Genomic DNA, 63,328 nt, shown 5'->3' on the forward strand with positions numbered 1-63,328 from the left:
TACCATGGAAATGAGTCATCTGACTCTGATATAGACGGGAGACAAAGGAGGAGAATGTTGTTGCTCTTGATGAAGCTTGTGTAAATCTTGATTTTGAAAAGGATTGATGTTGATTGTATAGTTGAACTTGAAATCAAATGTACAATAAGTGTAGTTGTCATGCTTGGGTACAATTACATTCATTGACAATAAAAAAATGTTAAATTAAATAATTTGATTGCAATTAAAGCAATCATAATCAATCACAATGTAAACTTACTAAGCAAGAAATTTGTAAAACGTCACTAAAAGGGGTTTGTGGTATGACCCACCAGACCAGTGACTCCGATTTTTTTCAGGGCCATTATTTTCTTAAACTTACCGGCCCGCTTGTGCAGTACACGAATTTCGGAAACTGTAAACAAGAAGGAATGTATATTTGAAATACTTTGCTTACACCCATAATTAGGTAACAGAAGCGTTTTGTCGCTAGATCGCGCAACGTAAATGTAAATCTTTTACCAAACTTGGAATTTTCACGAATTATTGAATTGGACGAAGGTTTTAATGGTCATCTATCCGTTTACAAAATACTTTCAAGAAATTGAAATGAAATACTTGAATTTTTTGACGAACAACGTTCTTGTACTAGTTGAAAGTGTCATATAAATGGATATTTCTGTGGATATTGCTCCCTTGACCAGAATGTCAAGGACGCCCTCAAAAGTCAACACTAGATTTCGCTTGTTTAATGTGTGTAGAGTGATGGCGCTCATTAACCTCGTGGCTCGAGAAATAAAGTAGCATGCTGCATGAAACAGGGGAGCATAGAGCTTTTTGTGGATACAATGATCAAATTTGTTATCAAATAATAACGCTTTACACTTGGACTTGAACTAAATGCAGATATAGTATGTGGTCAAACACATTACAAGAATTCTGAGAGCAGCAAATATTAGACATCTTGAACCCTGAACCTACAAGAAAACAGTAATTTGAAAACTGTTAAGATAAACATGAAAATAACACAACCTTATTAAGATCTGATGTAGGTACAGCTCAAGGTCGTCGGTAACTACATCTGGCCATAGACTGTAATAAAAACCAGTTTCACTTTTTGATATGCTGATCTTTTTATTCGGAAATGCGGAAACAATATTTGTCGACTTTCTTTTCCATATACCAAGATCGTATCGACTTTGTTCGTCTAATGACAACAGTCATCAAGCCGTTACATAAAAGACCACGGTACATGTATAAGCCTGCGTCGTTGTGTGTGTGTGTGTTTTTTCAGAAACGTGAAAGTGCTTACAATACGGTAAATACGACAATGTTTGTATTTTTATCTTACCTACTACGTCAGTTGCTGTGTACATATTCAATTATTTCTACATAAGTCCAGAGCCCAAGATACTGAATAAAGTCTTATCTAGACCATAGATAGGTCTTCTGAACAGCATAAATATTCCGACCAACGACCTATTACTACACATCTTTTGGGATCATCAGCCAGTCATAGCTCGTTTTACAGACTACTTTCTAGTAAGACGCGCTCTAAGTGGTCAGTTGGAAAGTCATTTGCCTTAGAACGTATTTGTTTTATAAAACAATTTGTATTTTGAAAACTGAAAATGTCAGCCTGTTCTTAAGGTAGCGAGAAGGTTTTGTGACGTTTTTAAATAAAACATTCTCTGTCTGTTGTCTCGTTCAGAACAGTAATTTAGGTTATATATATCAAAAGACTAAATATAGAGGTGCAAGTTCGCACAAACTGGACAGACATTGTTTACATAATTATCACGTGACATCAAAAATGGCGAACCTTGTAAAAATGACTAAGTACGCGATTGCGAGAGCACACTGCGGAATTTCCTGGTGAAATTTAAGTTATGCATTGTCCGTAATCAAGTCCATTGAAATGCGTCTCCGATAATCAAAAGACCTATTATTCCGATTTCTATGCAGGTTTGTTTTTTTGTCCCCAAATTATTTCATACTTGGCACCTTTAACAGACTATTATTCTGTGACAAAGCATTTTCTTTAAAAACCCAGACATATTTCGCACCATCATTATCTTTTGAACGATAACTGCGAGATTGAATGTCCTAGTCCGAACGCACTTCATTTGGCGGCGGTCCCAATGAGTCGTTCTCGATCAAAACTTCAACTCGAGAATTAGAAAGCAGTAGATGGTAAATTTGAGAATAACATATAGAATATAGTGTTTGTAAAAAAAAAATACAATGGCAGGCAAATTATGTGAAGGCAACATTGATAATTGAATGTCTTAGCGATTTCAAAATATCAGGGAATACAATATAGGTATTCAAATCAGTTACTTCGCCACAGTCAGGAATAGGTATGAAAATGAGTCATTTTGAGTCAATTCTTGGTTTATTTGTTTTTTTACAACGTTTTGTGACGCGACCAGGAACGTTTTTTTCTGTTGAACGATGCAAGCACACAGACCATATGGCTAATCTAAATATTAGTGCATTGTGGGATAGTTTTGACCGAATAGCGCCCGCTCATGCAACCTGAACAAACTATCCCACAATGCATTGAAATTTGAAATTGCGATATGGTAATATTAGGCGAATGTGAAGTCAGTGACTTTATGCATGTCCTATTCATAACGTGACATCCGGTTACAACCAGAGATGCACAGGAAATTAGTACTTCTTTGCGGTTTGCAATGTAAAGCATATATTAGGAGAAAAATAATTACGAAATGCGACAATAATATAATAAAACATATATGAAAAATTAGATAACTAATGGAAAATAATTTAGCTGAGGTGGGGCCGAACTAGTCGTGTGCATTATAATATAAAAAATATGGACAAACAGGAATTATATATATAGGTGCAAAGATTTGCTATTTTGGTAGAGAGACTGTTTTCTTTAGAGTCAATCACGGTTACCAGAAAAGATTACCGTGGGGAGAGTATAAATATTGTTAACCGCGTTTCGCAGTATAGCGGGTAACTATTGTCTGTGCGAGATGGCAAACAGACGGGTATGGTATGTGGGGGTCATGTGACAAGGGGTATTTAAGTGGAGGACAGAGGTTGAATGTATTAGGCCAGTCTCGCTACAGTGCAGTTTTCAACTTGTTGTTTTGTAAGTTTGTGAGGTATGTAATGGCAATCTTGAGCTTCAACCTGAGCTTGCTCAGAGTCAACCTGAGCTCCACCCAACTTGAGCTTGGGAAATTATTTAGTATACTGATTAGTTTGTCATGCAAATTTATCTTAATTTATCATTTGAATAAAATATCTTTTTTGTCCAATACGTTTAGGATAGTATATCTAGTTTGGGTGAAAATCTGTACAAATTAATACTGCATAATAATTTGGTAGATTTAATTTGGTTTAAATCACATGTGGATATTGCACAATTCTAAAGAACTTTTGGAAAAACTCTGATCTAGATCTTTATCTGAAATAAAGTCTATTAAAACATTCAATTTTAGATATTGTTCATCAATCATTTTTTCATAAGAATGGTTCTCGGCGATATAAATATATTGTTCTAAACTACAATTCCACTTATTTCGTCAAGAATGAAACTAATGCCACCACTTTTTACAGTGAAGAAGACATTGTCCTCATGCTTGAATTTTTGATAAATAATATATTTGTTAAGTTTGGAGGACATATATTTAACTGTGCTCCCTTGCTGACCGACTTGGTTTTATTCTTGTATGAGACCGAGTTTCTTCAGAAACAAACAATTAAAAGAAGCTAAATCTTTTAATTTTACATTTAGATATATTGATGATGTCCTTTCCATCAACAATCCTAACTTTTGTGATTCGCTCCCATTGATATATCCCACAGAACTAGACATTAAAGAAACTACAGAATCAGCTTCCTCGGCCTCATACCTTGACATTTACCTTGAATTTGACAACAATGGTCATCTTTCTACCAGACTTTATGACAAAAGAGATGATTTGTAAATATTGATTTTTGTCATTGATTGTTTGGATTATAGTTGGGTATTGTTGCTTGGATTTACAGCAGAAACTCAAAACGAATTTGGCGCACCGACACTGTGCTCCAACTTGAGCATCTGAGATCGAATCAGCTCGGTTTAAGTCACCCGTTAAAGCAAGCGAAAGAAACGCACTCACTAGCGAAAACGCACATATCTCTAAATATAGTTTAAACTTGTCATCGAAAATGATTGCACGGTTTGTAAAATGAAGTCTCCCATTGATGGTAGTTTTTTTTTATTGAAATCAGCAAATATGGCAACAAAACTGAGCGTTATACGACCTGGGCGTAGAAGCCAAAACGGGAAATAATTTTACCCCAGTATTAATAGTGGAAGATCATTACAATAACCATAGAAGAACCCCTTACTACCTTCCATGAAACCTGAGCGCTGCGCCACGCTGAGTTTTAACTTGAGCTTGGCATATTGTTTACAACGGAAGCTCAAACAAAGTTTGGGGCGCCTACACAGAGCTCCAACCTGAGAGTCCAAGGTCACATCAGCTGTGTTGAAGCATGGAGGTAGAAAAGAGAAGTTAAATATCATGTTTCCAATTCTGTCATCGCCCAAGACTTTCTGATGGCACAATAAGAGCGAAATAAATTCTTGAAACATTATGTTGAAAATAAATCTCACCTTTCTGTCAAAATATTACTATGATACAGTGTATTTGTAGTTTTGTTGTGCTTTTAAGATGTTTTGTCTCTAATATATTTTATCTTTTGTCTATTCATGGAGCTTTTTTTTAGCTCCATGGTCTTTTCGACCAGGGTTGTTTATGTTTGAACAATCTAAGGTAACAAATCACTAATAATCGGCTTTATCTGTCATTTACTCATCGAATCTTAGGGTACCAGTATAACAAATTAAAGTGCAACAACACAGAATAATTAGCAGCTTGTGTCTATTCACAGTATTGAGCTCCATCCTATATAGAAAGGCTGTGGTATATAGAATAAAACAAATAATAATAATAACTTTGTTGTTATCAAATCTCTGTTGAAATATAGATAAAATTACAATAAAGAAAAAAATCATAATAATAAAAAAGTAAAAACAGAAAATTCCGTTGAGACAAGCGTAAAATAAGTACACGTCAAAAGTACATGTCAAATACAATACATTTATAAAGAACACATCAAAAGTCTGTTTTGGGGTGGAGAGGTGTTAGACCTAGCTTTGTTTATAATAATAATAATAATAAATATAGCTGCAGAGCAGCTATTAACGGCTTTCAAGAAAGAAGGGCCATAACACCACTAATTTTTGGGAAGAAAAAGTTTGAAGATTTGATTTGTGTAATGTATATACATGTAGGTTACACGACGTTCTGGCCCAATGCCTTCATTATAGCGCTATTTCCATGTCTCTAACTTCAATAGTGCTCGAGATATTATATATATGCATATCTAATGAGTTCTATGACCATATATGGTCAACGGATATGTTGGCCAATTTTCTTTTCTATTGCCTTCAATATAGTGTTTGTTCCATGTTTGTACATGGAATAGCGCTTGGGATATTAGAGACATGCATATTAAATGAGTTCTCTGACCATATATGGTCAACGGATGTGTTGGCCAATTTTCTTGTCCATTGCCTTCAATATATCATTAGTACCATGTTTATACTTGCAATGGTGCTTGAGATATCGGAGACATGCATATTTAACGAGTTCTATGACCATATATGGTCAACGAATATGTTGGTCAATTTTCTTGTCCATTGCCTTCGGTATACCGTTAGTTCCATGTTTGTACATGTAATAGTTCTTGAGATATTGGAGACATGCATATTTAATGAGTTATATGACCATATATGGTCATTGAAGATGTTGGCAATTTCTCTTGTCCAAAGCCTTCAATATAGCAATGGTTCCATGTCTGTATGTGCAATAGTGCCTGAGATATTATAGGTATGCATATTTAATGAGGTATATGACCTTATATGGTCAACGAATATGTTGGCTCATTCTCTAGACCATTTCCTTCAATATAGCATCAGTTTCACGTTTGTACATGCAATAGTGCTTGAGATATAAGAGACATGCATATTTAATGAGTTCTATGACCATATATGGTCAACGAATATTTTGGCCAATTCTCTTGTCCGTTGCCTTCAACATACCGTTAGTTCCATGTTTGTACATGCAATAGTTTTTGAGATACAAGAGACATGCATATTTAATGAGTTCCAAGATGGCGGCCGAACCACGTGACTAATCGAAAATCTGTTTCAGTCACTTTTAATGGCATGACATGTAGAAGGTATATACAAATTTTCAGGCAAAACGGTCCAGCCGTTTCAGAGAAGAAGTCGTTTGAAGTTGGCGGAAGAATAATAATAATAATAAATATAGCTGCAGAGCAGCTATTAACGGCTTTCAAGAAAAAAGGATTCATAACACCATTAAATTTGGAAAAAAAGGTTTGAAGATTTGACTTGTGTAATGTATATACATGTAGGTTACACGAGGTTCTGGCCCAATGCCTGCATTATAGCGATATTTCCATGTCTCTAACTTCAATAGTGCTCGAGATATTATATATACGCATATCTAATGAGTTCTATGACCATATATGGTCAACGGATATGTTGGCCAATTCTCTTTTCCATTGCCTTCAATATAGCGTTGGTACCCTGTCTGTACATGCAATACTGCTAGAAATATTAGAGACATGTATATTTAATGAGATCTATGACCATATATGGTCAACGGATATGTTGGCCAATTCTCTTTTCTATTTCCTTCAATATAGTGTTTGTTCCATGTTTGTACATGGAATAGCGCTTGAGATATTAGAGACATGCATATTAAATGAGTTATATGACCATATATGGTCAACGGACATGTTGGCCAATTGTCTTTCCCAGTGCCTTCAATATAGCATTGGTACCATGTTTATACATGCAATAGTGCTTGAGATATTGGAGACATGCATATTTATTGAGTTATATGACCATAAATGGCCATTGAACATGTTGACAATTTCTCTTGTCCAAAGCCTTCAATATAGCAATGGTTCCATGTCTGTATGTGCAATAGTGTCTGATATATTATAGATATGCATATTTAATGAGGTATATGACCTTATATGGTCAACGAATATGTTGGGTCATTCTCTTGACCATTACCTTCAATATAGCGTTAGTTTCACGTTTGTACATGCAATAGCGCTTGAGATATAAGAGACGTGCATATTTAATGAGTTCTATGACCATATATGGTCAACGGATATGTTGGCCAATTTTCTTGTCCATTGCCTTCAATATATCATTGGTACCATGTTTATACTTGCAATGGTGCTTGAGATATTGGAAACATGCATATTTAATGAGTTATATGACCATATATGGTCAACGAATATGTTGGTCAATTTTCTTGTCCATTGCCTTCGGTATACCGTTAGTTCCATGTTTGTACATGCAATAGTGCTTGAGATATTGGAGACATGCATATTTAATGAGTTATATGACCTTGTATGGTCAACGAATATGTTGGCCAATTCCCTTGTCCATTGTCTTCAATATAGCATTAGTTCCATGTTTGTACGTGCAATAGCGCTTGAGATATTAGAGAAATGCATACTTAATGAGTTCTATGACCATATATGGTCAACGAATATGTTGGCCAATTCTCTTGTCCATTGCCTTCAGTATACCGTTTGTTGCATGTTTGTACATGTAATAGTGCTTGAGATATTGGAGACATGCATATTTAATGAGTTATATGACCATATATGGTAATTGAAGATGTTGACAATTTCTCTTGTCCAAAGCCTTCAATATAGCAATGGTTCCATGTCTGTATGTGCAATAGTGCCTGAGATATTATAGGTATGCATATTTAATGAGGTATATGACCTTATATGGTCAACGAATATGTTGGCTCATTCTCTTGACCATTTCCTTCAATATTGCGTCAGTTTCACGTTTGTACATGCAATAGTGCTTGAGATATAAGAGACATGCATATTTAATGAGTTCTATGACCATATATGGTCAACGAATATTTTGGCCAATTCTCTTGTCCGTTGCCTTCAATATACCGTTAGTTCCATGTTTGTACATGCAATAGTTTTTGAGATACAAGAGACATGCATATTTAATGAGTTCCAAGATGGCGGCCGAACCACGTGACTAATCGAAAATCTGTTTCAGTCACTTTTAATGGCATGACATGTAGAAGGTATATACAAATTTTCAGGCAAAACGGTCCAGCCGTTTCAGAGAAGAAGTCGTTTGAAGTTGGCGGAATAATAATAATAATAATAATAATAATAATAATAATAAACATAACAAAAACAATAGGCTTTCAAGCCTGAAGGGACTTGAAAGCCTAAATATAGCTGCAGAGCAGCTATTAACGGCTTTCAAGTAAAGAACCATACATAACACCATTGAATTTGAAAAAAAAACGTTTGAAGATTTTATTTGTGCAATGTATATACGTGTAGGTTACACAACGTTCTGGTCCAATGCCTTCATTATAGCACTTTTGAAGTTAGAGACATGGAAATAGTACTCGAGATATTATATATATATATGCATATTTAATGAGTTCCATGACCATATATGGTCAACCGATATGTTGGTCAATTCTCTCTTCTATTGCCTTCAATATACCGTTAGTTTTATGTTTATAGATGCTATAGTGCAAGAGATATTAGAGATATGCATATTTGATGAGTTATATGACCATATATGGTCAATGAGTATGTTGGCCAATTCTCTTGTCGATTGCCTTCAGCAAACCGTTAGTTTCATGTTTGCACATGCAATAGAGCTTGATATATTAGATACATGCATATTCAATGAGTTATACGACCATATATGGTCAACGAATATGTTGGCCAATTCTCTTGTCCAATGCCTTCAATATAGCATTGGTACCGTGTTTATACTTGCAATGGTGCTTGAGATATTGGAGACATGCATATTTAATGAGTTCTATGACCATATATGGTCATCAAACATGTTGGCCAATTCTCATGTCCATTGCCTTCAATATAGCGTTGGTACCCTGTCTGTACATGCAATACTGCTTGAAATATTAGAGACATGCATATATAATGAGTTCTATGACCTTATATGGTCAACGGATATGATGGTCAATTCACTTTGCTATTGTCTTCAATGTAGTGTTTGTTCCATGTTTGTACATGCAATAGTGCTAGAGATATTGGAGACATGCATATTTAATGAGTTATATGACCATATATGGCCATTGAACATGTTGACAATTTCTCTTGTCCAAAGCCTTCAATATAGCAATGGTTCCATGTCTGTATGTGCAATAGTGCCTGCGATATTATAGATATGCATATATAATGAGGTATATGACCTTATATGGTCAACGAATATGTTGGCTCATTCTCTGGTCCATTACCTTCATTATAGCGTTAGTTTCACGTTTGTACATGCAATAGTGCTTGAGATATAAGAGACATGCATATTAAATGAGTTCTATGACCATATATGGTCAACGAATATTTTGGCCAATTCTCTTGTCCGTTGCCTTCAATATACCGTTAGTTCCATGTTTGTACATGCAATAGTTTTTGAGTTACAAGAGACATGCATATTTAATGAGTTCCAACATGGCGGCCGAACCACGTGACTAATCGAAAATCTGCTTCAGTCACTTTTAATGGCATGACATTTAGAAGGTATATACAAATTTTCAGGCAAAATGGTGCAGCCGTTTCAGAGAAGAAGTCGTTTGAAGTTGGCGGAAGAATAATAATAATAATAATAATAATAATAATAATAATAATAATAATAATAATAATAATAAACATAACAAAAACAATAGGCTTTCAAGCCTGAAGGGACTTGAAAGCCTAATAATAATAAATATAGCTGCAGAGCAGCTATTAACGGCTTTCAAGAAAAGGGACCATAACACTATTAAATTTGGAAAAAAAAGTTTGAAGATTTGATTTGTGCAATGTATATACGTGTAGGTTACATGACGTTCTGGCCCAATGCCTTCATTGTAGCGCTATTTCCATGTCTCTAACTTCAATAGTGCTCGAGATATTATATGCATATTTAATGAGCTCTATGACCATATATAGTCAACGGATATGTTGGCCAATTCTCTTTTCCATTGCCTTCAATACAGCGTTGGTACCCTGTCTGTACATGCAATACTGCTTGAAATATTAGAGACATGCATATTTAATGAGTTCTATGACCATATATGGTCAACTGATATGTTGGCCAATTCTCTTTTCTATTGCCTTCAATATAGTGTTTGTTCCATGTTTGTACATGGAATAGCGCTTGAGATATTAGAGACATGCATATTAAATGAGTTCTATGACCATATATGGTCAACGGATATGTTGGTCAATTTTCTTTCCCAGTGCCTTCAATATAGCATTGGGACCATGTTTATACTTGCAATGGTGCTTGAAATATTGGAGACATGCATATTTAATGAGTTCTATAACCATATATGGTCAACGAATATGTTGACAATTTCTCTTGTCCAAAGCCTTCAGTATACCGTTAGTTCCATGTTTGTACATGCAATAGTACATGAGATATTGGAGACATGCATATTTAATGAGTTATATGACCATATATAGTCATTGAATATGTTGACAATTTCTCTTGTCCAAAGCCTTCAATATAGCAATGGTTCCATGCCTGTATGTGCAATAGAGCCTGAGATATTATAGATATGCATATTTAATGAGGTATATGACCTTATATGGTCAACGAATATGGTGCCTCATTCTCTTGACCATTACCTTCAATATAGCGTAAGTTTCACGTTTGTACATGCAATAGTGCTTGAGATATAAGAGACATGCATATTTAATGACTTCTATGACCATATATGGTCAACGAATATTTTGGCCAATTCTCTTGTCCGTTGCCTTTAATATACCGTTAGTTTCACGTTTGTACATGCAATAGTGCTTGAGATATAAGAGACATGCATATTTAATGAGTTCTATGACCATATATGGACAACGAATATTTTGACCAATTCTCTTGTCCGTTGCCTTTAATATACCGTTAGTTTCACGTTTGTACATGCAATAGTGCTTGAGATATAAGAGACATGCATATTTAATGAGTTCTATGACCATATATGGTCAACGAATATTTTGGCCAATTCTCTTGTCCGTTGCCTTCAATATACCGTTAGTTCCATGTTTGTACATGCAATAGTTTTTGAGTTACAAGAGACATGCATATTTAATGAGTTCCAACATGGCGGCCGAACCACGTGACTAATCAAAAATCTGCTTCAGTCACTTTTAATGGCATGACATGTAGAAGGTATATACAAATTTTCAGGCAAAATGGTGCAGCCGTTTCAGAGAAGAAGTCGTTTGAAGTTGGCGGAAGAATAATAATAATAATAATAATAATAATAATAATAATAAATATAGCTGCAGAGCAGCTATTAACGGCTTTCAAGAAAAAGGACCATAACACTATTAAATTTGGAAAAAAAAGTTTGAAGATTTGATTTGTGCAATGTATATACGTGTAGGTTACATGACGTTCTGGCCCAATGCCTTCATTATAGCGCTATTTCTATGTCTCTAACTTCAATAGTGCTCGAGATATTATATATATGCATATATAATGAGTTCTATGACCATATATGGTCAACGGATATGTTGGCCACTTCTCTTTCCATTGCCTTCAATATAGCGTTGGTACCCTGTCTGTACATGCAATACTGCTTGAAATATTAGAGACATGCATATTTAATGAGATCTATGACCATATATGGTCAACGGATATGTTTGCCAATTCTCTTTTCTATTTCCTTCAATATAGTGTTTGTTCCATGTTTGTACATGGAATAGTGCTTGAGATATTCGAGACATGCATATTTAATGAGTTCTATGACCATATATGGTCAACGGATATGTTGGCCAATTTTCTTGTCCATTGCCTTCAATATATCATTGGTACCATGTTTATACTTGCAATGGTGCTTGAGACACTGGAGACATGCATATTTAATGAGTTCTATGACCATATATGGTCAACGAATATGTCGGTCAATTTTCTTGTCCATTGTCTTCGTTATACTGTTAGTTCCATGTTTGTACATGCAATAGTGCTTGAGATATTGGAGACATGCATATTTAATTAGTTATATGACCATATATGGTCATGAAACACGTTGACAATTTCTCTAGTCCAAAGCCTTCAATATAGCAATGGTTCCATGTCTGTATGTGCAATAGTGCCTGAGATATTATAGGTATGCATATTTAATGAGGTATATGACCTTATATGGTCAACGAATATGTTGGCTCATTCTCTTGACCATTTCCTTCAATATAGCGTCAGTTTCACGTTTGTACATGCAATAGTGCTTGAGATATAAGAGACATGCATATTTAATGAGTTCTATGACCATATATGGTCAACGAATATTTTGGCCAATTCTCTTGCCCGTTGCCTTCAATATACCGTTAGTTCCATGTTTGTACATGCAATAGTTTTTGAGATACAAGAGACATGCATATTTAATGAGTTTCAAGATGGCGGCCGAACCACGTGACTAATCGAAAATCTGTTTCAGTCACTTTTAATGGCATGACATGTAGAAGGCATATACAAATTTTCAGGCAAAACGGTCCAGCCGTTTCAGAGAAGAAGTCGTTTGAAGTTGGCGGAAGAATAATAATAATAATAATAATAAATATAGCTGCAGAGCAGCTATTAACGGCTTTCAAGAAAAAGGAGCCATAACACCATTAAATTTGGGGAAAAAAAGATTGAAGATTTGATTTGTGCAATGTATATAGGTGTAGGTTACACGAAGTTCTGGCCCAATGCCTTCATTGTAGCGCTATTTCCATGTCTCTAACTTCAATAGTGCTCGAGATATTATATGCATATTTAATGAGCTCTATGACCATATATAGTCAACGGATATGTTGGCCAATTCTCTTTTCTATTGCCTTCAATATAGTGTTTGTTCCATGTTTGTACATGGAATAGCGCTTGAGATATTAGAGACATGCATATTAAATGAGTTCTATGACCATATATGGTCAACGGATATGTTGGCCAATTTTCTTTCCCAGTGCCTTCAATATAGCATTGGTACCATGTTTACACTTGCAATGGTGCTTGAAATATTGGAGACATGCATATTTAATGTGTTCTATAACCATATATGGTCAACGAATATGTTGACAATTTCTCTTGTCCAAAGCCTTCAGTATACCGTTAGTTCCATGTTTGTACATGCAATGGTACATGAGATATTGGAGACATGCATATTTAATGAGTTATATGACCATATATAGTCATTGAACATGTTGACAATTTCTCTTGTCCAAAGCCTTCAATATAGCAATGGTTCCATGCCTGTATGTGCAATAGAGCCTGAGATATTATAGATATGCATATTTAATGAGGTATATGACCTTATATGGTCAACGAATATGGTGCCTCATTCTCTTGACCATTACCTTCAATATAGCGTAAGTTTCACGTTTGTACATGCAATAGTGCTTGAGATATAAGAGACATGCACATTTAATGAGTTCTATGACCATATATGGTCAACGAATATTTTGGCCAATTCTCTTGTCCATTGCCTTTAATATACCGTTAGTTTCACGTTTGTACATGCAATAGTGCTTGAGATATAAGAGACATGCATATTTAATGAGTTCTATGACCATATATGGACAACGAATATTTTGGCCAATTCTCTTGTCCGTTGCCTTTAATATACCGTTAGTTTCACGTTTGTACATGCAATAGTGCTTGAGATATAAGAGACATGCATATTTAATGAGTTCTATGACCATATATGGACAACGAATATTTTGGCCAATTCTCTTGTCCGTTGCCTTTAATATACCGTTAGTTTCACGTTTGTACATGCAATAGTGCTTGAGATATAAGAGACATGCATATTTAATGAGTTCTATGACCATATATGGTCAATGAATATTTTGGCCAATTCTCTTGTCCGTTGCCTTTAATATACCGTTAGTTCCATGTTCGTACATGCAATAGTTTTTGAGTTACAAGAGACATGCATATTTAATGAGTTCCAACATGGCGGCCGAACCACGTGACTAATCGAAAATCTGCTTCAGTCACTTTTAATGGCATGACATGTAGAAGGTATATACAAATTTTCAGGCAAAATGGTGCAGCCGTTTCAGAGAAGAAGTCGTTTGAAGTTGGCGGAAGAATAATAATAATAATAATAATAAACATAACAAAAACAATAGGCTTTCAAGCCTGAAGGGACTTGAAAGCCTAATAATAATAATAATAATAATAATAATAATAATAAACATAACAAAAACAATAGGCTTTCAAGCCTGAAGGGACTTGAAAGCCTAATAATAAATATAGCTGCAGAGCAGCTATTAACGGCTTTCAAGAAAAAAGAGCCATAACACCATTAAATTTGGAGAAAAAAAAGTTTGAAGATTTGATTTGTGCTATGTATATACGTGTAATTTACACGACGTTCTGGCCCAATGCCTTCCTTATAGCACTATTTCCATGCTTCTAACTTCAATAGTGCTCGAGATGTTATATATATGCATATCTAATGAGTTCTATGACCATATATGGTCAACGGATATGTTGGCCAATTCTGTACATGCAATACTGCTTGAAATATTAGAGACATGCATATTTAATGAGTTCTATGACCATATATGGTCAACGGATATGTTGGCCAATTCTCTTTGCTATTGCCTTCAATATAGTGTTTGTTCAATGTTTGTACATGGAATAGCGCTTGAGATATTAGAGACATGCATATTGAATGAGTTCTATGACCATATATGGTCAACGGATATGTTGGCCAATTCTCTTTCCCAGTTTCCTCAATATAGCATTGGTACCATGTTTATACATGCAACAGTGCTTGAGATATTGGAGACATGCATATTTAATGAGTTCTATGACCATATATGGTCAGCGGATATGTTGGCCAATTCTCTTTGGTATTGCCTTCAATATAGCATTGGTCCCATGTTTATACATGCAATAGTGCTTGAGATATTGGAGACATGCATATTTAATGAGTTATATGACCATATATGGTCATTGAAGATGTTGACAATTTCTTTTGTCCAAAGCCTTCAATATAGCAATGGTTCCATGTCTGTATGTGCAATAGTGCCTGAGATATTATAGATATGCATATTTAATGAGGTATATGACCTTATATGGTCAACGAATATGTTGGCTCATTCTCTTGACCATTACCTTCAATATAGCGTTAGTTTCACGTTTGTACATGCAATAGTGCTTGAGATATAAGAGACATGCATATTTAATGAGTTCTATAACCATATATGGTCAACAAATATTTTGGCCAATTTTCTTTCCCAGTGCCTTCAATATAGCATTGGTAACATGTTTATACTTGCAATGATGCTTGAGATATTGGAGACATGCATATTTAATGAGTTCTATGACCATATATGGTCAACGAATATGTTGGTCAATTTTCTTGTCCATTGCCTTCGGTATACCGTTAGTTCCATGTTTGTACATGCAATAGTGCTTGAGATATTGGAGACATGCATATTTAATGAGTTATATGACCATATATGGTCATTGAAGATGTTGACAATTTCTCTTGTCCAAAGCCTTCAATATAGCATTGGTTCCATGTCTGTATGTGCAATAGTGCCTGAGATATTATAGATATGCAAATTTAATGAGTTCTATGACCATATATGGTCAACGAATATTTTAGCCAATTTATTCTCTTGTGCGTTGCCTTCAATATACCGTTAGTTCCATGTTTGTACATGCAATAGTTTTTGAGATACAAGAGACATGCATATTTAATGAGTTCCAAGATGGCGGCCGAACCACGTGACTAATCGAAAATCTGTTTCAGTCACTTTTAATGGCATGACATGTAGAATGTATATACAAATTTTCAGGCAAAATGGTCCAGCCGTTTCAGAGAAGAAGTCGTTTGAAGTTGGCGGAAGAATAATAATAATAATAATAAACATAACAAAAACAATAGGCTTTCAAGCCTGAAGGGACTTGAAAGCCTAATAATAATAATAAACATAACAAAAACAATAGGCTTTCAAGCCTGAAGGGACTTGAAAGCCTAATAATAATAATAATAATAATAATAATAATAAACATAACAAAAACAATAGGCTTTCAAGCCTGAAGGGACTTGAAAGCCTAATAATAACAATATTCATTAGACGCATAAAATCCTTAGGAAAGGATAAAAGGGTCTTACAGAAAGAAATTTAAAAACTATAATCTAAAAAGAAAAAGAAAAACCTATTCTAAAAATATAAAAAAAATCAAAAACAAATATGAATAAACAATAAAGACAATTTGCAACCAATGGTGAATACAGAATATAAAATGAACACAAAATGTAACCTAATACACTGATAGTTGTTGCTGTTTTGTTCCATAGCTGTTTTTTAGGAAGACAGCTAAGGCTGGTGCTAGAGTATGGTGGGCTGTACATTTCATTACAAAATGCTACTCATCCTCAATTATATTTTGGCTGCACAAATCACATGTTCTTTTATCCAGTACGTGGCACATTATTATGTCTGCCTTTCTCAATTTTAAGGTCATGGTTGCTTGTCCTGAATTTTGCAATTAACCTCCTAAGACCATGGTTCTGCATATTCATTAAGTAATTTTCAATTTTTAAATCTTGTTTAAAAAGTCTGTATGTTCTTAGTTTGTTTTAGCCAAGGTTTGTTTTCTATTATCATTATGCATGTAAAAAATCCAAATGATTTTTTGATTTTTTTATGAATAAAGTCTAAATTTTTCTTATTTATCTTGAGTTTACAATGGTAATAACATCAATATCTTGCATGAGGGTTTCTACACTTGTAAACCATTTACTTTTTACATTCTTATTTACTAAGTAGGCTTCTCTTAATAATATGTTATCAGAGTTTGTTACTCGGTTGAATATATATATACTTAAGTCGTTGTTTCTTGATAAAACAGTCAATTGGGTACCTTCCTAGCTCACCATAAACAGCCATTTTTGGTGTGAATTTGGAGAGACCAAGAATGAACCGACAAAATGAAAGATGGACATCCTTGGTTTGGTCTTAATGTAGCTTGTAATCAAACCATAGTACATCCATGATCAAACAAACCAGGGCATAGTCAAGCCTGGTTTTTACTCATCAAACTTTGCAAAATTTTGTTTTTTAATTCGGGTTAGATAATCAAATTTACTCAAATCCCCCTTCAAATATCAATATATGTACATATATCCCTGTGCTTATAAGTATGCTAATTTTTGTTACAAGGGTTAAAATGGCTGGACAACAGGAAGTGCTCTACCTGCTGCCAAGCTTCAAATTATGATATCACATATTTAAACAATGTTTTTATCGGTACTTTTAATTTGTTTCCAGTTGACGTTTTTGATGAGCAGAAAAAAAAAACAAGCGGGTGACGAAACAATCTTTTCTGTTCTGCAGTTTTACTCAAGGAATTGTACCTAGTGTTTATGTGTATTGTTTATGTGTTAACGATGAAAGTGTTTTGTTCTGCCTATGTTATACCTCAGACTACTATAGAACAGACTAGCAACACCTATTGTATGTGTGAATTGGGGGGCATGTAAGAGAGGAGGTGTGAGCCATGGCTAATATGCTGGTAGTTAATTGACACGTCTTTACCCGAAGATCGCATGTTTTGTAATGTCATTCTAGTGCATCGCACATATTTTCAGATCTAACTGAAATTCGAATCTGAGTTTTGAAATGAACAAATCTGAGAGAGGTCTACCCAATGTACATATACAATGTACACCAAGTATCAAAGCATTAATTGTAAAACATTGACACGGACGACGACAGACAATCACTCATAATATGATAAGCTCCGCTCGACAAAGTGGACAGCGGAGCTAATAAAACTGAAGATGAATTACATAATAAAACTGAAAATAAAAACAATTACTTTCAGGTACTTTTGTTTACTATTACCTTTATCTTATTATTAACCAACTCAACTTCCATTTATTACTTTATTGTTGTAGACTGATAGAAAAATAATATTAAATTAACATTATTATTATTTAAATAATTAGTCAATTTTTCCTTTTCAGAATAAAATAAAACTGTAACTGCAGAAATAAAGATTAGAATAAAAAAAGGAAAAATGTTTCATGTGTGTGAAACAACTGCTTTAATGTGTGACTCCAACACAACTGATTTGAATTTAGAGCTTCTGTTGTAAACAATTTCCAGGGTTCAAGTTGGGTGGAGCTCAGGTTGACTCTGAGGAAGCTCAGGTTGAAGCTCAGTGTGGAGCTCAGGTTGACTCTGAGCATTCTGAGCAAGCTCAGGTTGAAGCTCAGTGTGGAGCTCAGGTTGACTCTGAGCAAGCTCAGGTTGAAGCTCAAGATTGCCATTACATACCTGAGTTTGTTGTATAATACAGGGCGACACCCGCCACTTTCCCCTGGGCACGATCGACAGTACGATGGGTACAGGTTTCCAGGTATTTTTTCCTCAAAGGGTTTTTTATTCCTGGTTTTTCCTGGGCGGTCGGCGTGCCAGTAACGGGGGTTACTATTTTGTCGATGTTTTTTGTCAGTTATTTTAAATGTTTCTTTAACCGAGTATTAAATGTTGATTTCGAGCATCAATAGTCGATCTTTTTTGCAGTTCATGTAAGTTATTTTTTCTCTCATATAGTTTATTTCAATTTGAACACTACATGCAATGTAATGGCAGCCGTTTTTAGTCGGCTTTATTAGTATGTTTTGTTAAATAAATGGTTCGCCGGACCGACTGCACATACGTGGCCGAACCTGGCATGAACCTTATCTTATGTAAGTGTGTGTTGTACATTGTCGGATGTGACGAGTCTAGTAAAGACACAAAATATCCTTGTTTTGTAACGACGCCCTCTAGTGACTCAAATGTGAATCATTATGATCCCCTATCTCAGTCAAATGAATACTAGTTTTTATTAGTTAGGAGATTTATAAGTAAAATTTTCCTCGCATAAATATCCTAAGAAGGAATGTAGTATATGTACGAATCGTATCATTTGAAGGTGATATTTTTGCTGTACATGATATTAGATAATTTTAGCCATATTGTATATTACAGCTAACTTGTGGGGCTAACTTTAGCAGGTCAAAATATTCCAAAATGGATGCGTGCGTTAGTGTTGAACGCGAAGTGGATAAAGTATTTGCGAAATTTCACCAGATCGGTGCTCATAGTCAGCGAACCCTTGGTGACCTCATACACCATGTAGAGGAAATAAGGAATGAACTAAAAGAAGGTGAGTGTCGTTTTGTTGTACTGAGGGGTCGGTGGTTAACAACGACGGACAATCGGGTTGTTTAATGTTTTGGTCGCTTCTATTCTCAAAACAAAGCTGCTGCTGAGTGTGAAATGTGAAACAACAAACACATTTCTTTTCAAAATGGTGATTCTGGATAGTATAAATACATAGTAATTGAAATTTCATAGTGTATTTAATAGTTTTTATATAATGTATTAGCATTTTGCTCAAAGAAAATACAGGAAGATGAAACTAGTACAAGGTCATTTTGGGTTCATGGCTGATTACGTATACTATTTATATAAAATAGTGACGAAATAGGACCTACATGATATGAGTAATGACTGTAAATAAAATCTACCCCTGTTATATGTCTGCTGGTTTTAACATTCCTCGTATTAAATATCATGTCATCACACTTCTTAAAATATCAAGGCAATTGTGTTGTAAGTGCATTTGCCTTCTCAACTGAATTTCATAGTAAGTCACAGTCAACTGTATTTATGTTTATGTTATTGCAAAGTAGCTACTCTCAGTATTGTATTTGCTCTATTACAAGCGCCTATAAACCCAATTTCGCATTTGGTGTATTCTGAATCGTTAAAATCAATTATCTACGTAGAAACGCACCTTTAATTTACATATTCGTATAGAGCAAATTTGATATGTGTTTAATTTTCAGGCAATTTAGGTTTTTATTTGTATTAACCTATATATGTTGTTAAACTCAAAATATGCTGCTTGGTTCAAACAAGTTTATATATATATGTATGTATGTATAATTATTATGACTGTTTAACATTTTACATGGCCCATAAATGTCTGCTATTATTGCTTGTATGAAAAACTACTCAGAAAAGACAGAAATATATGGTCAATAGTGCTATTGCTGGCATTATCCAGTGGCCACCATATTTACGTCTCTTGTAAAAAAAAAAAATGCAAGATTACAAGATCCTTATCTTTTTAATTACCTAATGCAACTTACTCCAGTACATGTATAGTAAAATACATTTAAATCTTTATTTTTTGTAGACTGGTTTTTAGTTTATTTCCTTTCAAATCTTAAGGTAGCGAGACTATTATTTGTGTTGAAAATTACGATTTTCACATTTATTTATTAATTGATGAAATGCACCATAAACTTTCATATGATAAAGTCAATATAACATAGAATGTCATGTAAGTTGGTTAAAATATAGATTTTCTGAAGGGAAGCAAGGCAGCCTCAGTAGTGTTTTCCAAAATCAACAACACAGGTTTAATCTGTGTGCCTATAAGTTTCAAAGATAAACTCAAGACAAAGCAATGTTAGGATGTGTTATCAGTAGCTATCTGACACACAATGAGTGTTTCCAAACATTTGAGTGGTTTGTCTCCGCCCCTGTTTGTTTCACAGATTAGTCATTTGCATATGAATGTGTCAGACACAAGGTCACACAGCCACTGAAAAAAAATCATTGATTTTGGTGTTTTCATATGCCGAATTTATCTAATTATAGCGATCCCATTCCTTTATTTTTTGGTTTCCAATAGCCTTACACATTTGGATGTCCCTACACATGTTAAAGCAGACTTTGATGGGAAAACAAATTGATTGTGCCGATAAACAAGCTTGAAAATCTTTGCTGTTACTTTATGGACGTTTTCTAGGAGTTTATGTTTTTCAAAATACAAGGTCTTTAACAAAAAATAACGTATACTTATTGTCGTCGGATTAACACCAAATTTTCACAGCTTTAAGGTGACAATGAGAGGAACTTGAATGTGTCCAGACAAACTATTTCATCGATTATTTACCAACGAGTTGTGGTTTGAGTTGGGGGCAATGCGACTAAAACAGTAATTGAAATTCAGGACACTATTTTTTAAAACGCTTTGCTTGAATAAAACTAACCAGACACATTCAGTTTACCAGACTATTGAACAACTAGGAAAATTGAAAAAAATACTTCTTATCGCCAGCATAAATGCGTAATTATTTTTTTTACAGAAAAAGTAATTTTTCACCTTTGATTGAGTAACGCGTCGTAGATTGCAGATACGGGCAAGCAAAGTACACTTGTGAAAAGCTTGAAGTCTGGCGATTCTAAAAATATATACTTTCCCGGGTCTATTTGTAGTCATTTAGTCACAATTAGAAGATGAAAACAAGTATGCAAATAATAGTCCCGCTACCTTAAAAGAGTTTGATTTATACTAGTGATGTGTATTTTCTTGCTTGTCTGAAAATCGTGTTTCTACTGTATGATAAATATGGAAAAACAGTTACATCATTTTGAGGAAAGTGTTGTCTGGGCTTTCACTAACCCTTCACCAGTTGGTAGAAGTACATTGAGATTTGGCTTCAGTAATTGTGACTTTCATTGTCCGTGGCTAGGACTAGTTTTAAACTATTATTCTGAGGAAATAGTCATCATTTAAAAACATGTGATCACCCTTCAATATGAAGTGTATAGTTTTAATTTTCCACATGAATCTGAAAATTTTGTTACCTCCCTATTTATGAAATGGCTAAAACTCTTAGTACATGGCTAAAACAAACAATGTAGCATTAGCCTCTGCGAATAAAAATATTCTGTGCTTTTGTCATTGAAAGTCAAGGCCTACAAGTAAAATCTGTGTTTACAGTATTTATTAATTAAACTCAATGCCAAACAACATTAACATAGCAAGATATCGATACGTAAATTGTGAAAAATTTATCTCACAACCTCTGGATATTTTCTTGTAATCTTCCACCTATGACAAAACATAGCCCTTAAATTTTGTCACACACAAACAATAAACAGAATAAATTGTATAATGTGTAAAAGAGGTGTATCTTGTGTTAACAAAAAATACACAAAATAAATTAAGTGAAAGTTACACAAAGGCTAATGTCACATGAAATGTGAAAACCCTGCAGGCACAACCCGGTGCCCATCTTTATATACTTGTAAGTGATTCAATGTACAATCTTGGTATATAGCGTTTATGCTATGCTTTCAGTGCTCACATTATGATGATGGCCGTTATAAATTGACACTAATGACATAGAAAAATGTTTTATTAAATATAAAAATTGGATAAAATAGACTAATAGTTACAATCTGATTAAAATCTGATGTACTGTACAGTGTGAATTTAATTTAATTTTATATTAATTTTATTTTATTTTACTAAATCTTTGTATTATTTTAAAATTTTGTAATTGTTTATATTATTATTACGTGCATCTAATTTTTTATTTTTAACTATCGCCACATACATCTGAACCAACACATATATAACAAGATTTCAACAAAATCCCCTCTGACTTGTTTAGTCAACCAATCATAGATTCCCTTCTATAGCCCTCCTGGTGATGTCACCAGTCAGAAACAGATCGCAAACACACTCAAATAAAATGGCGAATTCTATCGATGTTCTAGTTAATAATGCCCAGTGTTGAAGAGATGATTGAATAAACAAACCTTGCCTGGCAAAGATACAGCAGAAAGTGTACACATTAGTTGGAAATAAAAAAAAAATATAAAATGTAATGAAAAAAATTGTAAAATGCTGTGAAATCTCTTTTGTAATTTATTTAGCAAATGTATTTATTTATTGGTGGGCAAAATATATTGTACAGAAAGATTGTCCATAGAGTATTGCTACTCTGAAATTATGAATTGCAAAAAATATGATACTAGAGCGTGAAACTGTCACTTTCTCGCAACTCATTTACACTTATTTCATCCTTGCCAATAAAATTGAACAACTGATATTTTTCGATGTTGTGGTATCGTGGAATTTTGAAATCAAACCAATAAACATCAACATTTTAATGACAAGAATTCAAATCCAAATTCTAATTATCAAATGTCAACACAGATTTGCGAAAAAATGTATTTGCATGGCAGGAACAAACATCCAGTCTTGCCAAATTTTGAAAAGTGCCTGCTTCTCACACTTTACCAATTTGAGATGCGAGTGAGTGTACCAGTACTAATACTGAAGTCAATCTAAATGTTACTGCAAATCAAGTATGCAATAATTACATTCATAATAATCAATAGCATATTGAGATCACTGGAGCAATAACGATCTAGATGGTACATGTCTGGTCGTGTTTTTGTACAACTTACAAGAAAATATGATCAAGAGCATGTCACAAAAATGTTATTGTCCGTCGCAGTAATTAATTATGGAACAGCAGCTGTAGCTCATATGGCTTTTCCTTGGCACAAACATGTGCGAATGAACAATAGAATATGAATTTTAGCCATACAACAGTATCTTATTTTAGAGTATCTAACCACCTTTTCCGGGCCTTCAAATTGAGAAGACTGTCTTCAAAATGAAACCCACGCCACGTAACACAATCTTTCTTGTACATTGTAATTGTTTATTAATTAGGGGCCCAAGCCTGTAGGGCGTGGCCCCTATTCTTATTGTTCGGTTTTTTAGGGGCCCAAGCCTGTAGGGCGTGGCCCCTATTCTTATTGTCCGGTTTTTAGGGGCCCAAGCCTGTAGGGCGTGGCCCCTATTCGTATTGTTCGTTTTTTAGGGGCCCAAGCCCGAAGGGCGAGGCCCCTATTCTTATTGTCCGGTTTTTTCTTCTTTCTTTCTTTCTTTCTTTCTTTCTTTCTTTCTTCCGTAACTTTTTTCGTCAAGCCGTTTGAGAAAACTGCTGAATGGAATGGTCTGATAATGGTCTATACTGATAGTCCCTAATGTGAACTGGTGCAACATGCTTTCAGAATTTCGATTGGTCAATTAGTTTGGCAGCCATATTGGATTGAAATAAAACCGGAAGTGGCTGTTTGACCACTTTCTGAGGGTCTAGGCGTCTAGATTTTTTTATGGTATATAGTACAACTCATGTGTAATTAATATCAGCAATAAAAACTTTAGCGGTCATGTGACTTTTCCCGCCATTTTGTTTTTCCTAAAAACGGCAAAAAACACTTAAAAATCTTCTTCTTCAGAACCACCAAGCAGAATGCTCTCATATGTAGTATTTAGCTTCTATATATGAATCCCATTTATGTTTGAAAAAAATGTTTACGATTGGTCACGTGGTTTGGCCACCATTTTGGATTTCTTCTAAACAGGAAGTAGTTTTTTACTCTGGCAACACTTGAGGGAATATTTTCAATTTTGCTTCATGGCATCTGTGTATCAAGCCCTTTCAGAAACCTAAAAAAAATTTCAGATCAGTCACATGGTTTGGCCGCCATTTTGGATTTTAAGCAAAATTGACCAAAAGTTTGGGTATTTGTTTCTCAGAGACGATTCAACCATTCTACTAAATGTTTTTATATTTACCATGCCTGGCCTTAGCTGCATACGAGAAAAATAATATTATTTTGATCAGTCAGGTGGTTTGGCCGCCATCTTGGATTTTGTGAAAATAGAAATTATGCAACTACATGTACATGTTTTGTATTAGTCTGATTTCTTTCAAATTTTGTATGTGCATTTGTGTCATCAGATGCATCATTTTGCCCCAATAGCACACTGTTAGGCCACGTGGCTGGGCACCCATGGGGTGGGGGGCTTCTAACCTCATTAATATGCATAACTGTTATAACTCAAGCACTGTTGTAGTTAGGATGATAAATCCTGTGTTATTATGACAACCTTGAACAAGAGATTCGATTAAAATAACAAATGACCATATATGGTCATGTGAGCTCATTAATATGCATAACTGTCATATCTCAAACACTGTTGCAGTTAGGAAGTGGAATCCTGTGTTATTATGACAACATTGAACAAAAGATTTGATTAAAATAACAGATGACCATATATAGTCACGTGAGCTCATTAATATGCGTAATCGTTATATCTCAAACACTGTTGCAGTTAGGAAGATGAAACCTGTGTTATTATGACAACATTTAACAATTGATTTCATTAAAATAACAGATTACCATATATGGTCATGTGAACTCATTAATATGCATAACCATTATATCTCAAACACTGTTGTAATTAGGAAGATGATTCATGTGTTATCATGACAGCAGTGAACCTGAGATTTGATTACAATAACAGATGACCATATATGGTCATGTGAACTCATTAATATGCATAACCATTATATCTTAAACACTGTTGCAGTTAGGAAGATGAATCCTGTGTTATTATGACAACAGTGAACAAGAGATTTGATTAAAAATAACAGATGACCATATATGGTCATGTGAACTCATTAATATGCAAAGCAGTCATATCTAAAACACTGTCGCAGAGCAGGATATGTAACAAGTGTCATTATGAAAACATTGAATGAAAGATGTAACTGACATTAGAAATGGCTATATATGATTATGTAATTTCATTATTGTGCATAAGAACATGGCTCATTATATATCCTGAAAACCATATTTCGATAACCAAACCAGGTTAATACATGGTACCAACTTCATTTTGACCTCATGTTACTGATAATTCAAGCTACCTGATTGTCTAACATGTGACCACATTAATTATGAAACAGAATCTTGTCAGCTTGGGCCCCGGTGACGCCGCTTGCGGCTTTAATTAGGGGCCCAAGCCCAAAGGGCGAGGCCCCTATTCTTATTGTTCGGTTTTTTCTTCTTTCTTCTTCTTTCTTCCACAACTTCTTTCGTCAAGCCGTTTGAGAAAACTGCTGAACTGAATAGTCTGAAAATGCTCTCTACTGATAGTCCCTAATGTGAACTGGTGCAACATGCTTTCAGAATTTCGATTGGTCAATTAGTTTGGCAGCCATGTTGAAATGAAATAAAACCGGAAGTGGCTGTTTGACCACTTTCTGAGGGTCTAGGCGTCTAGATTTTTTTATGGTATATAGTACAACTCATGTGTAATAGATATCAGCAATAAAAACTTTAGCGGTCATGTGACTTTTCCCGCCATTTTGTTTTTCCTAAAAACGGCAAAAAACACTAAAAAATCTTCTTCTTCAGAACCACCAAGCAGAATGCTATCATATGTAGTATTAAGCTTCTATATATGAATCCCATTTATGTTTGAAAAAATTATTACGATTGGTCAAGTGGTTTGGCCACCATTTTGGATTTCTTCTAAACAGGAAGTAGTATTTTACTCTGGCAACACTTGAGGGATTATTTTCAATTTTGCTTCATGGCATCTGTATATCAAACGCTTTCAGAAACCTAAGAAAGATTTCAGATCAGTCACATGGTTTGGCCGCCATCTTGGATTTTAAGCAAAATTGACCAAAAGTTTGGGCATTTGTTTCTCAGAGGTGATTCAACCAATCTACTAGATGTTTTTATATTTACCATGCCTGGCCTTAGCTCCATTTGAGAAAAATAATATTATTTTGATCAGTCACGTGGTTTGGCCACCATCTTGGATTTTGTGAAAATAGAAATTATGCAACTACATGTTTTGTATTAGTCTGATTTCTTTCAAATTTTGTATGTGCATTTGTGTCATCAGATGCATCATTTTGCCCCAATAGCACACTGCTAGGCCACGTGGCTGGGCACCCATGGGGTGGGGGCTTCTAACCTCATTAATATGCATAACTGTTATAACTCAAGCACTGTTATAGTTAGGATGATGAATCCTGTGTTATTATGACAACGTTGAACAAGAGATTCGATTAAAATAACAAATGACCATATATGGTCATGTGAGCTCATTAATATGCATAACTGTCATATCTCAAACACTGTTGCAGTTAGGAAGTGGAATCCTGTGTTATTATGACAACATTGAACAAAAGATTTGATTAAAATAACAGATGACCATACATGGTCATGTGAGCTCCTTAATATGCATAATCGTTATATCTCAAACACTGTTGCAGTTAGGAAGATGAATCCTGTGTCATTATGACAACAGTGAACAAGAGATTTGATTAAAATAACAAATAACCATATATGGTCATGTAAGCTCAATAATATGAGTAATCGTTATATCTTAAACACTTTTGCAGTTAGGAAGATGAATCCGGCGTCATTATGACAACAGTGAACAAGAGATTTGATTAAAATAACAGATGACCATATATGGTCATGTGAACTCATTAATATGCATAGCTGTCATATCTGAAACACTGTCGCAGAGCAGGACATATAACTAGTGTCATTATGAAGACATTGAATGAAAGAGATAACTGACATTAGAAATGGCTATATATGATTATTGTAATCTCATTATTGTGCATAAGAACATGGCTCATTATATATCCTGAAAACCATATTTCGATAACCAAAGCAGGTAAATACATGGTACCAACTTCATTTCGACCTCATGTTACTGATAATACAAACTACCTGATTGTCTAACATGTGACCTCATTAATTATGAAACAGAAACTTATCAGCTTGGGCCCCGGTGACGCCGCTTGCGGCTTTAATTAGGGGCCCAAGCCCAAAGGGCGAGGCCCCTATTCTTATTGTTCGGTTTTTTAGGGGCCCAAGCCTGAAGGGCGAGGCCCCTATTCTTATTGTCCGGTTTTTTCTTTCTTCTTTCTTTCTTCCGTAACTTTTTTCGTCAAGCCGTTTGAGAAAACTGCTGAACTTAATAGTCTGAAAATGCTCTATACTTATAGTCCCTAATGTGAACTGGTGCAACATGCTTTCAGAATTTCGATTGGTCAATTAGTTTGGCAGCCATATTGGATTGAAATAAAACCGGAAGTGGCTGTTTGACCACTTTCTGAGGGTCTAGGCGTCTAGATTTTTTTATGGTATATAGTACAACTCATGTGTAATAAATATCAGCAATAAAAACTTTAGCGGTCATGTGACTTTTCCCGCCATTTTGTTTTTCCTAAAAACGGCAAAAAACACTTAAAAATCTTCTTCTTCAGAACTACCAAGCAGAATGCACTCATATGTAGTATTTAGCTTCTTTATATGAATCCCATTTATGTTTGAAAAAATGTTTACGATTGGTCACGTGGTTTGGCCACCATTTTGGATTTCTTCTAAACAGGAAGTAGTTTTTTACTCTGGCAACACTTGAGGGAGTATTTTCAATTTTGCTTCATGGCATCTGTGTATCAAGCCCTTTCAGAAACCTAAAAAAAATTTCAGATCAGTCACATGGTTTGGCCGCCATTTTGGATTTTAAGCAAAATTGACCAAAAGTTTGGGTATTTGTTTCTCAGAGACGATTCAACCAATCTACTAGACGTTTCTATATTTACCATGCCTGGCCTTAGCTGCATACGAGAAAAATAATATTACTTTGATCAGTCACGTGGTTTGGCCGCCATCTTGGATTTTGTGAAAATAGAAATTATGCAACTACATGTTTTGTATTAGTCTGATTTCTTTCAAATTTTGTATGTGCATTTGTGTCATCAGATGCATAATTTTGACCCAATAGCACACTGTTAGGCCTCGTGGCTGGGCACCCATGGGGTGGGGGCTTCTAACCTCATTAATATGCATAACTGTTATAACTCAAGCACTGTTGTAGTTAGGATGATGAATCCTGTGTTATTATGACAACCTTGAACAAGAGATTCGATTAAAATAACAAATGACCATATATGGTCATGTGAGCTCATTAATATGCATAACTGTCATATCTCAAACACTGTTGCAGTTAGGAAGTGGAATCCTGTGTTATTATGACAACATTGAACAAAAGATTTGATTAAAATAACAGATGACCATATATAGTCACGTGAGCTCATTAATATGCGTAATCGTTATATCTCAAACACTGTTGCAGTTAGGAAGATGAATCCTGTGTCATTATGACAACAGTGAACAAGAGATTTGATTAAAATAACAGATAACCATATATGGTCATGTGAACTCATTAATATGCATAACCATTATATCTAAAACACTGTTGCAGTTAGGAAGATAAATCCTGTGTCATTATGACAACAATGAACAAGAGATTTGATTAAATTAACAGATAACCATATATGGTCATGTGAACTCATTAATATGCATAGCAGTCATATCTAAAACACTGTCGCAGTTAGGAAGATGAATCCTGTGTTATTATGACAACAGTGAACAAGAGATTTGATTAAAATAACAGATGACCATATATGGTCATGTGAACTCATTAATATGCATAACCATTATATCTTAAACACTGTTGCAGTTAGGAAGATGAATCCTGTGTTATTATGACAACAGTGAACAAGAAATTTGATTAAAATAACAGATGACCATATATGGTCATGTGAACTCATTAATATGCAAAGCAGTCATATCTAAAACACAGTTGCAGAGCAGGACATGTAACTCGTGTCACTATGAAGACATTGAATGAAAGATGTAACTGACATTAGAAATGGCTATATATGATTATGTAATCTCATTATTGTGCATAAGAACATGGCTCATTATATATCCTGAAAACCATATTTCAATAACCAAACGAGGTAAATACATGGTACCAACTTCATTTCGACCTCATGTTACTGATAATACAATCTACCTGCAGCTGATTGTCTGACATGTGACCTCATTAATCATGAAACAGAATCTTATCAGCTTGGGCCCCGGTGACGCCGCTTGCGGCTTTAATTCTTCTTTCTTCTTCTTTCTTCCACAACTTCTTTCGTCAAGCCGTTTGAGAAAACTGCTGAACTGAATAGTCTGAAAATGCTCTATACTTATAGTCCCTAATGTGAACTAGTGCAACATGCTTTCAGAATTTTGATTGGTCGTCTAGTTTGGCAGCCATGTTGGATTGAATTAAAACCGGAAGTGGTTGTTTGACCACTTTCTGAGGGTCTAGGCGTCTAGATTTTTTTATGGTGTATAGTACAACTCATGTGTAATAAATATCAGCAATAAAAACTTTAGCGGTCATGTGACTTTTCCCGCCATTTTGTTTTTCCTAAAAACGGCAAAAAACATTTAACAATCTTCTTCTTCAGAACCACCGGGCAGAATGCTCTCATATGTAGTATTTAGCTTCTATATATGAATCCGATTTATGTTTGAAAAAATGTTTATGATTGGTCACGTGGTTTGGCCACCATTTTGGATTTCTTCTAAACAGGAAGTAGTTTTTTACTCTGGCAACACATGAGGGATTATTTTCAATTTTGCTTCATGGCATCTATGTATCAAGCCCTTTCAGAAACCTAAAAAAAAATTCAGATCAGTCACGTGGTTTGGCCGCCATCTTGGATTTTGTGAAAATAGAAATTATGCAACTACATGTTTTGTATTAATCTGATTTCTTTCAAATTTTGTATGTGCATTTGTGTCATCAGATGCATCATTTTGCCCCAATAGCACACTGTTAGGCCATGTGGCTGGGCACCCATGGGGTGGGGGCTTCTAACCTCATTAATATGCATAACTGTTATAACTCAAACACTGTCGCAGTTAGGGTGATGAATCCTGTGTTATTATGACAACAGTGAACAAGAGATTTGATTAAAATAACAGATGACCATATATGGTCATGTGAACTCATTGATATGCATAACCATTATATCTTAAACACTGTTGCAGTTACGAAGATGAATCCTGTGTTATTATGACAACAGTGAACAAGAGATTTGATTAAAATAACAGATGACCATATATGGTCATGTGAACTCATTAATATGCATAGCCATCATATCTAAAACACTGTCGCAGAGCAGGACATATAACTAGTGTCATTATGAAGACATTGAATGAAAGATGTAACTGACATTAGAAATGGCTATATATGATTATGTAATCTCATTATTGTGCATAAGAACATGGCTCATTATATATCATGAAAACCATATTTCGATAACCAAACCAGGTAAATACATGGTACCAACTTCATTTCGACCTCATGTTAATGATAATACAAGCCACCTGATTGTCTAACATGCGACCTCATTTATTATGAAACAGAATCTTGTCATGATAGATCAGCTTGGGCCCCGGTGACGCCGCTTGCGGCTTTAATCTTCTTTCTTCTTTCTTTCTTTCTTCCGTAACTTTTTTCGTCAAGCCGTTTGAGAAAACCGCTGAACAGAATGGTCTGATAATGCTTCATACTGATAGTCCATAATGTGAACTGGTGCAACATGCTTTCAGAATTTCGATTGGTCAATTAGTTTGGCAGCCATATTGGATTGAAATAAAACCGGAAGTGGCTGTTTGACCACTTTCTGAGGGTCTAGGCATCTAGATTTTTTATGGTATATAGTACAACTCATGTGTAATAGATATCAACAATAAAAACTTTAGCGGTCATGTGACTTTTCCCGCCATTTTGTTTTTCCTAAAAACGGCAAAAAACACTTGAAAATCTTCTTCTGCAGAACCACTATGCAGAATGCTCTCATATGTAGTATTTGGCTTCTATATATGAATCCAATTTACGTTTGAAAAAATTGTTATGATTGGTCACATGGTTTGGCCGCCATTTTGGGTTTCTTCTAAACAGGAAGTAGTTTTTTACTCTGGCAAAACTTGAGGGATTATTTTCAATTTTGCTTCATGGCATCTGTGTATCATTCCCTTTCAGTAACCTAAAAAAGATTTCAGATCAGTCACATGGTTTGGCCGCCATCTTGGATTTTAAGCAAAATTGATCAAAAGTTTGGGCATTTGTTTCTCAGAGGTGATTCAACCAATCTACAAGATGTTTTTATATTTACCATGCCTGGCCTGATCTCCATATGAGAAAAATAATATTATTTTGATCAGTCACATGGTTTGGCCGCCATCTTGGATTTTATGAAAACAAACCATGTGCATTTACATGTGTTGTATTGGTCCGATTTGGCTAAAATTGTACATGTGCATTCTACTCATGAGATGCATTCTTTCAACCGAATGGCACGTGGCTGGGTTTTGTCGCCAAGCGCCTAAGGGGTGGGGGCTTCTAACCTCATTAATATGCATACCTGATATATCTCAAGCACTGTTGGAGTTAGGAAGATGAAACCTGTGTTATTATGACAACATTAAACAATTGATTTCATTAAAATAACAGATTACCATATATGGTCATGTGAACTCATTAATATGCATAACCATTATATCTCAAACACTGTTGTAGTTAGGAAGATGATTCCTGTGTTATCATGACAACAGTGAACAAGAGATTTGATTAAAATAACAGATGACCATATATGGTCATGTGAACTCATTAATATGTATAACCATTATATCTTAAACACTGTTGCAGTAAGGAAGATGAATCCTGTGTTATTATGACAACAGTGAACAAGAGATTTGATTAAAATAACAGATGACCATATATGGTCATGTGAACTCATTAATATGCATAACCATTATATCTTAAACACTGTTGCAGTTAGGAAGATGAATCCTGTGTTATTATGACAACAGTGAACAAGAGATTTGACTAAAATAACAGATGACCATATATGGTCATGTGAACTCATTAATATACATAGCAGTCATATCTAAAACACTGTCGCAGAGCAGGACATGTAACTAGTGTCATTATGAAGACATTGAATGAAAGATGTAACTGACATTAGAAATGGCTATATATGATTATGTAATCTCATTATTGTGCATAAGAACATGGCTCATTATATATCCTGAAAACCATATTTCAATAACCAAACCAGGTAAATACATGGTACCAACTTCATTTTGAACTCATGTTACTGATAATTCAAGCTACCTGCTTGTCTAACATGTGACCTCATTAATTATGAAACAGAATCTTATCAGCTTGGGCCCCGGTGACGCCGCTTGCGGCTTTAATTTCTTCTTCTTTCTTCTTCTTTCTTCCACAACTTCTTTCGTCAAGCCATTTGAGTAAACCGCTGGACGGAATGGTCTGATAATGCTCTATACTGATAGTGCCTAATGTGAACTGGTGCAACATGCTTTCAGAATTTCGATTGGTCAATTAGTTTGGCAGCCATATTGGATTGAAATAAAACCGGAAGTGGCTGTTTGACCACTTTCTGAGGGTCTAGGCGTCTAGATTTTTTTATGGTATATAGTACAACTCATGTGTAATAGATATCAGCAATAAAAACTTTAGCGGTCATGTGACTTTTCCCGCCATTTTGTTTTTCCTAAAAACGGCAAAAACTACTAAAAAATCTTCTTCTTCAGAACCACCAAGCAGAATGCTCTCATATGTAGTATTTAGCTTCTATATATGAATCCCATTTATGTTTGAAAAAATGTTTACGATTGGTCACGTGGTTTGGCCACCATTTTGGATTTCTTCTAAACAGGAAGTAGTTTTTTACTCTGGCAACACTTGAGGGAATATTTTCAATTTTGCTTCATGGCATCTGTATATCAAGCCCTTTCAGAAACCTAAAAAAAATTTCAGATCAGTCACATGGTTTGGCCGCCATTTTGGATTTTAAGCAAAATTTACCAAAAGTTTGGGTATTTGTTTCTCAGAGACGATTCAACCAATCTACTAGATGTTTTTATATTTACCATGCCTGGCCTTAGCTGCATACGAGAAAAATAATATTATTTTGATCAGTCACGTGGTTTGGCCGCCATCTTGGATTTTGTGAAAATAGAAATTATGCAACTACATGTTTTGTATTAGTCTGATTTCTTTCACATTTTGTATGTGCATTTGTGTCATCAGATGCATCATTTTTCCCCAATAGCACACTGCTAGGCCACGTGGCTGGGCACCCATGGGGTGGGGGCTTCTAACCTCATTAATATGCATAACTGTTATAACTCAAACACTGTCGCAGTTAGGGTGATGAATCCTGTGTTATTATGACAACAGTGAACAAGAGATTTGATTAAAATAACAGATGACCATATATGGTCATGTGAACTCATTGATATGCATAACCATTATATCTTAAACACTGTTGCAGTTACGAAGATGAATCCTGTGTTATTATGACAACAGTGAACAAGAGATTTGATTAAAATAACAGATGACCATATATGGTCATGTAAACTCATTAATATGCATAACCATTATATCTTAAACACTGTTGCAGTTAGGAAGATAAATCCTGTGTCATTATGACAACAGTGAACAAGAGATTTGATTAAAATAACAGATAACCATATATGGTCATGTGAACTCATTAATATGCACAACCATTATATCTTAAACACTGTTGCAGTTAGGAAGATGAATCCTGTGTTATTATGACAACAGTGAACAAGAGATTTGATTAAAATAACAGATGACCATATATGGTCATGTGAACTCATTAATATGCATAGCAGTCATATCTGAAACACTGTCGCAGAGCAGGACATGTAACAAGTGTCATTATGAAGACATTGAATGAAAGATGTAACTGACATTAGAAATGGCTATATATGATTATGTAATCTCATTATTAAGAACATGGCTCATTATATATCCTGAAAACCATATTTCGATAACCAAACCAGGTAAATACATGGTACCAACTTCATTTTGACCTCATGTTACTGATAATTCAAGCTACCTGATTGTCTAACATGTGACCACATTAATTATGAAACAGAATCTTGTCAGCTTGGGCCCCGGTGACGCCGCTTGCGGCTTTAATTAGGGGCCCAAGCCCAAAGGGCGAGGCCCCTATTCTTATTGTTCGGTTTTTAGGGGCCCAAGCCCGAAGGGCGAGGCCCCTATTCTTATTGTCCGGTTTTTAGGGGCCCAAGCCTGAAGGGCGAGGCCCCTATTCTTATTGTCCGGTTTTTTCTTCTTTCTTCTTTCTTTCTTTCTTCCGTAACTTTTTTCGTCAAGCCGTTTGAGAAAACCGCTGAACGGAATGGTCTGATAATGTTCTATACTGATAGTCCCTAATGTGAACTGGTGCAACATGCTTTCAGAATTTTGATTGGTCAATTAGTTTGGCAGCCATATTGGATTGAAATAAAACCGGAAGTGGCTGTTTGACCACTTTCTGAGGGTCTAGGCGTCTAGATTTTTTTGTGGTATATAGTACAACTCATGTGTAATAAATATCAGCAATAAAAACTTTAGCGGTCATGTGACTTTTCCCGCCATTTTGTTTTTCCTAAAAACGGCAAAAAACACTTAAAAATCTTCTTCTTCAGAACCACCAAGTAGAATGCTCTCATATGTAGTATTTAGCTTCTATATATGAATCCCATTTATGTTTGAACATTTTTTTACGATTGGTCATGTGGTTTGGCCACCATTTTGGATTTCTTCTAAACAGGAAGTAGTTTTTTACTCTGGCAACACTTGAGGGATTATTTTCAATTTTGCTTCATGGCATCAGTGTATTAAACCCTTTCAAAAATCTAAAAAAAAATTCAGATCAGTCACATGGTTTGGCCGCCATTTTGGATTTTGTGAAAATAGAAATTATGCAACTACATGTTTTGTATTATTCTGATTTCTTTCAAATTTTGTATGTGCATTTGTGTCATCAGATGGATCATTTTGCCCCAATAGCACACTGTTAGGCCACGTGGCTGGGCACCCATGGGGTGGGGGCTTCTAACCTTATTAATATGCATAACTGTTATAACTCAAGCACTGTTGTAGTTAGGATGATGAATCCTGTGTTATTATGACAACGTTGAACAAGAGATTCGATTAAAATAACAAATGACCATATATGGTCATGTGAGCTCATTAATATGCATAACTGTCATATCTCAAACACTGTTGCAGTTTGGAAGTGGAATCCTGTGTTATTATGACAGCATTGAACAAAAGATTTAATTAAAATAACAGATGACCATATATAGTCATGTGAGCTCATTAATATGCGTAATCGTTATATCTCAAACACTGTTGCAGTTAGGAAGATGAATCCTGTGTCATTATGACAACAAGTGAACAAGAGATCTGATTAAAATAACAGATAACCATATATGGTCATGTGAACTCATTAATATGCATAACCATTATATCTTAAACACAGTCGCAGTTAGGAAGATAAATCCTGTGTCATTATGACAACAGTGAACAAGAGATTTGATTAAAATAACAGATAACCATATATGGTCATGTGAACTCATTAATATGCATAGCAGTCATATCTAAAACACTGTCGCAGTTAGGAAGATGAATCCTGTATTATTATGACAACAGTGAACAAGAGATTTGTTTAAAAATAACAGATGACCATATATGGTCATGTGAACTCATTAATATACATAGCAGTCATATCTGAAACACTATCGCAGAGCTGGACATGTAAGTAGTGTCATTATGAAGACATTGAATGAAAGATGTAACTGACATTAGAAATGGCTATATATGATTATGTAATCTCATTATTGTGCATAAGAACATGGCTCATTATATATCCTGAAAACCATATTTTGATAACCAAACCAGGTAAATACATGGTACCAACTTCATTTCGACCTCATGTTACTGATAATACAATCTACCTGCAGCTGATTGTCTAACATGTGACCTCATTAATTATGAAACAGAATCTTATCAGCTTGGGCCCCGGTGACGCCGCTTGCGGCTTTAATTTCTTCATCTTCTTTCTTCTTTCTTCCGTAACTTTTTTCGTCAAGCCGTTTGAGAAAACCGCTGAACGGAATGGTCTGATAATGCTTCATACTGATAGTCCATAATGTGAACTGGTGCAACATGCTTTCAGAATTTCGATTGGTCAATTAGTTTGGCAGCCATATTGGATTGAAATAAAACCGGAAGTGGCTGTTTGACCACTTTCTGAGGGTCTAGGCATCTAGATTTTTTTATGGTATATAGTACAACTCATGTGTAATAGATATCAACAATAAAAACTTTAGCGGTCATGTGACTTTTCCCGCCATTTTGTTTTTCCTAAAAACGGCAAAAAACACTTGAAAATCTTCTTCTTCAGAACCACTATGCAGAATGCTCTCATATGTAGTATTTGGCTTCTATATATGAATCCCATTTACGTTTGAAAAAATTGTTATGATTGGTCACATGGTTTGGCCGCCATTTTGGGTTTCTTCTAAACAGGAAGTAGTTTTTTACTCTGGCAAAACTTGAGGGATTATTTTCAATTTTGCTTCATGGCATCTGTATATCAATCCCTTTCAGTAACCTAAAAAAGATTTCAGATCAGTCACATGGTTTGGCCGCCATCTTGGATTTTAAGCAAAATTGACCAAAAGTTTGGGCATTTGTTTCTCAGAGGTGATTCAACCAATCTACAAGATGTTTTTATATTTACCATGCCTGGCCTGATCTCCATATGAGAAAAATAATATTATTTTGATCAGTCACATGGTTTGGCCGCCATCTTGGATTTTATGAAAACAAACCTTGTGCATTTACATGTGTTGTATTGGTCCGATTTGGCTAAAATTGTACATGTGCATTCTACTCATGAGATGCATTCTTTCAACCGAATGGCACGTGGCTGGGTTTTGTCGCCAAGCGCCTAAGGGGTGGGGGCTTCTAACCTCATTAATATGCATAACTGATATATCTCAAGCACTGTTGGAGTTAGGAAGATGAAACCTGTGTTATTATGACAACATTAAACAATTGATTTCATTAAAATAACAGATTACCATATATGGTCATGTGAACTCATTAATATGCATAACCATTATATCTTAAACACTGTTGCAGTTAACAAGATGAATCCTGTGTTATTATGACAACAGTGAACAAGAGATTTGATTAAAATAACAGATGACCATATATGGTCATGTGAACTCATTAATATGCATAACCATTATATCTTAAACACTGTTGCAGTTAGGAAGATGAATCCTGTGTTATTATGACAACAGTGAACAAGAGATTTGATTAAAATAACAGATGACCATATATGGTAATGTGAACTCATTAATATGCAAAGCAGTCATATCTAAAACACTGTCGCAGAGCAGGACATATAACAAGTGTCATTATGAAGACATTGAATGAAAGATGTAACTGACATTAGAAATGGCTATATATGATTATGTAATCTCATTATTGTGCATAAGAACATGGCTCATTATATATCCTGAAAACCCTATTTCGATAACCAAACCAGGTAAATACATGGTACCACCTTCATTTTGACCTCATGTTACTGATAATTCAAGCTACCTGACTGTCTAACATGTGACCACATTAATTATGAAACAGAATCTTGTCAGCTTGGGCCCCGGTGACGCCGCTTGCGGCTTTAATTAGGGGCCCAAGCCTGTAGGGCGTGGCCCCTATTCTTATTGTTCGGTTTTTTCTTCTTTAAACTTCTTCTTCTTTCTTCCGTAACTTTTTTCGTCGAGCCGTTTGAGAAAACTGCTGAACCAAATAGTTTGAAAATGCTCTATACTGATAGTCCCTAATATGAACTGGTGCAACATGCTTTCAGAATTTTGATTGGCCAATTAGTTTGGCAGCCATATTGGATTTAAATAAAACCGGAAGTGGCTGTTTGACCACTTTCTGAGGGTCTAGGCGTCTAGATTTTTTTATGGTATATAGTACAACTCATGTGTAATAGATATCAGCAATAAAAACTTTAGCGGTCATGTGACTTTTCTCGCCATTTTGTTTTTCCTAAAAACGGCAAAAACTACTAAAAAATCTTCTTCTTCAGAACCACCAAGCAGAATGCTCTCATATGTAGTATTTAGCTTCTATATATGAATCCCATTTATGTTTGAAAAAATGTTTACGATTGGTCACGTGGTTTGGCCACCATTTTGGATTTCTTCTAAACAGGAAGTAGTTTTTTACTCTGGGAACACTTCAGGGAATATTTTCAATTTTGCTTCATGGCATCTTTGTATCAAGCCCTTTCAGAAACCTAAAAAAAAATTCAGATCAGTCACATGGTTTGGCCGCCATTTTGGATTTTAAGCAAAATTTACCAAAAGTTTGGGTATTTGTTTCTCAGAGACGATTCAACCAATCTACTAGATGTTTTTATATTTACCATGCCTGGCCTTAGCTGCATACGAGAAAAATAATATTATTTTGATCAGTCACGTGGTTTGGCCGCCATCTTGGATTTTGTGAAAATAGATATTATGCAACTACATGTTTTGTATTAGTCTGATTTCTTTCAAATTTTGTATGTGCATTTGTGTCATCAGATGCATCTTTTTGCCCCAATAGCACACTGTTAGGCCACGTGGCTGGGCACCCATGGGGTGGGGGCTTCTAACCTCATTAATATGCATAACTGTTATAACTCAAGCACTGTTGTAGTTAGGATGATGAATCCTGTGTTATTATGACAAACTTGAACAAGAGATTTGATTAAAATAACAAATGACCATATATAGTCACGTGAGCTCATTAATATGCGTAATCGTTATATCTCAAACACTGTTGCAGTTAGGAAGATGAATCCTGTGTCATAATGACAACAGTGAACAAGAGATTTGATTAAAATAACAGATAACCATATATGGTCATGTGAACTCATTAATATGCATAACCATTATATCTTAAACACTGTCACAGTTAGGAAGATGAATCCTGTGTCATTATGACAACAGTGAACAAGAGATTTGATTAAATAACAGATAACCATATATGGTCATGTGAACTCATTAATATGCATAGCAGTCATATCTAAAACACTGACGCAGTTAGGAAGATGAATCCTGTGTTATTATGACAACAGTGAACAAGAGATTTGATTAAAATAACAGATGACCATATATGGTCATGTGAACTCATTAATATGCATAACCATTATATCTTAAACACTGTTGCAGTTAGGAAGATGAATCCTGTGTTCTTATGACAACAGTGAACAAGAAATTTGATTAAAATAACAGATGACCATATATGGTCATGTGAACTCATTAATATGCAAAGCAGTCATATCTAAAACACAGTCGCAGAGCAGGTCATGTAACTCGTGTCATTATGAAGACATTGAATGAAAGATGTAACTGACATTAGAAATGGCTATATATGATTATGTAATCTCATTATTGTGCATAAGAACATGGCTCATTATATATCCTGAAAACCATATTTCGATAACCAAACCAGGTAAATACATGGTACCAACTTCATTTCAACCTCATGTTACTGATAATACAAACTACCTGATTGTCTAACATGTGACCTCATTAATTATGAAACAGAAACTTATCAGCTTGGGCCCCGGTGACGCCGCTTGCGGCTTTAATTTCTTCTTCTTTCTTCCGTAACTTTTTTCGTCAAGCCGTTTGAGAAAACCGTTGAACGGAATGGTCTGATAATGCTCTATACTGATAGTCCATAATGTGAACTGGTGCAACATGCTTTCAGAATTTCGATTGGACAATTAGTTTGGCAGCCATATTGGATTGAAATAAAACCGGAAGTGGCGGTTTGACCACTTTCTGAGGGTCTAGGCGTCTAGATTTTTTTATGGTATATAGTACAACTCATGTGTAATAAATATCAGCAATAAAAACTTTAGCGGTCATGTGACTTTTCCCGCCATTTTGTTTTTCCTAAAAACGGCAAAAAATACTTAAAAATCTTCTTCTTCAGAACCACCAAGTAGAATGCTCTCATATGTAGTATTTAGCTTCTATATATGAATCCCATTTATGTTTGAACATTTTTTTACGATTGGTCACGTGGTTTGGCCACCATTTTGGATTTCTTCTAAACAGGAAGTAGTTTTTTACTCTGGCAACACTTGAGGGATTATTTTCAATTTTGCTTCATGGCATCAGTGTATCAAACCCTTTCAAAAATCTAAAAAAAAATTCAGATCAGTCACATGGTTTGGCCGCCATTTTGGATTTTAAGCAAAATTGACAAAAAGTTTGGGTATTTGTTTCTCAGAGACGATTCAACCAATCTACTAGATGTTTTTATATTTACCATGCCTGCCCTTAGCTCCATATGAGAAAAATAATATTATTTTGATCAGTCACATGGTTTGGCCGCCATCTTGGTTTTTGTGAAAATAGACATTATGCAACTACATGTTTTGTATTAGTCTGATTTCTTTCAAATTTTGTATGTGCATTTGTGTCATCAGATGCATCATTTTTCCCCAATAGCACACTGCTAGGCCACGTGGCTGGGCACCCATGGGGTGGGGGCTTCTAACCTCATTAATATGCATAACTGTTATATCTCAAACACTGTCGCAGTTAGGGTGATGAATCCTGTGTTATTATGACAACGTTGAACAAGAGATTTGATTAAAATAACAGATGACCATATATGGTCATGTGAACTCATTAATATGCATAACCATTATATCTTAAACACTGTTGCAGTTAGGAAGATGAATCCTGTGTTATTATGACAACAGTGAACAAGAGATTTGATTAAAATAACAGATGACCATATATGGTCATGTGAACTCATTAATATGCATAACCATTATATCTTAAACACTGTTGCAGTAAGGAAGATGATCCTGTGTTATTATGACAACAGTGAACAAGAGTTTTGATTAAAATAACAGATGACCATATATGGTCATGTAAACTCATTAATATGCATAGCAGTCATATCTGAAACACTGTCGCAGAGCAGGACATGAAACAAGTGTCATTATGAAGACATTGAATGAAAGATGTAACTGACATTAGAAATGGCTATATATGAGTATGTAATCTCATTATTGTGCATAAGAACATGGCTCATTATATATCCTGAAAACCATATTTCGATAACCAAACCAGGTAAATACATGGTACCAACTTCATTTCGACCTCATGTTACTGATAATTCAAGCTACCTGATTGTCTAACATGTGACCTCATTAATTATGAAACAGAATCTTATCAGCTTGGGCCCCGGTGACGCCGCTTGCGGCTTTAATCTTCTTTCTTTCTTTCTTTCTTCCGTAACTTTTTTCGTCAAGCCGTTTGAGAAAACCGTTGAACGGAATGGTCTGATAATGCTCTATACTGATAATCCCTAATGTGAACTGGTGCAACATGCTTTCAGAATTTTGATTGGTCAATTAGTTTGGCAGTCATATTGGATTGAAATAAAACCGGAAGTGGCTGTTTGACCACTTTCTGAGGGTCTAGGCCTCTAGATTTTTTTTATGGTATATAGTACAACTCATGTGTAATAGATATCAGCAATAAAAGCTTTAGCGGTCATGTGACTTTTCCCGCCATTTTGTTTTTCCTAAAAACGGCAAAAAACACTTAAAAATCTTCTTCTTTAGAACCACCAAGCAGAATGCTCTCATATGTAGTATTTAGCTTCTATATATGAATCCCATTTACGTTTGAAAAAATTATTACGATTGGTCACGTGGTTTGGCCACCATTTTGGATTTCTTCTAAACAGGAAGTAGTTTTTTACTCTAGCAACACTTGAGGGATTATTTTCAATTTTGCTTCATGGCATCTGTATATCAAACCCTTTCAGAAACCTAAAACAGATTTCAGATCAGTCACATGGTTTGGCCGCCATTTTGGATTTTAGGCAAAATTGACCAAAAGTTTGGGCATTTGATTCTCAGAGATGATTCAACCAATCTACTAGATGTTTTTATATTTACCATGCCCGGCCTTAGCTCCATATGAGAAAAATAATATTATTTTGATCAGTCACGTGGTTTGGCCGCCATCTTGCATTTTGTGAAAATAGAAATTATGCAACTACATGTTTTGTATTTGTCTGATTTCTTTCAAATTTTGTATGTGCATTTGTGTCATCAGATGCATCATTTTTCCCCAATAGCACACTGCTAGGCCACGTGGCTGGGCACCCATGGGGTGGGGGCTTCTAACCTCATTAATATGCATAACTGTTATAACTCAAGCACTGTTGTAGTTAGGATGATGAATCCAGTGTTATTATGACAACGTTGAACAAGAGATTTGATTAAAATAACAGATGACCATATATGGTCATGTGAGCTCATTAATATGCATAACCGTTAAATCTTAAACACTGTTGCAGTTAGGAAGATGAATCCTGTGTTATTATGACAACAGTGAACAAGAGATTTGATGAAAATAACAGATGACCATATATGGTCATGTGAACTCATTAATATGCATAACCATTATATCTTATACACTGTAGCAGTTAGGAAGATGAATCCTGTGTTATTATGACAACAGTGAACAAGAGATTTGATTAATATAACAGATGACCATACATGGTCATGTGAACTCATTAATATGCATAGCAGTCATATCTGAAACACTGTCGCAGAGCAGGACGTGTAACTAGTGTCATTATGAAGACATTGAATGAAAGATGTAACTGACATTAGAAATGGCTATATATGATTATGTAATCTCATTATTGTGCATAAGAACATGGCTCATTATATATCCTGAAAACCATATTTCGATAACCAAACCAGGTAAATACATGGTACCAACTTCATTTCGACCTCATGTTACTGATAATTCAAGCTACCTGATTGTCTAACATGTGACCTCATTAATTATGTAACAGAATCTTATCAGCTTGGGCCCCGGTGACGCCGCTTGCGGCTTTAATTCTTCTTTCTTTCTTCTTTCTTCTTTCTTCTTTCTTCTTTCTTCCGTAACTTTTTTCGTCAAGCCGTTTGAGAAAACCGCTGAACAGAATAGTCTAATAATGCTCTATACTGATAGTCCCTAATGTGAACTGGTGCAACATGCTTTCAGAATTTTGATTGGCCAATTAGTTTGGCAGCCATATTGGATTGAAATAAAACCGGAAGTGGCTGTTTGACCACTTTCTGAGGGTCTAGGCGTCTAGATTTTTTTATTGTATATAGTACAACTCATATGTAATAAATATCAGAAATAAAAACTTTAGAGGTCATGTGACTTTTCCCGCCATTTTGTTTTTCCTAAAAACGGCAAAAAACACTTAAAAATCTTCTTCTTCAGAACCGCCAAGTAAAATGTTCTCATATTCAGTACTTAGCTTCTACATATGGAGCAGATTTAGGTTTGAGAAATTCATTATGATTGGTCACGTGGTTTGGCCGCCATTTTGGGTTTGTTCTCAACAGGAAGTAGTTTTTTACTCATGCCGCACTTGAGCGATTATCTCAAATATTGCGTCATGGCATGTCTCTAACTAACCCTTTCAGAAACCTAAAAAAAAATTCAGATCAGTCACATGGTTTGGCCGCCATCTTGGATTTTAAGCAAAATTGATTAAAAGTTTGGGCATTTGTTTCTCAGAGGTGAGTCAATGAATCTATGAGATGTTTTTATATTTACCATGCCTGGCCTTAGCTCCATACGAGAAAAATAATATTATTTTGATCAGTCACGTGGTTTGTCCGCCATCTTGGATTTTGTGAAAACAGATCTTGTGCAACTACATGTTTTGTATTAGTCCGATTGGAATAAAATTTTGTATGTGTATTCTACTCTTTAGATACATTCTTTCCCCTGAATGGCATATGGCTAGGTCATGTGGCTACACGCCCATGGGGTGGGGGCTTCTAACCTCATTAATATGCATAGCTGCTATATCTCAAGCACTGTTGCAGTTAGGAAGATGATTCCTGTGTTATCATGACAACAGTGAAGAAGCAATTTCATTAAAATAACAGATTACCATATATGGTCATGTGAACTCATTAATATGCATAACTGTTATATCTCAAGCACTGTTGCAGGTAGGAAGATGATTCCTGTGTTATCATGACAACAGTGAACCTTAGATTTGATTAAAATAACATATGACCATATATGGTCATGTGAACTCATTAATATGCATAACTGTTATATCTCAAGCACTGTTGCAGGTAGGAAGATGAAACCTGTGTTATTATGATGATGTTAAACAAGAGATTTGAATAAAATAACAGATGACCATATATGGTCATGTGAGCTCATTAATATGCATAATCGTTGTATCTCAAACACTGTTGCAGTTAGGAAGATGAATCCTGTGTTATCATGACTATGTTGAACAAGAGATTTGATTAAAATAACAGATGATGACCATATATTAATAACCTTTATATCTCAAATAAATATATGGAACCAACTGCATTTCGACCTCATGGTACTAATCATTCAAACTAATTGTGTATCATGTGTATCATTTGACATTATTTATGGCATGTATACTTGGGCCCCTGTGATGCTGCTTGCAGCTTTAATTATTTTCTCCAATGAGTACACAGTTAGCCAATATAAAAGGCTAGCTGTGATTGGCTGTTGCTCATGCAAGATTTGAACAGGATTTATATGGTCATTGGGTTAGATCGTTGTGGGCTTTTGTGATTCCAAAAACTCTTAAAAAACTGCCAGCAATTAAATAATAAATTAAGATAAAAGAAAGTAAAAGAAAATATATAATAAAAATAAATATTTATACGCATTTCAAAAAAAAATTAAAAAAATAAAGCCCAAAGTAGGATCTTATTTTAATTAGATTGGCTATAGGTATTGCTGCTTTAAATACACAACTTATTGTTTTAATTTCACTATTTTCGTTGATAACTGATATCTACTAAGTAATATGAATATGTAAAATTACAATTGAAATCATTATTTACACTAGAAAACTTGTGAATTTAAATCTTTTAAATTATGACATACATGCAGTTTGTATAATACTATTATTTTCATATTGCAGTTTCTGCTGATAGTGAAACCAGTGCCGCCCAGTCGTTAATTCTCACTCGGTGTTTACAGAAGGTTAAAGACAGTGTTACGTGTATAGGAACAAACCATAAAGATCTGCATAGCAGTGTTTCCAAAGTTGGTAAAGCCATCGACAGGGTATGTCAAACTAATCTAAACTGACTGCAGTTTTAAATCCATCTCCTGCTTTTATAGTTAGAACTGTATCAAATCTCTGTTAACTAATTCGTTTTAGTTCAACAGATTTAAAACTCTTTCTGGCAGCACTGTATTTTCTAAAAGCAACCTGAAAGCATGCTGGCTAACACTAGAACTGCGACGTTATTAAATTAATAACTTCGGCTGCCAGTTCCCACCATTTGTGATGATGTTGAAGCCAACATATTAGATTTCAGACATTAAAAAAAAACTGTTAATATTAGTTAGTCCCTTCCTCCCCCGTAAGGCCCTTTATAAAAACTTATCTGTTTGACATCTTTATGTAAACATGAAATGCCTCAGATGTGCATGTTTGAAAAAAAAAATGTGATTGTCATGATTTTCTTTCTCTTTTACAGAACTTCATGCCAGACATCAACGCCCTTGGTCAGGAGTCAAAATTTGAAACACCAGAGAAGATCCACTTGATAAATGAAGTCGTCTGCGAACATTTCTTCAGAAAAGGAATGCTCGATATTGCAGAACAGCTCATACATGTGAGTATGAATCTTATTTTACTCTTGCAGTGGGCACATCAAAAAGAGCAAATGTCAGAAATGAAGTTCATTCTCAATCAAAATTTTTAACCATGAACAACTGTAGTAATATAATAGTACCGTACTCGACCGCGTCAGCGCCCATGCCCGGGCAAGCGCCCCCCCCCCCCCACTTTTGCGCAATTTTTATATTTGGGGTCACATTCGGCAAAGCGCCCACCCCTTCAAAATGCAACTAATTTAAAACTTGGTCTTGCGTAACGAATCTTGGTAATCGTTTTTATCTGATACAGCGTGAATATTGGCCGCTGTGAACATGTTGTGAATGTGTAGAACGCGGTAACCGTGCGTAAACTACGCTTCGACAATGACCCGATAATACAAGTAAAATGTGGTGAATATTTCATGCTATATTCAGTTTACCTCTCAAAAATGGCTAGTTACTAGTTTTTTGGAAAAACCATGTCGTTTATTTGCTGAAATCAATTCCAACAGATCGTACTTCGACATCGATAATTCACTTCCGCATTGCATTACCGAAAAGTCTTCGGGAATTTCCGAAGAATTGCGTCAGTACAACACAGCATTGTGATTGGTTAATAACCAACTTGACCCATTAGGTCAAAGGACGCCGCTGCAGGTGAAATCTGCAAATGCATCATGGCGGAAAGTGATTTTGTTCGAGAGTTTGCGTGCGATCCAACACCTTCGTCAGTGGAGATAATATGACAATTTTGACTTTGACTGTGTTCCAACAGACTCAAATGTTTTTAATTTCGTAAATTCTGGTGGTACGTAATTAATATTGTAATAAAATGTGCATATTTTTTGTGATCGATCATTTCTGTTTCTTCATTGTGAAAATCAATGACGACTCAACTATTTCGTAATTTGATTTCCCTCAAAGACGTAATCTGTCACTTGATGAATCAAATTTTTCATTTGCACTCTTTTTCGAGGGGGGTGCTCGGGTAAGCGCCCACCCCTAAAAAATCGTGATTTTCTGAGTTGAGGCCCCTGGGCGCTAACGCGGTCGAGTACGGTAATAATGATAATATATTATCTGAGAATTTTGATCATGATCTGTTTCTGTAGTTGAAAGTTGGGTTCGTTTGATCAAAAATTAACAAAGAAATGTTGCACCAAATTGTTATTGTTCATAGTAACTCTATGCATTCCATTACACATATACATGGTCGGTATTGTTCCAAGGCATGCATCACACACAGAATGCTGCATTCTTATAGCTTCATTGAATGGAACAGTATAGAAAATGGAGGTCTTGGTGTCATTTTGACACGCCTGTCTACTGTCTAGTGCCATATCTCTGACATGCTTTGACTGATTATGTTAAAATGTTATATATTCATTATACATCATATCATAGATATACAGATGTGTTGGTTGGACTATCCGATATAAAATGACCGCTTGGTGGCCATTTTGTTTCAATTAATGCTGTTCCAGAGTAATACCGCTCAATATGGACAAGCGTCGGTCATTTTATAATGTTAAAAAATCATAATCAAGTATCAGCTTCTGGATCCAGATCTCTGACATGATTATGTTCCAACTATATTACTACAGTAAAACCTGTCAAAATCGACCATGACTGGGACTGGGATTTATGGTCGATTTTCAGAGGAAGTCGGTTTATTCAGAGTGGGCGTGACTTCGATTGAAACAACAATTACATGTGCTATAAACACAGGACAAATGAAAAACATCAGAGTTTGCCTCCAGTGATTATATTTACATTTATTGTATTGTTTCAATAAAATAATTTACCAAACAAGACAAGAATATTATGGTATGTACATGAAATCAATAAACATTAAAATAACTGTTCGAATAGACCGGTAAGTATCGCGTATCGTAACTGAAGGCGACCATTTTGAATGACATCACAATGTAAGTTCATGTGAGCTACATGTAATTATCATAATTTATCCAGACAGTCGATTTTGCCGTTAAGTCAAGTGTTGACTGCTTTAAAGAACATTTTTTTTCAATGATTTTAATTCCCGTTAGAATTGTGAGATCTTGGGTAGCTGTCAAGTAACTGGAGTCTTTGTTTATTGCGAAGTTCTGTAATCTCGTCAACATGTCTAGCACATTGCCATGCGTCAAGTCACTGCCGTCGTCGGGGTCGATAATTTGACTGTCATTGCAATTTATGTCATCGTTGTCTGTAGATTCATGGTTTTCTCACTCTGCAATAAAATTCTCAAAAATCCCACTCGCCGCCATACATTGCTTCAGTCGGTATACGTTCATCAAAGTGGGGGTATTCATCAACGCTACACTGTGTTTGCGGGTCTGTAACTTGCTGAATGAGGTTTCCGATTTCTTTGTTGTCACCTGCTTCTTCGTCATCGTCAATTTTAATCTTGAAGCCCCTTTTGCGGAAACATTCAAAAGCACAAAATTATCGATCAGAATCGTTAGAAAAGAAGAAAACTAAATGTCTTTTGCTCGTTGAAAAGGTCATAATGCAGTGTACTTCACCGCAACTGAAGGTGATGATGCCAATGATTTGTTTATATCCAGGGTCATTATACTGTCCAGACACCACACTATGCGTGGGTGTGTGGTGTAAAAACTTAATCATGTGCCATTGTTTTACACAGGACGTCATTACTTGTAGTGTGAGATTTGGAATTGTTGCTGTGACGTTCATGGTAAATTGAACACAATGTACACTTTTTAGGTCGGTCAGACCAGATTACTAGACAGGGGATGTGATGCAACTGGTCGGATGGTCGATGTATTCAGTGTGAATATTGGACTTGGGACTGATCAATATGATCAATGTTCAAAGTAGACAGTGGTCGGATTTCACAGATTGTCTTAACATAGACGTCTATGGAGAAATTTCGGGGATACATAAATCAGTCGGTTCTGACTGTAGGTTGGTTTATCCAGCAGTCGATTTTGACAGGTTTTACTGTATAAACATAACATAATATATCTGAAATTTGATAACTAACCAGAACTGTGCCATGCATGGCATTCTTTTATTGAACTTTTTAGCTCCGCTGTCGACTTTGTCGAGCGGAGCTTATCATATGAGTGATTGTCCGTCGTTGTCCGTGTCAATGTTTTACTTTTTCGACTTCTTTTTGAAAACTACAAGCCTGAATGCTCTGATTCTTGGTGTATATGTACCTTGGGTAGACCTCTCTCAGATTTGTTCATTTCATTATGATATCTTCAATTCTCTAATTTTGGTGAATATTTTTGTCATTTTTGGTAAAAAGTGATATTTTCAACTTCTTGTTAAAAACCGCAAGTCCAATTGCTTTGATATTACATATATAGGTACTATATGTGGTCCTCTCTCAGATTTGTTCATTTTGTAATGATATCTTTAATTCTCTAATTTTGGTGAATATTTTTGTCATTTTTGGTAAAAAGTGATATTTTCAACTTCTTGTTAAAAACCGCAAGTCCAATTGCTTTGATATTACCTATACTGGTACTACATGTGGACCTCTCTCAGATTTGTTCATTTTGTAATAATATCTTTAATTCTCTAATTTTGGTGAAAATTTTTGTCATTTTTGGTAAAAACTGATATTTTCGACTTCTTGTTGAAAACTGCGAGTCCAATTGCTTTGATATTATGCATATAGGTACTACATGTGGACCTCTCTAAGATTTGTTCATTTTGTAATGATATCTTCTGTTCTTTAATTGCCATGTGCATTGCTAACAGCGGAGCTATCTCAGCCGACAGGCTGCTTGTTTTTTCTGACATTTGGGTTTATCCCTGTGATTGGACTTTAATCCTGCCTTGAATGGCAATATATTGAGTCATTGGACTTGTATGCACATTAGCAAGTCTAGTTGAAATGTACCTATAGCAACACAAATATGTAATCTGAATTGTTGATCTATAAAAACATGATAATTTAAATATGTTTTTTTTTTTTATCAACTAGGATGCTGGTTTACAAGTAGATGGCACAAACAAAGAACCATTCATAGAAATCAATAAAATATTAGAAGCTCTCAAACGAAGGAATTTACTACCAGCATTGCAGTGAGTGTTTTATAAAATGCAATAGATATATAATTGGCATTACCTACATTATAGTGTATTACTATTAGATATTAAAAAAATTTATTTGGAAATATTTGATGTACAAGTGCAAATGTACTGAACATTTAATTGTAAGTGATTTTCAGTGTATCAGAATGTTGGTGATCATTTTGCCTTTCAATTTCATTGGGTTTTTATGAATTGCATGTTTTAAGTGCATGAATTCAGAAAGATTCTCTTCCGTTCTGAATCTGGGGAGTAAATATTTCCTGCTATTCATGCAATTCATATCATATCACCAAGACACCCACCCCCCCCAATGAATCTGTGGGAATGAACTTAGAGTTACCTATAATTTTCCTGATGTTCCTAAAAATTGTCACTATCATTTGTCACACTGCATCCTTCTTTATTGCATACAATAGAAATTAGTTACAGCACAATGTCAATATACAACAAATGTCACAGCTAATATAACTCAATACCCATTAACAATTAAAGTCTCCCAACTTGAATGCCAAGTTATCTACTTTAATAAAGTGAAACTCAGCAAGCTTTGCTCCCTATCTGAGCCATGCAAATTATATGCAAATTGATAGTGGTGTGAGCTCTGGGGAGAATACTTAGCAATTTATTTCAGTTCCCATTATTACCGGCTCTGTAACAATGGGAACTGAAATAAAACATTAATTATAGAAAGATATTACGGTAATACAGATGGTTTTTAAAGTTTTTCTCAATTTTTACCATTACATGTGTTTTCTTTACCTAGATGGGCACAACTACATAGACAGCAATTGCAATCACAGAACAGTTCGTTAGAGTTTAAATTACATCGACTACAGTTTATAGAATTACTGCGGAGTAATACAGCAAACCAACAGGAGATATTACTATATGCCAGAAACTTTGCCATCTTTGCCGACGCGCATGCCAAAGGTAAGTAAGAAGCCATGGATTATTAAAACACAATACATGTAATTTCTTTGTTAGTCTTTAAAAAACCAAACTCTGAACTGCATATGAAGAAAAAATATATCTTTGTTAACATTGTGGTTACAATAATTTACTGACTTAATAAATTAACCAACCTGGATGAAGTTAGAATGAGATGGGATGTGTTTATATAGTTAAATCGGGATGGTCGCCATGCATCATGTGTTTATGTAAACTCATGTTGTCAGTATTTGAAATCTACTAAAATAGTGTCCATCAGGGAAGGTAACTTTCAACTAGCTCTGCCAGAAAGTTACCAGTCTGCATTAAAGAATCTATTCAAATTCTTTAGTCTCTTTATTCAGCAGAAGAAGACAAGGACCAGCTTGCTCATGTACACCTTATTTTCTTCTAGTGTATTCTTTTTTTGTCAGGGGCTCAATCCCTAAAAAACAACTATAAATGCTACAAAAACCTCATCATTCTCCCAACATGCAAATATGTAATTCAAATGTCTCATTTCAAATTGTTTTGTTCTTAGTTTCACAATCTTTTGTATCAGTCATTGTAAGACATGGTATTTAACTTTATCCTATATTATTATTCAGTAAAACTGTCTTTTCAAAATTGTTATTTAAGCAGACCATACACATACACATACACATACACATACACATACCATACTGTGCATGTAAGTTTAAATTTTTAGCAGCCGACTGACGAGTCACTCGTCTTTGGTATATCGACAGGCAGTAATTGCAAACACTGGTGTTGTATGTCACATGGGACCTATATGGAACATAACACAACGCATCGTATCAACCACCACTTTTTAAAACCATCTGTGATGAGTGAGTTTTTGGTTGTTTATAACATATGATAACTTTTTGTGAATTCAATTTGATCATTCATGTCGTTATTTTGTGTCTATTTAGAATTACAGGTATTAATGGGAAGCTTATTATACCTAAAACATGGTATTTGGAACTCACCATATTCTCATCTATTGGACCCTATTAATTGGCTGGAAATCTGTGACGTATTTACAAGAGATGCATGTGCTCTGTTAGGTCTGTCTGTAGAGAGTCCACTCAGTGTCAGGTAAAGTGTTCACAGTGTACATATGTGTACTATTAGGTCTGTCTGTGAGAGTCCACTCAGTGTCAGGTAAAGTCTTCACAGTGTATGTATGTGTACTATTAGGTATGTCTGTAAAGAGTCCACTCAGTGTCAGGTAAAGTGTTCACAGTGTACATACTGTATGTGTACTATTAGGTCCGTCTGTAGAGAGTCCACTCAGTGTCAGGTAAAGTGTTCACAGTGTACATACTGTATGTGTACTATTTGGTCTGTCTGTGAGAGTCCACTCAGTGTCAGGTAAAGTGTTCACAGTGTACGTATGTGTACTATTAGGTCTGTCTGTAGAGAGTCCACTCAGTGTCAGGTAAAGTGTTCACAGTGTATGTATGTGTACTATTAGGTATGTCTGTAGAGAGTCCACTCAGTGTCAGGTAAAGTGTTCACAGTGTACATACTGTATGTGTACTATTTGGTCTGTCTGTGAGAGTCCACTCAGTGTCAGGTAAAGTGTTCACAGTGTACGTATGTGTACTATTAGGTCCGTCTGTAGAGAGTCCACTCAGTGTCAGGTAAAGTGTTCACAGTGTACATACTGTATGTGTACTATTTGGTCTGTCTGTGAGAGTCCACTCAGTGTCAGGTAAAGTGTTCACAGTGTACGTATGTGTACTATTAGGTCTGTCTGTAGAGAGTCCACTCAGTGTCAGGTAAAGTGTTCACAGTGTACGTATGTGTACTATTAGGTCTGTCTGTAAAGAGTCCACTCAGTGTCAGGTAAAGTGTTAACAATGTACGTATGTGTACTATTAGGTCTGTCTGTAAAGAGTCCACTCAGTGTCAGGTAAAGTGTTCACAGTGTACGTATGTGTACTATTAGGTATGTCTGTAAAGAGTCCACTCAGTGTCAGGTAAAGTGTTCACAGTGTACGTATGTGTACTATTAGCTATGTCTGTAAAGAGTCCACTCAGTGTCAGGTAAAGTGTTCACAGTGTACGTATGTGTACTATTAGGTATGTCTGTAGAGAGTCCACTCAGTGTCAGGTAAAGTGTTCACAGTGTACGTATGTGTACTATTAGGTATGTCTGTAAAGAGTCCACTCAGTGTCAGGTAAAGTGTTCACAGTGTACGTATGTGTACTATTAGCTATGTCTGTAAAGAGTCCACTCAGTGTCAGGTAAAGTGTTCACAGTGTACGTATGTGTACTATTAGGTATGTCTGTAGAGAGTCCACTCAGTGTCAGGTAAAGTGTTCACAGTGTACGTATGTGTACTATTAGGTATGTCTGTAAAGAGTCCACTCAGTGTCAAGTAAAGTGTTCACAGTGTACGTATGTGTACTATTAGCTATGTCTGTAAAGAGTCCACTCAGTGTCGGGTAAAGTGTTCACAGTGTACGTATGTGTACTATTAGGTCTGTCTGTGAGAGTCCACTCAGTGTCAGGTAAAGTGTTCACAGTGTACGTATGTGTACTATTAGGTATGTCTGTAAAGAGTCCACTCAGTGTCAGGTAAAGTGTTCACAGTGTACGTATGTGTACTATTAGCTATGTCTGTAAAGAGTCCACTCAGTGTCAGGTAAAGTGTTCACAGTGTACATATGTGTACTATTAGGTCTGTCTGTGAGAGTCCACTCAGTGTCAGGTAAAGTGTTCACAGTGTACGTATGTGTACTATTAGGTCTGTCTGTAAAGAGTCCACTCAGTGTCAGGTAAAGTGTTCACAGTGTACGTATGTGTACTATTGTACTATTAGGTATGTCTGTAAAGAGTCCACTCAGTGTCAGGTAAAGTGTTCACAGTGTACGTATGTGTACTATTAGGTCTGTCTGTAAAGAGTCCACTCAGTGTCAGGTAAAGTGTTAACAGTGTACGTATGTGTACTATTAGGTATGTCTGTAGAGAGTCCACTCAGTGTCAGGTAAAGTGTTCACAGTGTACGTATGTGTACTATTAGGTATGTCTGTAAAGAGTCCACTCAGTGTCAAGTGAAGTGTTCACAGTGTACGTATGTGTACTATTAGGTATGTCTGTAAAGAGTCCACTCAGTGTCAGGTAAAGTGTTCACAGTGTACGTATGTGCACTATTAGGTCTGTCTGTAAAGAGTCCACTCAGTGTCAGGTAAAGTGTTAACAATGTACGTATGTGTACTATTAGGTATGTCTGTAAAGAGTCCACTCAGTGTCAGGTAAAGTGTTAACAGTGTACGTATGTGTACTATTAGGTATGTCTGTAGAGAGTCCACTCAGTGTCAGGTAAAGTGTTCACAGTGTACGTATGTGTACTATTAGGTATGTCTGTAGAGAGTCCACTCAGTGTCAGGTAAAGTGTTAACAGTGTACGTATGTGTACTATTAGGTATGTCTGTAGAGAGTCCACTCAGTGTCAGGTAAAGTGTTCACAGTGTACGTATGTGTACTATTAGGTCTGTCTGTGAGAGTCCACTCAGTGTCAGGTAAAGTGTTCACAGTGTATGTATGTGTACTATTAGGTATGTCTGTAAAGAGTCCACTCAGTGTCAGGTAAAGTGTTCACAGTGTACGTATGTGTACTATTAGGTCTGTCTGTAAAGAGTCCACTCAGTGTCAGGTAAAGTGTTCACAGTGTACGTACGTGTACTATTAGGTCTGTCTGTGAGAGTCCACTCAGTGTCAAGTAAAGTGTTCACAGTGTATGTATGTGTACTATTTGGTCTGTCTGTAAAGAGTCCACTCAGTGTCAGGTAAAGTGTTCACAGTGTACGTATGTGTACTATTAGGTCTGTCTGTAAAGAGTCCACTCAGTGTCAGGTAAAGTGTCAACAATGTACGTATGTGTACTATTAGGTATGTCTGTAAAGAGTCCACTCAGTGTCAAGTAAAGTGTTAACAATGTATGTATGTGTACTATTAGGTCTGTCTGTGAGAGTCCACTCAGTGTCAGGTAAAGTGTTCACAGTGTATGTATGTGTACTATTAGGTCTGTCTGTGAGAGTCCACTCAGTGTCAGGTAAAGTGTTCACAGTGTATGTATGTGTACTATTAGGTCTGTCTGTAAAGAGTCCACTCAGTGTCAGGTAAAGTGTTCACAGTGTACGTATGTGTACTATTAGGTCTGTCTGTAAAGAGTCCACTCAGTGTCAGGTAAAGTGTTCACAGTGTACGTATGTGTACTATTAGGTCTGTCTGTGAGAGTCCACTCAGTGTCAGGTAAAGTGTTCACAGAGTACATATGTGTACTATTAGGTATGTCTGTAAAGAGTCCACTCAGTGTCAGGTAAAGTGTTCACAGTGTACGTATGTGTACTATTAGGTCTGTCTGTAAAGAGTCCACTCAGTGTCAGGTAAAGTGTTCACAGTGTACGTATGTGTACTATTAGGTCTGTCTGTGAAGAGTCCACTCAGTGTCAGGTAAAGTGTTCACAGTGTACGTATGTGTACTATTAGGTCTGTCTGTGAGAGTCCACTCAGTGTCAGGTAAAGTGTTCACAGTGTACATATGTGTACTATTAGGTATGTCTGTAAAGAGTCCACTCAGTGTCAGGTAAAGTGTTCACAGTGTACGTATGTGTACTATTAGGTCTGTCTGTAAAGAGTCCACTCAGTGTCAGGTAAAGTGTTCACAGTGTACGTACGTGTACTATTAGGTATGTCTGTAGAGAATCCACTCAGTGTCAGGTAAAGTGTTCACAGTGTACGTATGTGTACTATTAGGTATGTCTGTGAGAGTCCACTCAGTGTCAGGTAAAGTGTTCACAGTGTACATATGTGTACTATTAGGTCTGTCTGTAAAGAGTCCACTCAGTGTCAGGTAAAGTGTTCACAGTGTACGTATGTGTACTATTAGGTCTGTCTGTAAAGAGTCCACTCAGTGTCAGGTAAAGTGTTCACAGTGTACGTACGTGTACTATTAGGTATGTCTGTAGAGAGTCCACTCAGTGTCAGGTAAAGTGTTCACAGTGTACGTATGTGTACTATTAGGTATGTCTGTGAGAGTCCACTCAGTGTCAGGTAAAGTGTTCACAGTGTACATATATGTACTATTAGGTCTGCCTGTAAAGAGTCCACTCAGTGTCAGGTAAAGTGTTAACAGTGTACATTTTGTGATTTCAGTGTGCATGCTGGTGCCATAGCATTGCCTGCATTACTTAATATAAAGCATGTAATGCAGCAACGACAAGTGAGTGGTGTATGGAGTTCAAAAGATGAATTACCGGTGAGTACTGTGGGGGAACTGTCGCCAGCAGAGGGGGGGGGGGGTAATAATACTGCCATAATCATTAGTACTTGCTCACATAAACCTGTCATGGTCACAAACATGTTGTATATTAACAAAAGTGTTTCACCCCACTCCTTTATTTTCACATTCACATAAATTCCATACAAAACATTCAAAAGGCTTTTCAGCGAAAATTAATTCCAGTTAAAATCAAGTATTTTACAATACCTGAAATTACTAGGTCAATTTCATTCAAGATGTGGGTTGATGACCATTGTTTATAATGTTACCACTCAACAGATTGAGGTTGATCTTGGAAAGGATTGCCGATATCATTCCATCTTTGCATGTCCAATTCTACGACAACAGAGCACTGAGACCAATCCACCAATGCGACTAATTTGTGGTCATGTGATATCCAGGGATTCTCTCAATAAACTCATAAGTGGGAACAAGTAAGTGACTGAATTGATTTGTATTGCTGACTGCTGTAGCTCACTGCTGACTGATCGTACCTCACTACTGACTGCCCATAGCTCACTACTGACTGCCCATAGCACACGACTGACTGCCCATAGCTCACTACTGGCTGCCCATAGCTCACTACTGACTGCCCATAGCACACTACTGACTGCCCATAGCTCACTACTGACTGCCCATAGCCTACTATTGACTGCCCATAGCTCACTACTGACTGCTCATAGCTCACTACTGACTGCCCATAGCTCACTACTGACTGCCCATAGCACACTACTGACTGCCCATAGCTCACTACTGACTGCCCATAGCCTACTATTGACTGCCCATAGCTCACTACTGACTGCCCATAGCCTACTATTGACTGCCCATAGCTCACTACTGACTGCCCATAGCACACTACTGACTGCCCATAGCTCACTACTGACTGCCCATAGCCTACTATTGACTGCCCATAGCTCACTACTGACTGCTCATAGCTCACTACTGACTGCCCATAGCTCACTACTGACTGCTCATAGCTCACTACTGACTGCCCATAGCTCACTACTGACTGCCCATAGCACACTACTGACTGCCCATAGCTCACTACTGACTGCCCATAGCCTACTATTGACTGCCCATAGCTCACTACTGACTGCCCATAGCACACGACTGACTGCCCATAGCTCACTACTGGCTGCCCATAGCTCACTACTGACTGCCCATAGCACACTACTGACTGCCCATAGCTCACTACTGACTGCCCATAGCCTACTATTGACTGCCCATAGCTCACTACTGGCTGCCCATAGCTCACTACTGACTGCCCATAGCTCACTACTGACTGCCCATAGCACACTACTGACTGCCCATAGCTCACTACTGACTGCCCATAGCCTACTATTGACTGCCCATAGCTCACTACTGACTGCTCATAGCTCTCTACTGACTGCCCATAGCTCACTACTGACTGCCCATAGCTCACTACTGACTGCCCATAGCTCACTACTGACTGCCCATAGCACACTACTGACTGCCCATAGCACACTACTGACTGCCCATAGCACACTACTGACTGCCCATAGCTCACTACTGACTGCCCATAGCTCACTACTGACTGCCCATAGCTCACTACCAACTGCCCATAGCTCACTACCAACTGCCCATAGCTCACTACTGACTGCCCATAGCTCACCACTGACTGCCCATAGCTCACCACTGACTGCCCATAGCTCACTATTGACTGCCCATAGCTCACTATTGACTGCCCATAGCTCACTATTGACTGCCCATAGCTCACTATTGACTGCCCATAGTTCACTACTGGCTGCCCATAGCTCACTACTGGCTGCCCATAGCTCACTACTGACTGCCCATAGCTCACTACTGACTGCCCATAGCACACTACTGACTGCTCATAGCTCACTACTGACTGCCCATAGCTCACTATTGACTGCCCATAGCTCACTATTGACTGCCCATAGTTCACTACTGGCTGCCCATAGCTCACTACTGACTGCCCATAGCTCACTACTGACTGCCCATAGCTCAATACTGACTGCCCATAGCTCACTACCGACTGCCCATAGCTCACTACCGACTGCCCATAGCTCACTACTGGCTGCCCATAGCTCACTACTGACTGCCAATAGCTCACTATTGACTGCCCATAGCTCACTATTGACTGCCCATAGCTCACTATTGACTGCCCATAGCTCACTATTGACTGCCCATAGTTCACTACTGGCTGCCCATAGCTCACTACTGGCTGCCCATAGCTCACTACTGGCTGCCCATAGCTCACTACTGACTGCCCATAGCTCACTATTGACTACCCATAGCTCACTATTGACTGCCCATAGCTCACTATTGACTGCCCATAGCTCACTATTGACTGCCCATAGTTCACTACTGGCTGCCCATAGCTCACTACTGACTGCCCATAGCTCACTACTGGCTGTCCATAGCTCACTACTGACTGCCCATAGCTCACAATTGACTGCCCATAGCTCACAATTGACTGCCCATAGCTCACTATTGACTGCCCATAGCTCACTATTGACTGCCCATAGCTCACTATTGACTGCCCATAGCTCACTATTGACTGCCCATAGCTCACTACTAGCTGCCCATAGCTCACAATTGACTGCCCATAGCTCACTATTGACTGCCCATAGCTCACTATTGACTGCCCATAGTTCACTACTGGCTGCCCATAGCTCAATACTGAATGTACGTAGCTCATTACCAACTGATTATAGCGAACTATTGACTGCCCAATAAAACTAAAACCTGAACATAAATTGCTTGACTGGCAGCCATTTTGTTTTTATTCTTGTCCATGCTGATTTCTCACTAATATATCACCTGTAAGTTTTTACATAAGTACTATGCTCATAGTTATTACAATTTGGTTGTGTTGTGTTGTGTTGTGTTGTTTTCTGATTTAATCAAATTTGTTGAATTGAAAGCTATTTTGTCTGAAATCATGAAATCACAGTTTTTAAACATGTCCGGAAGCTTTCCTCGGAGATGGACAATTTGATTTTATTCAAACATTGTAGCCTATAAAATCATGTTTATAGGCGCATATCATTTTTTTTCGAAATTCATGGGAAATGGCTGACTGGTGGCCATTTTGTTTTTTTTATGGTACCCATACTAGTTGATTAAGTTCAATGCTATCAGTCTGTTCAGATAATGCATGGAGCCTTTTGGTAGACATGCTTATCTACATGTGACTCGTATTGCACACTGAGATCTACTATGGATAATATCAAATGTATTGTCAATGCTTGTATAAAGTCTGGCTAGTGTTTCTCTCACCAAATTTTTCTTATTACATGGTAATATTTTAGTCTATAAAAAGACTACATGGCAATAATAATGCCATTTTTTTTTAATTTTACAGAATTAAATGTCCATATTGTCCAGTGGAACAGACACCAAACGATGCTAGACATATTTATTTCTAAATCTGGTGTGACTAGTATTATCAGAGCGTCCTCTGTCATCGACTTACTCAATTTAAAATATTGATATTTATGTTATTGTTATAAGAAGATCATTAATAAGATAAGGAATTTTAAATGTAAAATGATCATGCACTGCGTTTGTAATTACTTTGACTATTTAAATATTGTGATTGACCAGCTCAACTGTAAATAGTGCTCTCACATGGTCAGTTGCAAGAAAAAAAAAGAGAGAATATTCTATAGTAAATGTGTGTTTTTTTAATTTGTTTTCAGCAATTTAGGCTTCAGATGGTAAAGTTTGTTTATTATACATATTTGTTTACAGGAAACAGCACACTGTGAAGTTTTTTCTATCTGGGGTCTTCCTTCATTGTATCGTGTTTAAATATGTGACTCGGTCAGTGTGCAACAAATATCAGTGTTGTCATCATAAATTGTTAGTTAGTGTGTAGCAGCTGATGTAGTGACCTGGTGAGTAAATGGATGAGTGTATAAATGTAAGTATAGTGACCTGGTGAGTAAATGGATGAGTGTATAAATGAAAGTATAGTGACCTGAGTGGGAAATTTGAAAACCAATGAAAGTTGACAGTAATGCAAGTGATAAAAATGAAATGGTGAGTAAATGGATGAGTGTATAAATGAAAGTATAGTGACCTGAGTGGGAAATTTGAAAACCGATGAAAGTTGACAGCAATGCAAGTGATAAAAATGAAATGGTGAGTAAATGGATGAGTGTATAAATGAAAGTATAGTGACCTGAGTGGGAAATTTGAAAACCGATGAAAGTTGACAGTAATGCAAGTGATAAAAATGAAATGGTGAGTAAATGGATGAGCGTATAAATGAAAGTATAGTGACCTGAGTGGGAAATTTGAAAACCAATGAAAGTTGACAGTAATGCAAGTGATAAAAATGAAATGGTGAGTAAATGGATGAGTGTATAAATGAAAGTATAGTGACCTGAGTGGGAAATTTGAAAACCGATGAAAGTTGACAGCAATGCAAGTGATAAAAATGAAATGGTGAGTAAATGGATGAGTGTATAAATGAAAGTATAGTGACCTGAGTGGGAAATTTGAAAACCGATGAAAGTTGACAGTAATGCAAGTGATAAAAATGAAATGGTGAGTAAATGGATGAGCGTATAAATGAAAGTATAGTGACCTGAGTGAGAAATTCGAAAACCAATGAAAGTTGACAGTAATGCAAGTGATAAAAATGAAATGGTGAGTAAATGGATGAGTGTATAAATGAAAGTATAGTGACCTGAGTGGGAAATTTGAAAACCGATGAAAGTTGACAGCAATGTAAGTGATAAAAATGAAATGGTGAGTAAATGGATGAGTGTATAAATGAAAGTATAGTGACCTGAGTGGGAAATTTGAAAACCGATGAAAGTTGACAGTAATGCAAGTGATAAAAATGAAATGGTGAGTAAATGGATGAGTGTATAAATGAAAGTATAGTGACCTGAGTGGGGAATTTGAAAACCAATGAAAGTTGACAGCAATGCAAGTGATAAAAATGAAATGGTGAGTAAATGGATGAGTGTATAAATGAAAGTATAGTGACCTGAGTAGGAAATTTGAAAACCGATGAAAGTTGACAGCAATGCAAGTGATAAAAATGAAATGGTGAGTAAATGGATGAGTGTATAAATGAAAGTATAGTGACCTGAGTAGGAAATTTGAAAACCGATGAAAGTTGACAGTAATGCAAGTGATAAAAATGAAATGGTGAGTAAATGGATGAGTGTATAAATGAAAGTATAGTAGCCTGAGTGAGAAATTTGAAAACCGATGAAAGTTGACAGTAATGCAAGTGATAAAAATGAAATGGTGAGTAAATGGATGAGTGTATAAATGAAAGTATAGTGACCTGAGTGGGAAATTTGAAAACCGATGAAAGTTGACAGTAATGCAAGTGATAAAAATGAAATGGTGAGTAAATGGATGAGTGTATAAATGAAAGTATAGTGACCTGAGTAGGAAATTTGAAAACCGATGAAAGTTGACAGTAATGCAAGTGATAAAAATGAATAAATGAAAGATGATATAATGACCTGTGTAGATAAGTGAGAGCTTATAAGACCCAAGTGGATAAATGAAAGATGATATAATGACCTGTGTAGATAAGTGAGAGCTTATAAGACCAAAGTAGATAAATAAAATCTGCTATAATGACCCGGGTGGACAAATGAAACCTGGTGTAGTGTACTACCCAGTGCCTTGGTACCGGTAACTACTTTTGATTATTTAATAGACTGGTACAAACAGGAAGTGATATTAATAATAAATTGATTGGCACCAACCTTTCTGTTTTCTTTAGCTTTGTGCTTATTTGGCCAGTGAATGTCCTTGCACTGTGTAATGTCTTGGATTTTTATTGTCGCATAGTAATATTCTTTTTTCAGAATTTCTGTAGACTGGTGAAATCAGAAATCTTGCTAAGTTATAAACAATGCTCAGAGAAATGGAAACTTTTATGTTTTAAGCTAAACAATGAGTTGAATTCAAACTTGCCATTCATGATAATGGTGAATTTCTTAAATTATTTTACATATACTACAGTGTATCCATAGTTACACAGATGCTGGGAACAAAAAAAATATATACATGTCAAAAGTGTTCTTTTGTTTTTATTTTTATTTTATTTTTTTTATTATTTACTGTATTTATTTGTAATGAAAATTGATGGTGAACAATGTTACTTGATGTCACCAGGCATGTTGCCAACAATCCAATATATACAAGTGTTTTTAACTATAACTGTATACAAAATCTATTGCTTCAACCAACCTTTTGGACTAGAGCTATAAAAATCAGCTTCATTTAGGCAAGTATCATACTAAATCAAGCTTTTTTTTTTCTATATCTTTCACTAGTCATCAAGGTTTATTGTTCATTAATTCTGCATAGTGTATTTGCTGTCGGTAGCACAAACACTTTCATAAATTACACATGTGTTTACAAATATTTTCATGATTCAGTATACACCAAATGTAATTTTAGGTTTTTATGCATTTCTAATAGAACTAATATGGTGATTGAAATTAATTTGACCTCTTCTAGTAAAATCCTAGTGTACAAATGTTCGAATTTATTAGGCATTTAATCTTGTTTCTAGAAAAGTCATTGAATGTAAATAAGTCCTCCACTTCTCAATGCCATGTTCAATTTCTTATTACTGGTACATGTCAAATCATTCAATATTATTTTTTTTAATTTGACCAAGTTGAAATTTTCAGACATTGAAGTTACTGCTGCCTTGCCTTATGTTTTGGTTTTAATTGCGAGTGCACATGCGAACCAACCTCCCG

The 63,328-nt window shown here is 35.9% G+C and overlaps 1 protein-coding gene across 1 annotated transcript; it reads left to right on the forward strand.

Annotated features, from left to right (window-relative positions):
- Window positions 1-19,108: 19,108 nt before the first annotated feature.
- Window positions 19,109-60,129, forward strand: LOC100374253 (E3 ubiquitin-protein ligase RMND5A-like). Its single transcript, XM_085504378.1, has 9 exons — window positions 19,109-19,273; window positions 45,614-45,759; window positions 46,179-46,316; window positions 50,261-50,361; window positions 51,134-51,300; window positions 52,233-52,398; window positions 56,468-56,570; window positions 56,874-57,028; window positions 59,944-60,129. The coding sequence occupies exons 1-9, from the start codon at window positions 19,138-19,140 to the stop codon at window positions 60,005-60,007; spliced, it is 1,176 nt and encodes a 391-aa protein (XP_085360504.1). The 5' UTR covers window positions 19,109-19,137; the 3' UTR covers window positions 60,008-60,129.
- The last annotated feature ends 3,199 nt before the right edge of the window (window positions 60,130-63,328 follow it).

The sequence above is a fragment of the Saccoglossus kowalevskii genome, chromosome 10 (assembly GCF_978046115.1).
Source record: "Saccoglossus kowalevskii chromosome 10, keSacKowa6.1, whole genome shotgun sequence".
NCBI classification, from domain to species: Eukaryota; Metazoa; Hemichordata; class Enteropneusta; family Harrimaniidae; genus Saccoglossus; species Saccoglossus kowalevskii.

Bases quoted from the DNA above. Each gene is read 5' to 3' on its own strand.
- LOC100374253 (XM_085504378.1), top strand. From the start codon at position 19,138: ATGGATGCGTGCGTTAGTGTTGAACGCGAAGTGGATAAAGTATTTGCG. The intron at 46,317-50,260 runs GTGAGTATGAAT...TTTATCAACTAG, and splicing joins TTGCAGAACAGCTCATACAT to GATGCTGGTTTACAAGTAGA. The intron at 52,399-56,467 runs GTAAAGTGTTCA...TTGTGATTTCAG, and splicing joins GAGAGTCCACTCAGTGTCAG to TGTGCATGCTGGTGCCATAG.